The 72089-nt window shown below is 32.9% G+C and overlaps 1 protein-coding gene across 2 annotated transcripts; it reads right to left on the reverse strand.

Annotated features, from left to right (window-relative positions):
* Window positions 1-5415: 5415 nt before the first annotated feature.
* Window positions 5416-54802, reverse strand: LOC126821342 (homeobox protein six1). Of its 2 annotated transcripts, none has more exons than XM_050549751.2 (3): window positions 54491-54802; window positions 9458-10109; window positions 5416-7000 (listed from the first exon to the last, which is right to left on the reverse strand). In XM_050549751.2, exons 1-3 carry the CDS (start codon window positions 54513-54515, stop codon window positions 6715-6717), a joined length of 963 nt encoding a protein of 320 aa, XP_050405708.1. In that variant the 5' UTR covers window positions 54516-54802; the 3' UTR covers window positions 5416-6714. The 2 variants fall into 2 exon arrangements, with proteins under 2 accessions (XP_050405708.1, XP_050405709.1); XM_050549752.2 differs by lacking the exon at window positions 54491-54802 and adding an exon at window positions 18383-18554 and having other exon boundaries at window positions 5417-7000.
* Window positions 54803-72089: the final 17287 nt, after the last annotated feature.

Genomic DNA, 72089 nt, shown 5'->3' on the forward strand with positions numbered 1-72089 from the left:
ACCGTGAAACAAAAGATCTTTATGGGGAAAACATATCGAGGGTAATTAGGAGACGATATCGGGTTTCACCGCTCTGGAATCTTTATCTAAATTGTAACACTGCTCCGACCAGCTATGTTTAAAATCTGACAGTAAAATATGAGAATTCGTCATTTGATACCGTGTAAGGCCATCTGTCTTACAATGTTTTCACAATCCCCTGCCCTTTCTATTTTTCTAGCCAAAGCGTAAAAAGGATTGACTAATAAAAGTTCTATAGTGCAAAAACGTTTTTATATCTACCTTAAATCTAATGAACATTTTATGTTATTGGCGTATAGAAGTTTATTTAGTTTCTAAAATACAAACGTTGGTTTATATATTTAGGACCGGAGTTGGTGTTTTTTCTCTCTTTGTTTACGTTAGTAACCAAGGTAAATAAACCCAGAATTACAGCCTCCACATATATTATTGTGCTATATTTACATTGTTAAATCATAGGATTTTTAACCATCATTTGGCTTTTTATTCGTTTAATTTATTCACAAAATACCCCCCCCCCCGCCCCAACTCCATATACCCCTATTCTACACAGGCAAGATAACTAGACAATAGAAAACATGTCCGTTTCCTCTATCTAGATGAAGTGTCTAATACATACATTCAAAAATTAAAATGACGAGATCTTTTTTATCTTGATCATATTGTCGATTTTGTTATATTTTATGCGTTTATTTGTTTGTGGAATGACACCGAATTTGTGTTCCGCTGTCGACAGTTTAAGCTCAAAAAGAAACTAAAATTTTTAATTATTAAACATACCCACTTCCGATTAATATTTCGAAACGAAATGTTTTGATTTTGTCACGTCACTAATCAAGTCCAATTATATACACTACTGTGGATTAAATCCAAGAGGTTTAGCTCCTTTATTTAATTTTTAAAAAAATTTTTTTTCCATGCTTGACCTCTTCATAAACATAATACATTACACACACATGTTAATCGTCCCTTTATTGTTTTTAAGTTCAGGTCAAGTTTTTAATGTGGAAATCAGATAAGGATTATATTTATTGTTTATAGTAATGATAGATCGTATCTACAATAGCATACATTTATTGTTCCGGCAGATGTGTCATGGACCCAAGACCGAGACAAAGAACTGATTTAAGTTGGTGCCAAGCTTGTCACCCCAGTCCCACAAATTAACACGTTATGTTTTATGTGTGGTTTGGAAGGTGTTTGTCATTGTGTTAATTACCGGAAATGGGTTTGTTAGTATAATTTTTACACCTTGTGAGCCAGTAAATCGGATTAGTCACCGTACCATTGTTTCAAGTGATATCAGTGTTTTTGTTTGATCCGCGGTTACTGATATGAAAATAATAAAGATAGTTAATCCACTGATATTTCCTCCTGTAAAACAAAAGACATCTTCATCCGATCCTTGGACGACGCTGAATATAGAGGTTCGGAATGGTGAAGCCAGTTAATCTGCGTTGAGGGAAAATAGAAGTTTGATCATAATGCATACCTTAAAGTTAATGCATGTATTGATATGACATCCGTGTTCAGGAAAAGTAAGAAAGTAAATTAAAACAAGAGAACCTCCGCAAATTCGAACTCGAGCCATCTCTGAGGTTAAACACGCGTTGGATAAGGCTATTACCTATAAATGACGTATTATGAGACGTTTCCTTTCTTTCAAGGTGTTTTTCATAAAGAATTGGATCAAAGTTTGACACTGAGTGGTCTAAAGACATTTTACATAACCAGGAATGTGAAAACAGACTTTAACATTTTTTTACTGGGAGGTGGGAGTTGCTATAACAACATATGTACACAATTAGTCTATGGCCTGTTGACCAAGAGTAAACATATATATTTCTAGAATTATTTCACACAAGTTAAGCATAATATTTGATGGGTTATGTTAGATGTTTAATAGTCGGTTCTCCTTTATAAACATATGGCATGTCTAGCTCCTAAACTTGTGAATAGACCTTTCTGGCCTTAAGCCAGTTCACCATTCCTTCAGATTTCCTTTGCTTTACCACTGACTGGCGTTAGACAGCACAAATCTCCAAAGAACACAGGGATAAGACAGAAAAAAGTCATGGAAATCCGAGAAGTTTGATCTTTGACCACGTTTTCCAGTTTCTTACTTTAATAAATTAGGTCGTGATTTAAATAAAATAAATAGGAAGACGGTGGGTTTGATGTCTTGGCAGAATATTTTTTCTCTTTGACATGTTTTTACACATTTATTTTAAAAAAGAATGTATGTTAACTTTTAAATGAGGTTCTGAAGGACATTTGACTGTGAAATTTTTAACTTACAGAAAGGTTATTATTCGGCATATGTGTAAAATATTTGTTTTAATACATTTCTTTAGAGTTTCACAAGCAGTTCTCCCGAACTCTCCAAATAGCTGACACATTTTGCAACCTTATCGCCCTTTTCTTTCAAGTTGATAACCGAACTCCTTCAAAGCAAGAAAAAGAAATCGATTGTCCTATTTCATATGAAGGTGATAATCTGATAATTTGAGGACTGAATTGACAATTGTTTTAAATCTTTGCCCAAGATTCCAGCAGTCCTCAGACAATGTTTGTATTCCTTTTAGGCCATATTGTTAACACGATATATATTCTCGTAAAATTTGCATTGTACAGCATTAATGGTCAACTTTTATTATTGATTCCTTTCTGATGGGCACAACACAAAATAGATGTTTCTTCATGTATACAATTTTTAAAATAACTTGACAGGCTGTAAGTCAAACTGAGGTAATTTAACTAACGTTATTTTATAAACAAAAGACATGCAGAATCGAGCACTTAATAACAGCTTTTCTCACATACATTAATTAAATTTTGCTGAAATGATGTTTTCTTAGCCAAAAGCTGTATTTTAAGAATATAATATGGAACTTTGTATACTTCTTTTCATGAAACTTCCTAGACCCAATGTGAACCTTTCTATCTTTACATTAAGATCGATATACTTTTCAACAGAAAGGTCGGTTGTATGATAATTGATTGATTGATATCATGTTTTCCACCGAGGGTATGACTAAATCAAAAACCCTTACTTCTAGTTGCTCATATTGATTGATTCAGGGTGTCAGTACAAAAACTACAACTGAAAATAAAACAACATTTCCTGACACCAAGATTGTTTTGGTGATGTAACAAACTGGATATAATGTGACATTCTCTACCCCCTACCCGCATTATTATATGGACCGAAATCTATAGAATGTTATGGGTATCTGTTATGTAATTTGATAACATTTTAGATACACCGGGCCTTATTTATGAAAACTTAAAATAATCCAAAACATCGATTGTAACTTAAAATCTAGATAACGACTGCTGAAGCACAATAACAACTAAGTACTGATTTTTTTAGTTACAATCGATGTTAGTTTTCCTGAAAATGATCTTACGAAAGAATCGCGGATAATTACGTTATATTGTTCACGTTTTTGAATTTGCATTAAGTACACACTCGTGTAAATGTAAGCAATAATGGCTTACAACAATAATGCACGTGACTTTACAGTGATTTTGTTCAATTGGCCATAGCTTCGTATCTGACCAAGCTCTAGTTTTTCACACGCTATCACATCATTGTGTGTAACACATAATTGCAAACGCTAACCACAATAAAATCTTAATTCGGTAATTACCACACAGTACAATCGGAAAATAGGCCGTTTTAGCCGTAGAAATTCGTGTCAGATCACGAGCTCACTGTAAGATAGCATCGAATTGCTAGGGGCGCTAATTTGCCTCTTCACCGGTTCGACTAATTAATTTAAAACATTGCCTGTCGTCTGTAAAGAGAGCGCAGACGGAATAGAACGATACGAAACTGACAAATTAAAACACACAATTGATCTGATGACGTAATAATGTAAACAGAATTCAGCAGAAAATTGCCGACTATTTTATATTGTCTGTTTCTATAAGACTGCAGACAAAATATAGGGAAGGTCCCGACAGTTTATAGCTTATTTACTTTACATTTGTGGGAAACATTTCTTACGTCGTCTTACGTTTATATGCTTCGGAGCATTTTCTGCTAATTGAGATCTTTGATTTTTTTTTCTCACGATCAGAGTATCTACTAAACAACTTTTAGGCCCTAATATAATTTCCTGGATAATATTAGGGATTTCTATATTATTGGATTTAATAAGTAGTTCTGTATATATTTTAAGCCTTATGTTTTACTGTATTTTATCTATGAAGTCTACAGTAATTGTTTGTTATACTATATGTAACAATATATAATGTTAAATGTACGGAGTCTAATTTCTAGTTAAGGGTTTTCTTTTGTATGGATACTACCACCCCCAAGATGTCAGATTTCTAAAACACATTAACCACAGATAGCCTACTATGAAAATGATAAAAATAGTTGCTTTACAAAATATGTATTATACATGTACATGAGACTGTTAATATTAACTATTGGCTGCTTGATCGTTCACACATATATTTCAAAAGTAAAAAATAATATTCACTATTTGAATGTGAAGACTGCATTGTTATTGCGAGTATAAAAAATATTCTTGAAAAATGGGCTGACATGTGCGAAAGGAATAGTTTATTATTAGTACTATATTTGTCTGAGAGAGATGACCAGTTCGGAGCAGAACAGTAGGACGTTAAACCCCATTTCATTTCATTTCATTTCATTTCATTTCCAAGAGAGATCAAGATGGCGGTGTGAAATCAATAGAAACGAATGTAAACCTAGAATGGCCATAACTTAGGTTATGATGAATCAATCTAGGAGAGATCAAGATGGCGGTTATGATGAATCAATCTGAATAATTTTCGGACCAAAATGTTTTCATTTAATAAAAGTACCCTTAATTTTGTATTGTCTTAAGCTCAATATTCAACCTGTATTCTTATTGTGGCTTTAGTGTTCAAAATATATGGGATGGTAACAGTAACACATGTAAGAATTATTATTATATGTAGTGTACAAGCTGTCTTAATTTTATATTATGGTTTTTTAACTTTTCTCACCCACCAATTTATTGGTTTAGTTTATAAATATTTGTTTTTAATGTAATGTAATAAAAAAGAATGAAAAAATATTTTCTTTACATATAATCGTTATAAGCACGGAATGGTTTCAAATTACAATGTCATTTCATTGAACTTTACACATCATTCGATCTAAGCATTTATCTTGCTTCGTTTTATTAGAAGAAATTTTAGATTATTAAAAGGTCTTCACGCGGCACTTCAAAATCAATATGCCCAAGTTTACTATGCAGGATCGAATTTCTGGGGTTATTGATAAAATGAATAATTTAAAATGGTACTTATAGACACAGTAAGATAATCCTAAAACTATTGTTATTAGTGGATTAATCCTTTTATTCTTCGTGTTTTTTAGTCTCTGATAACATATTTCCTTTGGTCAATATACACATTATTGATAAAATAGATTTTCTAGCACAAGACCTCATCCAAAGGCTGAGAAAAGACAAACACATATTATTGTAGTTTCAGTCTATTTTATGACATTATTATGCTATCTTTGGGCGACAATGAGATGCATTAAAGTTTGGTTCTGACATGATATGGAATAACATTTGAGGCAATGCACAAAAAAATAAAGAAAAAAAAATAATATAAAGAATCATTAAAATATGCTTTCAGCATTAATATTAATAATTAATAATGATAATAATCTCATACGCAATGGCAGAATTTCATAACAAACAATAATATTATGCTATAATAATAATATAATAAAAAGTAATAATTATTATGATGTAGGGGACATAATAAATGAAGAAATGGTTTGTTGACATTGATTTATGGGACTACGGTCAAATTGTCTGAAAATCAACACACTTATTATAATGAATAAATCTGTTCAAATAAATTGTACTCTTATTAAAGGCTATGGGAATTGTCACAAGTCTTTTAAATTGATATTTACGCAATTTAAAACTATTAAAATATGTACAGAGACCAAGGCTTGAAATATATTATAAATTTTTGATTAAATTTTAAAGAAAAAAAGAAACAAAGAAAAATAAACAATACCACAACATCAACGGTGTGTAATTTGTTAATTTTAAAGTTCAATCTATTGTCCTTCAATACATAATATTGTTTCTTTTTCACCTGTTTAACAGATATAATGTTCATTATTCACTCTCTATACTTATCTATATAATATATTATTCAATACCATCTGGTATTGATTAAGCTCTATAAACGTTATTATGCTATACAATAGCACGTAATGTATATTATGCTAATATTCAATATGTCCGATGGTAAAAATGTATGGTGTACAAACTAATGTTATGAATAAAGAAGTTCCAAGTACGTTTAAGTCTACACAAAACCACACATAAAACATTTATCCATCCACGAATCTGAGTTAATATTTATATCCACTTCTGAGGCTCTTTTTGCTTATGTCTGTTCTGATATTTAACCGAGTTTCATTCTCAATTTATGACTATCCCAACCTTTCTTCCTTTTTTCTCTGTACAGCCAAATATGTCATGACCGCCGTGACGTAGGCCTCACGTTTCGTTACGTAGTAGGGCTAGGATCGACGACAAATTATTTTAGGGACCAAATGTCGAAGTCAAAAAGCACCATTACACATCTTTAAAGATTATATTAGTATTCCTTTGGTTTCGTTCATTATTTTTTCAATAAAGTTATGTCATTTTATACATATCATAACGGCTGATAGTCGGCTAACATTTGATTTACGTCATGTGAGCCTGCGTGTCCGTTTAGCCCCAGTCCCCCGCCACTCACTATTGGGTGACCCGTCTGTAACATGTTGTATCCTGACGACGGGAGGGCCGAGGCCTTCTCTAAATTGGTGTAAACAGCACTAGGAGAGGAGGCATCAAGTTTCGTCTGACCGTGAATAGAATCGGGACTTCTTTCTTCTTTGATAGTTCCGTCTGGGGGTGAATCGGGCAGTTTGTTCATATTATTAGGATCTCTTGAATCTCTGAAAAAATATAAATACATTGGAAAAATTAAAATAGAGGTTAATTCATTAAATGATAAGATTAATTAAATCATTAGGAAACAGCGTTAATTATGTCCCTACAACACGACTCGAAAGTGATAAATTGTGTTTTTCTCAGGAGAATAATTGAAGCAGACAGAACTCATTTGACAAACTTTCAATGTCATTGATCAAAAAATGGTTGTACATTGCTGAGTTCAAATAATAATTGTTTAAAATTTTAGAATAAACCTGTATTTAATTAATTTTAAAATTGCTTTTATTATTGTCTAAATTTTAAGATTTATACACCCGAAAAGGGGGATTAAACAATAATTTTGGAAAGTCTTATATTTTTTTAGCAATTTAAATAATCAGGGAAATATTAATACGTATCTATCCTAGAATATTCTTAGTTTAATTTATTAACATTATTAAAAATTATTAAAGTTCTTTAAGAAATAACAAAATCGTCAAAAATTTTCTAACTATTGTATTTTAAATTCAATAAATTGATTTATAAATAAGCCCATGTTCAATATTGATTAAGATATATTTAATACGTAAAGCAGTTGGAGAATCGAATATAAAGTAAATATAAGGCGTCGTATCTATAACATTAGTCAGTGTGTATTTGTGTGTGAATAATAATGTTGGTCAAGCCCTGTGTTTCTTGATGTATATTAAGAGTTCGTGATAGAGCAATATAATCACTGATTAATGTTTAAAGTTAAATGTTAAACCAGGATGACCCATTTCTGCTGTACAAATCCGACTTTTCTCTTTATACATCTTGATTATATTTCAAAATGATTGATCACACTACTTCTGATAAGGTACAACTTCATAAATCAAGGCATTTCTCGAGACCTTGGCTTTTTCTCGTTTTTTTTTTAAGAAAAAATCCTAAAATTCAAAAAAAGTTCCATCAAATTATTAAATTTAATTATTTTGTAAAGGATTTTTTTTTTTAACAATTTATAAACAAAATATTTGATTTATTTTTAGCCTGTTATTTTTTTAAATTAAAATTATGGTAATTTGTATTATATTACAAAACTGAAAATCCAAATATTGATATAAACAAAACGAACATAAAAAACATATAAAAAACACCCAAAACGATAACTATGTTTTCTAGTGCATCATTTTTTAATTAATAAATTTTAATGTTAATTAATAAAAGATTGTCATTAAATTGTTGATGTTCCACCGTGAAGGACACAAGATGTTTGGACTTATCATTAATTAAGTACTAATTAAGTAACAAAGTCTTAAGCCAGGGATTAATTACTTTCGTCCGCTAAGTTTCCGCACGTATGTTGCATTAAGTTAAGACCTGTTTTAAATTAACAACAGTTTGTAAAGAACAGCATGGAAATCTATTCAACCCCTGCTAGGTATTAGGAAATAACTGATTAGCATCATTTTTATTTAATTCACGACATCATCATCCCTGCAGGAATTACGTTATATAATAATCTACATGACATTAAGCTAAAGAGATTCCTTTGTTTATTTGCCAAATTATTATTCTTTTATATCAAAACAGATATAAGATATAAATTTGACAAATATTTCACATTTACATAGCAAAATTAATTATGTTTTCAAAGTTGACAAAAATAATGCATACACAATAAATACCAATAACGCCATTTGAACAATATTAATATAAAACTATTATATATACATTAATGACATTTTCATAATTTCTTTGAACATGCTTTTTGCTTTAAAAATTTCACCATATAAAAATGTATTTTTTGTAAAAAAAATTACAAAAAATGGTCACACAAAGACACAAAAGAAAAAAAAATGTCGCCATATTTATAGGTTATTAAGCATCTTCTATAGGGATAATCATATTTTCCACGTGGAAATACTCATTATATTGTCATAAAGATAGTATATGTCGACACTAGTTGTATGAGCAGGTTATTTTATGGGTGTCGGGAGCATCGTTAAAATCTTCAATGACTCTTCTTTAGCATGTATTATAAAAAAATGGTGTTCTTTAAACACACGTGGTTTCAGCCACCAAAACATTTTGTCGGGATATCCAATTTCAAAATATCTCTGACCCAGTTTCTTTCTATTCGTGATAAATATTTATTCACAAAATAAATTAAGGAACAAAGAAAAACACCGATAAAAATGTCCTGTGAGATAATAACTGCTTTCAGACAAATTTATTTAATTGACCCTTAAAATTATTTTCTAAAACAACAGACAGTCAATTTTCGTAATATTCTCATTTTTTAAAAACTAAGTTTGATCAGTAGTTTCTTGTAGATTGTGGATCTTCCATGATAGGTTTTTTTTGACATTTTTCTATGTCAATTGGCAGACAGTATGTCAACAATGATGATAAAGCTAAACCGGAAGTAGAATATAATAGTTTATTATGTTCGGCATGAGTAATATTATACAAAAGTAATATAAACGATATCTTACCTGTCTTTACCATCAGCCGCTCGATCTCGTTGTCGTCTGTTTTTAAACCAGTTACTAACTTGTGTGGTCGTTAGCCCCGTAACCTCCGATAATTCACGCTTTTCCCGGGGTGACGGGTACGGGTTGTGAGTATACCACTCCCTTAAATGTGTTCTGGATTTTTCTCTGAAGCAGTAACTCGTCTCCTCACCATCCCATATTGTCCTTGGTAAAGGAAACTTTCTTCTTATTCGGTACTTTCCCACGGCACCCAAGGGGCGACCACGAAGTTTTTCCGCCTCTATGTAGTGAGCTTTCAGCCAGAGCGCCTGTAGTTTGGGGTGATTATGAGTGGAGAACTGGTTATTTTCCATTATTTTGTAGAGTTCTTTGAAATTGCCCCTGTGAAATGCCACAACACACTTGGCCTTCAACACGCTTTCATTTTTGTGTAAATGTTCACAAGCCGGTAATGACCACAGAAAGCGGGCCAGTCGGTCTATATTTCCACCTTGTTGGAGAACTTCACACACACACGCTACTTGTTCCTGTGTAAATCCAAAGGAGGGTAGCATGGCTGAACTGGAACTGGGGGATCCCACACTCGTCTGGTCATGTAACATTGTGACGTGATTTGGAAAGGGTCTCACGGCTCCGCTATCAGGTCGGAATACTGCAATGACAAGAAGAAGATATATAGAATTACTAAACTCTTCGCTTATTATTATTTCACGCGATCACTTGGCACTGTGGCCTTGTGCTGAACGCTGATTGGCTCAAATTCACGACCCGATGGATATATCGTTATTCACACAATGCCTGTGAAAATCTATCGCTATAGCAACCACGTCAATCATTGTAACCTGATAGGGCGAGAGGCGGCATATATTTGTGCTGCTTCAATGGTGTCCACGTCTTGAAGATTGATCATCACATCCAAGATGATCAATTTTATTTTATAAAAAGACTTAATTCAAAGATTATCAGACAAGATTAAACGAATCCTACTGCGATACAATAAAATGTTTATGGTAAATAATATTTAATGTGCGTTGACATTATTCTTGCACGGCAGGGCAACGCGCCCCCTTGTCGCAAATATTTAACCGTAAATACTTTTTGTCGTAGACACGTCAAAATTTCTTTACAGGTACATTGAGGCGCTTAAAATATACACAATTGTAAAGAGGTATGAACTTGCGAAATAGTATGACACAATACGTATTATAATGACAATGAATAATACATATTTTTAATAGACCGTTCATTCTAGTTTTGTATATTTCTTTAGCTTCTCGTAAATAAAACGATTATGGACATTATCTGTACTGCATATAGGTAATTTATGGACCTAAGAGTTAAATTTCTTCAACAATTCATATCAAAATATCAGTTATTCTTCTTTGTCTATTTAGGTTTTTTTTAACTACTTCTCCATTTTCAGATAATAATCTGCCCCCCCCCCCTTTTTTAGAAAATGGAGTTATTTTGTTTGTTGTCGTTTTTAATGAAAATAATTCAATTGAGTTAACTTAGGCAATCCTTTTAATTTTACAAAGAGTTTTTTTTATTAAATAAATGTGCTCATTTTTATTCTTTAACTTTATTACAAAACTCCATTGAAAGGTGTTAACATAATAAGCATGTAGGTATTTTGTCAATAGCCATTGAGTGGGGAAACTAAGTCAATATTATTATTAAGAACACATGATACAAATTAGTAGTGTCATAAAGGACCATTACTGATACCTGAAGCAAGCGATCAAGTGGCCAGTGACAACAAAAACGTTTACTCGTATACGGAATGAATGCGGGACCAATAGGTCGCCCTGCTGTGTTTTATAACCCATTTTAGAATCTTAAACATGGTCATAAGCTAGATGCGCCGGGGGGCAAAAATGGGCTGGACGTCTAACATAGAAATTCGGGTTTTTCGGTTTGTTTCAGTTTGGTATCTCGATGCCATTGAGCAAATTAATTCTAGTCTGGTCGGCCGGATACCAAAACCGATATAGAAATCCAATGAATAAACCAGAACACACAAAGAAATGAAAAGAAGGCCGATATTAATCATTCAAAATAAGAGCTCATTCCGTTTAGTTTCCCTTTTTTTCTCTCTTTCTCTCTCTCTCTTATCCTTGATGTATCACCTTCTTTCATGTCAGTGTTACTCCTGCACCAAAACTGCTTCTCAAAGACGATTATAGGTTATACGATAGAGAAGAGCAGACGACTTTAACATGCTAGCGGCAATTTCAAGTACCATGAGAAATATTTGAAGGGACAAGGAAAAAATGACGTTAACTGATATTGACACTATCTTAATCGGCCTCCCGGAGAGAGTTTCGTACTCCAGTGATTCTAAGCAAAAATAACTGGTATTGAATAAAAACCTTTTAATACACTAATTTCATATTTGTATGATACCTGATATGATTACACTGGCATTCAGATCCACTGGGGCTTAAAGTCATCATAGCACAAAACGATTTCGCCAATTATTAATCATAAGTTGGGATAATCTGTCGTCAGCAGGCCCCTAGAGACTAGGCTCGAAGAGGATATACCTGTTTAATTATTTACCTCTTGTTCGCTTCAATAATGACGGATTTTTTTGTCTTTATTATTCATTAACTCATTTTCCGTATCGACGCAATCTGTTTATAATTTATGATGGCACTGTTTGCTTATCACCTGCGAGAATTACGACATTACTAATACAAACAAGCAAGCAAGCAATTTTAAACGCGTTTCTTTTTGACACCTAAACTCACAATGTGTAAATAGTGCTTGGTTCTAGGACGTTCTCCGCCCCCTGTGTGCTTGCTATATGTGTGGTTATGGGGACAAGTGAAGCAGTTTTCTACACCCTTTCTCCTTCCTCTCCCCCAAAAAGTCCAGAACGTGTATAGAGGAAGGCAAACCACTTGGTTTGCTTGTAGTCTTTTGTCTGGTCTCTTTACTTTACATGTAGCTTTGTAAATGTTAGTGCATTAGCCATGGACCGCACTTCGCCTCGCGCACCCTTTCGACAAATGGTTATTGTTAAAATGAGTCGAGTCAATATTTTGGAATTCCTCTTTAAGTGGTCGGTTGTAGGAGAGATATAATAGAAATCTGACATAGCGTAACATCACACGTAAATGTCGTAGTCTAATTAACTCGCTTCGTTTACTAAGGCGCTAAAATTTCTAGTTGGGCATGATTTCGCCATAATAATAATACTTCGATAATAAAGCATAGCTTTTACTTTTTACGTCATTATTTGAAAAAAAGAGCATCATTAAAAAATGTCTCAATCATTTATTAGTTGTACAGAATCTCTAATAAATATCAAAGAAATTCGCAATCATTGAAAAGCCACCAGACATATAAACAAGCCAGTGCATGTTCGGTAATGGAAAAGTCTAAGTTTATTTTGAATATGATTTTATTAACAATTAATTGCATTTATTTTCTTTGTGAGTGACAATGCCGCTTTAAATCTTAATAAATATATAAGACTGGGATATATGTTAGTTTGAATTGGAATTTAAAGGAACTGTGCATATCACTTATCAACACATAGTCATGAACACTTGCAAACGAATCAAAGTATTTGATGGAAATAAACCTTATTATATATGATATTAAGCTCCTGTATACAATGAGGTTATATAAGTAATTTATGTATGCCAGGTATCGAATAACTAAAGTCAATACACCCCTATACTCCAAATACACAATACTGCGTCTGATATGGTGTTCATTAATCATACTGTATTTGAAAACAAACACAAAACAGTTATTTAAATAATGAAATAATAAAGTGAAAGACATTAATAAAGTCTGATGTAGGGGGATTGATGCGTAGGGGTTGTCATGTAATTAATAACGTACCAATGATAAGGAAACAGTTACAACTTCGTAATCTCCTAAAACAGTATACACGAATAATATAAAACGAAATGAACTTAAATGGGGTTTAAAGTACTTTTCTGCACCGAACGTGCTAATGAAGACGGATATATGCCATGAAGGAAAGTCTGCTCGGACAGCGATGTTGCCCTAATATAATTTCCATCGAATTCAAACTATCATATGTTTTTTACTTGACGTCAAGGTGTACATGGGACTTCGGTTTTTCGTCACATCCGAACGACTAGACGTTATTCCTTGCCATCTCCTCCTTTCTGCATCACTGTCAAGAGGTAACTACGCTGGCAAACCCCGAGGAACTTTCTCGGCCAAAACCGGGGTCGAACCTGGGACTGCCTGGTTAGTGAGTCAGCGCCTTAATCACTAATCACATTACATATATTAATACGTTAAATGGAAATAACCAATCAACAAAAGGTGAACACCCTCGTAGATAACTTAAACATAACAATTCACACCATTGACAATCACCAATATGCATGGCATCCCTAGAATACACACGGATTCATCGTAATATACACCCAATAAACAACATCATTGACAAACAACAATACACTTTGACCGTCTACAATACACAAAATGTAAACTCGTCAACCAGACCTATTGTAAGATACACCCCAATCAACGAAGAGTTCAAATCTCTAGATACCTTAATCATATCATTTCACGCCATTGATAATCACCAATACACTTCACCCGCATACAAATATAATATACCCCACCGCCTCCATCGACAAACAGGTAACACTTCAGGATAGCTTAAACATAACAATTCACACCATTGACAATAACCCAACAGTCTTTCTACGATAGGGGTTCACGTGGCTAAGTGGGTAAGACGCTAGCTCGCTAGCCTGGAGGTCGGGTGTTCGATCCCTGCATTGGCCGAGAAAGTTCATCCAGATTTTCCGGCGTGGTTCTCCCTTGTCAGTGATGCAGGAAGGAGGGGCTGACAAGGAAAGCTGTCTAGTCGTTCGGATGGGGCGAAAAACCGAGGTCCCGTGTACACATTGGCGTGCACGTAAAAGATCCCTTGGCAGTTGGAATTCGATATAAGAGTAGGCCGTAGTGCCGCTGTCTGGGCAAAATTTCCCTCATAGCACACTGTATGGCGTATGCCCGTCTTCATTAGCCCAGGTTAGGAGCAGAACAGTAGGACGTTAAACCCCATTTCATTTCATTTCATTTCTTTCTACGATATACATAATGATACAGTCAACAACATCCCAATAACAATTAACACATCTAGAAATCACTAATACACATCACCTGCCTACTACGATATACAAAAATGTTTGTACACGTGAAATATTCTTGACTGAATAGGGAGCGCTTTATGTATATGTTGATAAACTTTATGGTGAACGAATGTGGAAAAAGTAAGAGGCTTAAATATACAACAGTTTCCGAGATAAAAAAAAGAAAAAAAACACGGGGAAAAAAACCCCATGGGCAGAGGATAATCCGAGAATTTACTTAGACTTCGATATTTATGATAAATGGTCAGCGATTAAAGACAACATCATCTTTTATATGGAATGAATTCTCTTCAAGCTTCGCAAAGCCAAATCACGTGACACAAACATGACTTATTTTAATAGATTTTTTTATAGATTGGGGTATTTCCTCGCGAATACAATGTTTTGAGAGGGATTTGAAGCAAATTTTTGATTGATTAATTAGTTTTAATGTTTTTTAGTCCAAAGGTATCTTTAAGTTTTAAATCAATGGTAAGAGCCAGAATCTGGAAGTTTCTATTTATAACGTCTTATTACAATTTTGTCAACAGGTGAGCATAACACGTCAGTCAGACAATGACGTATATAGTACCGTGATTATCATTTTTCTTCTTACCATTCACATAGTTACATGTTCATTTAAATTGTCACACACATTTCCACATGATAGAACCAACACAAGTATCTATATAAAAATAATGTCATTCAATTCAATAATAATAATGTATCTATTATAATGTCCATGATTATGCAGAAACAAACCAAATGTCCACCCCTTAGACGTAGATTAGGCGAACAAGAAATTCATAGAAACCGAGCATTCATTCCATTCAATTTATAATGTATGTTTTTATAATGTTCATACTCATGTTGAAATGGAATGAAATGGGGTTTAACGTCCTACTGCTCCGAACTGGGCTAATGAAGACGGTTCATGTTGTAACAAAGGACATTAAATCCAAACGAGCGTTCGTTCATCCATTTTCCTCTTAGACGGTGATATAAAAAATCTATATGACCTGAGAGAGGAAAATGGGGTTTAACGTCCACACGATACAAACTAGGTCATTTCGGAACTAACTATATGGTAAAAGATAGCGCATTCCATCCCATTTCGTAATAATTTAATTATCTTTTACACATCGTGATTATACTTAACAATACACGTTAAACCTGTGTCATTCTAAGATGTGATTCAAATGATAGATTAATCTACGTGTTAGCCAATATTTTCTACAACTGCACAGAAGTAAGATTATTTTTTTGTATGAAAAGTCGTTTTGCCATGACTAACAAATACAAAACAGGGGTGTATGGTCAATGAAAAGCGCCAACTTTAATGGTGGGAACTTGATGGTAGCCGATACAAAGTCATCTATAACGTATGTTGGTCGCAGGTTTTAATACTGTTATGTTACAGGCTAAATTGTTGATGGAAGGAAACTTACAGTAATTGGCAACAGACTTCTTCGTTTGACTAATGGCGTACAAGTCTTTTGGCAACATGCTTTCAAGCGAATACTTTTCCAGTTCTATTGTTTTGTCAGTTGTAAATATTGGCAAGTCTAAGAGCTACTTTCGTACTAGAAATACTTCTTAATGGATAAAACAATATGGCATTTCAACCAAGTCTGTTATTTATGTATTCGTCCTGGCCGAATTAAATTCTCAGTCCACTGTTCTGGTGGTTTTATTTTTCGATCTGAAAAGTGGGTTATAAATTAGACAGTTTTAAAGATTGTGTTTCATGGGCATTCCTCTAAAATTTTTCTGATTCTTGATTTTGTTGTAAAAGTTTATTTACAGAATGTTTTTGCCTATGTTTGTAACGACATTCAACACACAATTCAAAGAAATTTTCAAAGAAATAAACAACTGTTTCCAAAAAAATAAAGATATGGGATCTAACATACAAACTCCTCATTTAAATTATTTGCTTAATTTAATGACAGACATAACGTGTCACTTTGATTGCTTAAGAGAAAGTTTATTTACTTTAAGATAAGCTTTGAATTCGATTTTATTCGACTTATCGAGGATGATCTGTAGACACATCTACTATAGTCTAAACCTTTAAACTCTTAAATCGTACGAGATCTACCATTTAGGATTAACATCTCCCAATAAATGAAATTGATGAGAGGGAAAGATACGATCAATATTGGTCAACATTGAATGGAATAAATATATGTAATATTATAAAATAAAAATAGACATAAAGTGATAAATAACCCCATTATAATATGAGTAATATGACGAGGAGTCTAGGGTAAGAAACTTTATACCCCAACTGGGATACTTTATAACTACTCCTGTACACTCAACCACGTTTATAATAGTTATCTTTAAATGAATAGCATCCACACTGATTTTAATCAAAGCCAATGGCCCATGGTCTATAGCAGAACTGTTATTTCAACATTGGGTTATTTTGTGAAAAAAAACCCAACCTGTCGTTAGGTCAAGTGTCGTGTTTTCGATCCCAGGCGTGTAAAATGGTAGGCATACATAATATAAAACAGAGTAACTACAATACTCTAATTGACCTAATAATAATAATTAATAAAGAAAACTATTTAAATTAATACGTAATAAGACACCAACAGAAAAATTTATACTAATAGATGGTTAAAATAATATCGATTAAAATAATAATGTAGACCAAAAAACAAAGCCCCTCCTGGGGAAAACAAATCAGTCATCGTCTATTTTAAATCTAACCTGCATTAAAATTAAATCATTGATAAAGTTGATGCATCCGGCTCTTTGTATGTGATCAAATATTCATTGAGGATTCAAGTCATTGTAATTGTGTATTCTTTACAACAACAAAATCTAAAACTTTAAAATGTGAATTTTTTCACTCATGCCATTTTTAATTATGTGTTATAGCGCTACTGTTCCACACTACATATTTATATGTAAGGTAATCAATAATACGCCCAAAGCAATTGCCAACTTTATTACATTTGTTGTAAATAATAAATGAAAATTTCAACCGTTGTTTTCTTCTCATGTTATCAAGGATCAAATATCAAATTACCGCAAAAAATGTAAAAAAATGGAAGTAAATGAACAAATGAAAACATTTCTTTTGTGTTGCCACGCAGAATTAATTGTAATTGTGGTAAATATTGTCATCATGATATCATCCTGTTTGAAATTAATTTCAAATCAGTCCAAAACAAACACACACACACATTCACACATTCAATAATTTTTAGTTTGTACCTGGCTGTGTAGTAAGCTACAGGAGTTTAGCATAAGCAAATCGTTTAAGAAAGATGTGGAACATAAACTAGAAGGAAGTGTAGATGTGGTTCCATTTGTTATTTTCATTCTAACATTTGTCGCAAAGGCATTGGGCCACCTAATCTCGACGAAGGCCTATAAGTTAAATATATAAACATAGCGAGGGCGACATAAAAGTAAACTTGTCTAAGGAATTTGACTTGTTGGGACTATTTTATTTCAAATGTCCCTCCTAATAAGTCCAATATCAAGCACTCGTGTAACATCACATTAAAAGTGTGTACTTTACCAGGGAAACACGAATCTTATGCTAATAGCCTACACCCGTATAATGGCTGACCTATTTCCTATATATTGGAGTTAATCCCGGGTCTGTGTTGACTTTTTGTGGCCTCCTCCAACTTTTAAGACGTGTTTGTCAGATCTATCAAACTCTAAGTCTTCCTTACAAAATGGCTCAGCGTCACTTGTTCTGTGCTTACTCCATTAAAGCCGATCTCTGGCCCATATAAGAAAAGAACATAGTTAAACTACTTACTTTAAAATAGGTAAAGTTAATTAAGAGTAATTAAACACAATCACCAAAGTCGTTAAGACAAAAACAACCCGCTTTTCACAAGTAATATTCCTTTTGTAAAACTCTGAGAAACAAACAACAAGTTGATAAAGTGATGGGATTTAGAACAAAAAGATCCCGGATGTAGCCTGGAATCTCGTCTGCAAATCGCGTTCTCAGCTCGTGCAACCCTCCCGCGTGCGGCCCAGATGGTTCCCACACGTTACTTCTGCCAAAGTTTATAGCCCCGGTTTCTCGAGGGCAAACATAGAAAGAATTTCGTTCAGTCGTACGTAAAAGAAAGAAGGCCTGCCATTATCTGGCAATTTACATGTCTTGAAAGCTGTTACTGTTTCCCTTTCAACCAGAAGTAAAAGTCATTGAATGTTTTAATGAGGGAATGGCTATAAAACATGGAAAATGACAGGGTAAGAAATGAGAAAAACTTACTGGGTATAATTAACGAGAGGCGAAAAGTTGTAGGTTTATATCACCCAATAACAGTGGACCCAATGATGCGAAGACGATCAAAACATACATTAAAACCCCAGACCTGTGTACAAGGGATGGATAATGATATGTAGGGTAATTGCGGATGCCTAAAACCGCGACACATTTCCCGTTACTAATTGCTGTGTGAGACGTCAACAATGGACAAATGAGACGACAAGTCGAAACCAATCTCACCCCATACCAAATTATATCGACACTGTCAATATTTGCATCCCTATTGTTCCCGTCTCATAGAATTTGAATCTCGTATTATCAAGACGGATACAGCATGCAATTAGATATAACAGATATTCATAAAAAAAAGAACGATAACGGAAATGACTTTTGTTCGAGAGTTGGTGATCACGGTAAGATAATAACAGTAGTCATGTATAAATATATTTATTTTCTCATATATATATACTAATGTTGACTTTATACATAGGTGGCCTGACCCTAAGGCTGGCCATCATGTAGGCGACGAGAAGTTCTGAACCCAGTGATTTGCAGACTTGCCGACGAGGTACCATGTTGAGATTGGTTATTATCATTGGTACTTGAACTTTAGCAAAATATCACCGTGGCTTGTAGTCATGGTCGCTACATGGAGATCAGACCTACGATATGAATTAACATTATCAGTATTTTATCAGTTCTGAAAATATCTATGTGAATGTCGAATTTGTGTATTTACAAGAGATTTATCCTCAATATCCATCTATCTATGTAAACGATGTAATATATTTTACTACTATTTAATGAGTATGATAGAGATTAAATAATATAAATAAAAAAATAGTTTCCTAATCATTTGATAATCAAATGCATGTGGTATTATTTATCTTTATAAAAAGTCCTTAATTAATTTTGTTTACGAGAGAGAGGGAGAAAAGAGAGGGAGAGCGGATTATTCGAGTACTACCATTTAGTTTAGTACTACTATAGGAGTCTTTAGTAGTGGGCGGACACCGGGGGACCTTGTCACGTAGAAAGCTGAGTTCGAATCCACGACCCTTGACCTAATGTCAGGCTTTATGATCTAAAGCGCACGCGTTAGACCACGCGGCCACTCACCCCACCCACACTAAAATTTACATTGTGGTTATTAATATTTCATTCTGGCAGTGAGAGATCAATCACTTTTTGAAGCTCAAAACACATTTCTATCATAATATATGTAATTTCTTTCTACCATCACATAACTTACTTTTCAAATAAGATTTGATTAAATAAATAAATACAGTTATGTAATAGCAGAAGTAGGCTACAATTCTTAGACATTCAGTGGAAATCCGTGTCCATGGAAGAGAAACCACCTATCTTGGTCTGATAGGTGTCCGAGAATGAAGACAGAAGGACGGTAATTACAATCTATGCGTCGTTTTACAGTTTGCTTTTGATGTATTATCTATATCATTTACGTCAATATATCAAACTGTTTAAGGGTTTCGTTGATATATCAAAAGCAAGATACAGTATGAGTGTAAAGATAGGAACTGTTAGATGGGTGATGACAATTAGCACCATTGTAAGATAGACACAGTTAGTTGGGAATCCTTGGAGGAGAAGGGGTAAGATAAGCACAGTTAGTTGGAAGTCCTTGGAGGTGAAGGGGCGGAAAGCAGGACAGATGGCGCCACTTGCACATAATCCATGGAAATAACCCTAACTGTATTAGTCTCAAAATGGCCGAAGTATAGTGTTAACGATACTTTAAACCCCATTCCATTCGTGTGACTAGATAATTAGTGTCTTATTCAATCGAAACAGTTCAATTAATTTAAATATCGATTGTTCATTAGGCAGTTGATTCAACAATGCAATACAATACGAAACGAAAACGGGAATGGGAGTAGCGATCGAATGCCTAGCATATAATCCTAAATTTAAGATCTGAATCAAACAATTTAATATGAGTGTCCTAAAAGTCATATCGTTGTTTACAGAGCAGAATATCAAATGGTAGAAGCATATGCTCCAGTCTATAAAGTGTAACCCGATCTCCGTGAAACCAGATAGCTAGAGAGAACCAGGAAAATAGAGAAGGGCGACTTGCCATCACACATAGCTAAAACATTACAAATTTATATAATTCACATAGTCTTGTCATTACGTCTTATACAGTATGTTTGTTGTTATTGTTATATATCTTAATAAATATTCTTCTTTTATTTAATAACATTTATATCTACATTGATATACATATTAATGCTAATATAATGTTCGTGAATAAGAGCAGAACTATTATGTTCTTCTTTAAACAGGAAATTGATTATAAATAAGCACCAATTTATCACTCAAATTCCACATTACATGGGTGATTGTTGATACTAGAAAGTAATCTTAAAGTGAAATTTTAACGCTATTACTCATTGTTATTAGTCTGAGCACTAATGCACATCATCATTTCGATTTTCTTTTAAAAGTCTAAAATAAACAGCCATGTTGGGTTAGAGAACCATTTATAAGGACAACAGCTTCGTTCTTCGAAAGCCAAAAGAGGACCTCTAAAAAGAAAGCAGTATCTCGTTGAAGGCCTGGAAAATTCCTCTAACTAAATTTTCATGCATTTAAAACGACTTTCTCGTTAATATTTGATCTAAAATATCTATAACTGCATTCAGCGTATTAAAAGACATAGCTAATTAAGGTATTAAATAGGGTAGACAATTGCATCCCTCCCTCAAAACAGTTAAAAATTAAGGTTTTACCACACCACCATTATTGTTATTTGACTTTTACGATGATATCTGATAACTAAAGAGTTTTGTGTAAGTATCTTTAACTGAAGAACAGGAAAGCATTTGAACGGTAGACATATCACTACAAAACATAAGTATTCAGGTTTCACTTGCCCAATCTATCTAATCTTATAACCTTCTTTCATATATAATATCATCACTACCACCATGTTATGAATTCGTTAAGCACCAATAATTAACTCAAGATGAAGCTACTATAAATATATAAAACATATACTAAAGAATAACATATATATGTAGTACAGCCGTGACCCGATCAGCAAATCAAAACGCGGGTTACTTGGTGCCATAAGGTTACAGACTATCAGGAATCTTATATAGAGAGCATGTACGTTATTTCTTATATGGAACATTTAATTAAAACATGCCTAGTTTGTGTAATAAAGGGAAGTCGTGGTGGCTCTGTAAGGCGCTGGTTGACTCACCTAGAAATATCCCGGAATCGATCAAATGTGGTGTCCGAGAATGTTAATCGGAATTTATCGGCCAGACAAGGAACATCGTCTAGTCGTTAGATGGGACGTAAAATCGAGGTCTCATGTACACGTTAGAAAACTCTTCTTGACAGTAGGAATTCGAAAGAATAATAAGCGGGCAAAATTTCTCTTATGACACACTGCATTGTGTATGCCCTTCATTATTATTTCGCTTAGTGCAAACTGCATGACGTTACACCCTACTTCATTTCATTTTTTAGTAATAATGATTCATTAATTTTGCATTCTAATTTAAGAAAGGTGTGTTGTAAAGCTGGTATCCGGGTTCGACCCGGTTGCATGACCATGGAACTAGATTGAAAAAGAATTGGTTAACTGCATATGGAATCTAATTTTTAATCACCGATAATTTATTTATAATTATTTTTGAGCCTGTCAACTGGAACGTTTCCCACTAACACGACTGTAAATTATTCGTATAAATCCTTTTCTATCACTAATATTTTACTTGCAAAACTGTGAAGGCTAGGGTTGCGTTTTTTTTTTGTTTGTACCTAAAAATATATTACCAAGCCAAACTGAGTACTGGGTGAAACGGCTATACCAGACATTATTTTTACACATATTTTAATCTAATAAATAAATTATATCAAGTAAATATATTCTAGTTTGTACTAACCATGTCATTGATGTGCTTTATCAACTAATTAAAGAATGTATATAGTAAATGTACTGCAGTCGGTGAATCAACTAATGTTTCATTATATATAATTGAAATGTGTTAGGAAAGTGCATTTGATGAACAGATTATATAAACGTCAAGTTAAGACATGGAATATAGGTTAAATATTTCATCCCATTAAACGAAACATAAAAAATATAAGTTTAGCACCCCGTGCTGTAAAAAGAGTTAAAATGTGGTGTTGTAAACAATAAGTGCCAATCTGAACATGTAACTGAAGATCAAATTCAACAGGTTAATTTCAAATAATTTTGTGACTCCAATGCATTTTTGTAAAATAAATAACCCATAACGGTACATTGGTGTACATTATATGTAAAGGAAAAGAATGTAACAGAGATTCCTCTTGACTGAGTAGGTAAGAAACGTACCACCTGGTGTTCCAGATGTTATTTGTCCAGTTCTAGTGTTTTAACCCCTTTACAGTTGGTTTTAATCAGATGAACTATAATACAAGTTAATAATACCTACCTACAGGTTATTTAATAATAACACAAATAAACACTTCTCTAATGTTTGGAGATTTCCCATAGAGACCGCACAAATAATAAACGAAACAGACAAATGGTGTGAAGTGAAACAAAAAAAGTGTTCTACAGGCAAACGTTTTGATTGTGAAATATAACAAAGTTATTATGTAAACTCTATGCAGTATTCTAAAACTACAAAATAATCACAAGTTTTAAAATGTAAAACAATAAGGACAATACTGCAATCATTACTTCTTTTGGTGGAAATTACAGATTAAAAAAGCAGGAACAGTTAATTAAGTATACGATATATTTATTCAATTACAACCAATAAATACTGACAGGGCCCATAACCCGAATTAAACGAAACCGGAAGTAAACCAACAAAATGATAACTCTAGATATAAAACACAAACAATTTATCCTGAAGCAGAAAATTTACTATTTTTACAGATCTATGGACATTAAAGCACAACAAACCATGCCGTTCACATTTATTTCAAAATATTTACTACTTTCACGAAAACGAGTGCTGTTACTACGTAAATAAGTATACATAAGTATACATTTATGAAGATTGGACTGGCTAGTACGAAACAGCACCATTGTTATTACTATATTTATCTCTGAGAGAAGAATTAGTGGTATAAACTCGAAACAAGTTGATGTAAATTTTAAGTGGTCGATTTAATTTGATAGATTTTGATAGCAAACTGGCTTTTTTGTTTAATAAAAGTACTTATGGTAGAGTTTAATTTGTATTCTGACATGTTGGGGTTTTATGTATCGCATTCCAACTACTTTCTTTAACATTGCTCACTATATTGTTAAATTAATATCAAAAGTTCACGTAATATGTTACATACATAATAATGTATTAAGAAGTATTAACCTGAATTTTTATTTCAAAAAAAGAAAAGATTTAACCAAAAATCCTTTCTAATCCATTGCGCAAGACATCACGTTTATAAAACCCCTAATTAATTCAAAATTTCATTTTATACAGCGTACTTATAATTATGCTAAAAGATATTAACTGAGACACAAAAGCTATTTGATATGATGTTAGTAATGTTCTAACAAGCTGGCGGAGGAGTTGGTCATACTAAACTTAGGCTGTCTGTCTTCAGTTAGGTCTGCTTGAGAACAGACACTGAGCTTGTTGACCGACATTTTAAGTCCTAAATCGACGATTTTAGTCTAAAACACTAAGTATACTTCGAGAAGTTTGTTGAGTTTTTATTCTTCTCCCATTTAATAAAATTGAAAAAGTTTATTTAGTCTTTGTGTGTATGACAGATGTGAAACGGAGTAGAAAGCATTACAAAGGATTATATCATTACAAAGCAGTATACTAATTTTTGGATATGGCGGCAATTTAGGGCAGAGATCTGTTCTCGAGGAATAAAGTAGATGGATCTCTATGTGCAGAATGGGGGTTGGTGTGTGGTTGATGCATAAGTCGTGCTTTCGACCCCAGGCTTGTATGCGCCTAACTTCATTATTTTCTGCGGTTTACTTCCACTGCTAAGTACCCCTGCACGCTACGAATATGTATATAATGGCCTGGACTTAGTGGACGTTACCCCCCCCCCCCTCTCTCTCTCTCTCTCGTCATCTCTATCTCATCATCTCTATCTCTCTCTCGCTTCCACTAAACAGATCCATCTATACTTACTAATATTTTATTTCTTGATAAATGATTATATTCCACAAACGAACCATCACTAAGAAATCCTGGTCACCAATACACTACACTACTTCTCTGGTGGTCAGCGTTCTAGTCAATTGAATAAATCAACGAATAATTGTATTGGTAGAAGCTAATGACAAATATTTAAATAATGATCGGATGTCATGGAATCCCAACTTGTCAATAATATACAGTTCTAAACTATTATACTTATATGGTCGATATACATTAGGACAAAAAGCGGTTAAGAATTCCCTTGTCTTAATAATTCTACAGACTTGTTGATTAGTAAGTAAGTAATAGTTAACAGAACATATTAACTATCTAACTAATTCACGTCACAAATCTCTTTAACCCTGTCGTCTATGTTCATGCATATTATTTAACTTTGATTATACAGTAAGCACGACAACCACGTTATTCATGAATAATTAAATCTGATTGACAAAGTGAAATTAAGAAGAAAAACAAACACATTGATATTTAATTCATGTTCAATTTAATCGAATTCGACATTAAATTATGGAACATTCATTGTTATTTCTAGAAAAAAGAGTAAAGGCAAGTATGGCAGATATTTTGAATTAACATTTATATTTACAAGTAGGCTAGCTATTTCAAAAAGTTAATAGAACAGTGTACAGTTTTCAATATATTTAATGGCTTGCTATACGTTTAGTATTGTTATTATGAATAAACTTATGACCTTTATTGCACGTACAGTTAAAAGTGGGTGAAATTCACGTAATATATAGCTGTTAGCAAAATTTGGCGAGAATCTGAAACCGTTCCAAAATCATGTACAATTTTTATTATTTGTACTCCTGGTTATGCACGTGTAATGTATTTTCTAAAAATCTGTTGCATTTGTGCCATATGGTATAGAACAAATCATGTTCATTTAATGAACAGGACTACTTCATATTTTTATAGGCTATGCAAGTATGCATAATGTAACGCACGTGCATTGTATACACTGACGTTATGAATTTAAAACAATTATTCTTTACCGGATTGGGAGGTATCATGTTACCAATTATTACAATGCACACGATAATTAACGAGAAACAAGGACAATGATATATATTTTCAGGTGAACCAAAGCTCAAGGTTTGCCAATGATATTTTGAACGCAATATTATTTGCCATATTCATTGGTAGGCCTTCCGTCCTGCGCCACTGAGTAACCACGCCGTTAAAATCTCTCAGCACCCTCTGGAGCGAACAGACATATCCTGGTTAGCAAGCCATTGCTTTAATCACCGAGCCACCTCGTCTCCTCCTCGAGCAAGACTTGACAACTGTGTTGAATATAAGACGATTCCATCCGGGACCAGTACCAGTTGATAAAGGGCTGTTGAGTCCTGGATGAATCAACTGGTACTGGTACTGGTCCTGGATGACATCATCTTATATATTCAAAACAATCTTGTCATGTTTTTTGTCTGGGGATTATCTATATCTTCTGCGCTATTCCGGGGATTATTCTGACCACCCGCAGGACTTTCAGTAAGAGGTTATTTCATTATTTAGTGTTAACAAAGACCATTTCTATCACCAACCAAATAAAAGCTACTAATACATTTCCAAGAGTAACCCCTCAATAATAGTATGTGTAATAGTGAATTTATATTTACACTGTCCAGTTACTAAATGCCACGTAAACATCAATTTGATAAAAAAAAATATACCCTTTTATATAGAAGGTCTAACATGTACATTATACTCTAGCGAACATGTCCTATATTACATCACAGCTTTCTACCTCCCTCTGTACGGCGAGATACATACAAATACATAACAATCATTACTAAACTAGACATGCATTATGTTAATATTTGTTCAATCCACACAAAAATGATAAATTTTAAATCATTGTTTTTATATTCTCAACAGATAAAGTGATGAAAAATATGTTGCATGTATTTCACCCCAGGATACATTGCTCCACGTTTCAATAATTATGTTAATTAACTAACAGATTATTTTTAAAGATAATTAATTATATGGCAACATATGTTAAATAAAAAAAATTTTTTTTACACAAAACAATACAGTTATTTAAATTAAAAAGTAAGCTAACAATATTCAAAAAACATTTTCAATAATTACCACATGCAAAAAAAGGTGTGTTTGTGTGTGTGTGTGTGGGTGTGTGTGTGTGGGGGGGGGGGGCGAAAGTATCATCATTTTTATTGAATAACTTTGTTTAAAATAATGTATTTTAGCATAGCGTTACGTGTACCAACTTTGTGTACAATAATACTATTTCTTAGAGTTAATAAGTAATAACTTTTGTTTATAATAATATCCTTGTAAAATAGGTTAGAGATATAAACATACTTATACAAAAACTGTGTTTACCCTAATGTATGTAAGGTACTAATTTGTTTGGCGTTTTCATGTGAACTTTGTTTATAATAAAACATTGTATTTCAACTTACTTTATTTATAACCATACCCTTTCCAGCCTTATTTTTATATAAAGTTATTTCATTGAACACGTTAGCTACATAATATTCAACTTTGTTTACATTTATTAACTTTTATTTTATCGCTACATTATTTGATAAACTTTCGTTAATTTCACCAACTTTGTTTATATAAGATAAGCAACACTATGACAGTAATTAGACTTTTAGAATTTTAACGCTACTTTTATTAACTTTGATTTTAAGGTTATTTTGGTTTACAATGCGATAAGCAACATCAAAATAGTATATTTCACATATTTCGACGGCTTAATTACATAATGTTGCTTCGTAAACTTTTAAACAGATTTTTATTTGTGTATAATTCACCATTGTAGAATTTACCCCATATACATGTACCACCTTTTAATCGTGTGGTATTTACTTGGTACGTAAATGTTTAATTCCAGATTCACGCGTATATTGTATGATCATACTTCAATTTTTGTTATTTACTTACAATAAACTATACGATTATCTCCATCATTAGTTTCACCAAATACAATAATCTCATACAGATTAAATAAATGTTATATTTATATTGTCTGTCTATTAATATATATGTATGTACATGTATAAACGACTTCCACCCAATATATCAGTTTCTGTATAGGTTTAAAGTCATGGCACATAAAATAATAAAAAGATTCCCATTCATTTACAGAAAGGTCGTTCACATATATTTCAAAAGTCAAAGATATTTATAAAACCTTTATTAAAAACGGATAGGCTTGTACGAAAAGGTAGCAGAATTGTTATTACTTTATTTGACTAAGAAACAAGATGGGGTGGGCAATCAAAAGCAACCAAGGAAAATATTAAGAGGGCATAACTTAAGTTAGAATTGGTCAATTTGAATAATTTTTTGAGTATAATTATTTTATATAAATGCACCTTTAGTTGTGTATGGTCTTAAACTTTATATTGAATCGTGATTGTGGCATGCATGGGCTTCAATGACGTTTGGTATAAATTCTTACCGGGTATATACGTCTCTATTTGTGAATTTGTAAAATAAAACATATTTGGTTAACAAGTTTTCCATGCCTAGATAATTAATTAAAACATCAAAGTGTAGTATGTTAATTAATATCAGGTTCGGATTTAATTAATACCATCCTCATTCATGATACAGACAGTGACATTTCACCTGTACATCAAGAACTGTTATTAATTAATTTCAATTAGAGATTGTGACGTTACAAAAATAAAATTAATACTGGATCAAATTTCGATTTAAAAATAAAATAAGTCAAAACAACAATGACTTTGAATGTTGACATCCTAGTGTCATTCACATTTCAAGCTAATTGCTGGATATTCAAAATTTGGCAGTTTTCAAACACTGGTTTTAATTAATGACTATTTATTCTACAACTATTTATTGTTAATTTAATGACTTTTTTAAATATAAAATCCATTTCTTACACCAAGGTAATATAAAAAAGTAGGAATTGAACAGAGAACTAGTATACGATTTGCTTGTTGCTTAATCTATTAATTGAATGCTTTTATTTAAGTTAAATGTTTTAACTAGCGATTAAAACATCAGTTGTATTTTTAGTATTTCAACTGAGCTTTCAAACAGTAGCTTATCGTTAGACTGTCAATCCCACCATTTAAAGAAAGTAGAAATCTTAGATAGAAGATAAGTGAATATACGGATCAAACACAGACTACCGCCCAACAACTCGGCGGGTCTGTATTCCTGTATTTATCACTGGTTAAACGCAACTGTTTTCTGTCAATGGTTTCATCAGCTATGCCAATAATGATAAGATGTAGATAAGAGGGAAAAATGATAACAATGAAATTTCGTTTGTTTTGGCAAAATAGCAAAAAAGATAAAACTTCATTTATTTGGTAATTGAAAAATAGACATTTTTACTTTTAACGCGGCGTTGTATCTTTGTTTTCATTGGTGTCGGTTTCTGTGTTCAGTGACGGAAGTGGCCTATCAGAGATACCATATTTTAATTTTTATTTTGTGCACCTTTTCCCATTTTAAATAAAATTTAAAACTATACATTTTCTTCCAAGTTTCGTAAGTTCATTTAAAAGACAATACTACTTAACAGCTGTAGTAAATTGTGAACATGATCCCCCATAAATAACTTTAAGCTTCTTCCGAGAAAGAATTCCGTTTTCTTCGACGAGCTGTTAGTACTTACACGAGAGATCTACCAGAGTTGTCTCCCTGTAGTGGTTTCAGCAATAATTCTCTATTGATTGTAATTCTATTATATTGTGCATGGCCGCGTTACTCTGTCAATGACCAGTTGATACACAAGTAAACAATCTGCGTATACGAACATATTCAAATCTTACCATAAATTGTACACAGACCCATTTATCGTCAATTTCAAAATTAGACTACAGTTCTTTGCATTGAATCATAATGGTTTATTCAAATCAGATCTCTAAAGGTACAACTTACAAGCTAATTTACGCCATTTTAAAAAGATACAATTTTCATGTTTTGTGTAAGCATTTTGAAAAGTGACCCGATGATTAAAGGGAACATAAAGTCTTAAGTCACAATACAATGGAAACAGTACTCCGTAAACAAATATTGAAATCCATAATCTAAAATGTCAGTTATGCCATTTGAAGTTTACATTATTTTCTATTGATTTCATGCAACATCTTTATTTGTGGGAGATCATAGAAAAAATATTCTTTCTATAACACGCCATCTGTAAAGTTTTCAACTGAGCGTAGATTTGTTTAACTTGTTATAGCTGTGTCAAATTCTTTCGAAAAAAAATCCAAAAGACCATGTATCAACGAATACCCTGTAAAATCTTAAAATAGTACATTATTTAAATATATAACATAACATTTGCTATCTTTTTTGTTGTCTCCTTTAATATATTTTCGTAATTTTCCCTCCTCGTGGCTAGTTAAAGTCCAAAAATTTATTTTTATCTGAACAATATTATGCTTCTAATGACCAAAGATAAATAGCGTAGGTTCCAAAATACCTATTCCTCTCCAGCCATTGTTTGTATGAAAATATTTTCTTAATAGTTTAGATACATTACTCAATAAAATGAAATGAAATGGGGTTTAACGTCCTACTGTTCTGCTATATTACTGCCATTCTGTTTTTCTAATCAGCTATGTTTGATGAAATACGCGAAGAGTACAAATTGAATAGCAGTCTTTGGCGTCTGGTTATTCCAGTCTACACCGGTAGTAATCTCCTGTGGGATATGATTAGCCTCGTTCATCGAGTCGCTTCATTACAAATGGCACTCGAAAGCATTATGCCGCCGATTCGTGTGCCAATTTTAAAATTTTCATATTGTGTTAAATATTGAATATCAGAAGCCAATCTTTTCACGGAAAGATAACAACATCAAGGTTGATTTAAATCGACCAATAAGTAGCGTTCGCAATGTCGAAGACTGTGGATGATACTGAGTTAGAGACTTGCCTCCTTTAAGCGATAGATTTCAAATCAAAACTTGATATTTGTATCCGACATCCCTAACAGTTAGCTATACCAGTTCGATCATAAAATTACAGCTGGATTCACAGTTAAAACACGGGTCGACACAAAGTCAGGAATACGCATAAGCGAGACTCCACATAGTTTACATGCGGGGAGTCCGGGTAAAAATACACCGAAACGAAATAAGAGACCAGACGTTTAAGTCAACCTCGACTGGTTACAGCGGGGCGCTCATAAAACCTTAATTTATCTTGCCACAGCGAGTGTCACAGTTATATTTCGATGTAAATGTAAACTTGTCTTATTTGAATAAGTAATATAGAGGCAACATAACTATATCAATTGTTCTGAAGTTGAGATGATATATATCTGTTAGGGACAGCTTGCTAGGTGGCAGACAAGAGGTAATTATCTCTAAACATTTATAGTGTTTTCCCATTTATCTTACTAATAATGGCGGTGTTCTATATGGGTCACGTCGAATAGGAAGAAAAAACAAATCAAGAAAGACAAGCAACGAATTTTGTTTTATAAAGCGAACATGCGATAACCCTTCAACCGATTTTTAATCCCGATACACATGTCCCTTAAAAATCACTCGAGTGGAAAGCCTAACTCACAATTTATATCCCTCAGACTATTATTTCTTTTATCAAGATAATCTCAATGATGTGTCATCATGAAATACATTGATGATCATCCTTTTATAATGGTTCATATCAACGACAATCTAAGAAATTACAAGAATTAATAAGGTAATATTATTTCGTTTCGCTTTATAACAAATCCTAAAAAATGTGTCTATTCATTCTTGTTTGGGATTAACCAGAAATAAATATGATAAAATATGTATAATGCTAATGCATGACGGGATTTTTTGGTTAATCTTTAGTTATGTAAAAGTAAGCATGGGATGGAGATCGCGATTCTAATCGAGATAATTGGTTTTTTTTTGTGTGACCCGTGCATCATTTTTTTGTTTAAAAGTGCAGAAATATTATTTTCGTTCAACATGATAATCTTTCTCACTGGACCCCATCTTGGACATTAATAACTCAGTTAGTTATAAGCCGTGATTACACTTGCCTGATAACTAGCAATAATAAGGCAGTTTGTCTACGATGCCATCGCAATTTCTCATTATAATTATATGATTGGGGTCAAATCTGACGTCTAGGGGTCAGCTCGTCGCCATTATTCCCGTCGAACCCGCATCCAAATATTATCATGTGATCAACGCACGCGCACTACAAATCACGTGGTAATTATATGAACGGCTACGTGATATAACGAGAATAGAGAAGGGCCAGAACAACCAGACCGATCTAAATAAATATTTATATTTCTGGTAGAAAACAACTAACGTAAAGGAGCCTTTGAACTGTGTGTGAATTATTCGCTGCTTTAATTGTTTTCAAAGACAATAAAATCTAAAACGATCGAAAACAATGGGAAATTGAGCAATTAGTTTTGGCGCAGATAACTGCATGATATCGGCTTGTTTAATCGAATTGTCAGATCTGATAAACACGAGATGTGTACTATATGATTTAGTAGGCGACAGAACGAAACTTACAAGTAACAGGGGGAGTGTGCTGTTTTAACTAAGATGGTGATATACAATAGTAACCCATCTAGTACAATTGATGTATCTCATTACTTTGTTTTTATAATAAATGACTTTACCTGATTCTATGATATACAAAGTTTATTTTGTTTTGTTTTTTTCATCATGTTCACTGATTTATTACAGGTAAACGATGGCGTCATGATTGACAGGTTTAGAATAGCTGTAATATACGTCAACACTGGCATTCTATCAACAACACTGTCATAGACGCATAATTGACTTTCCATATTACTTGAGCTTCAGGTTTTACATACAGGTGGAAACTCAGATGTTTTTTTTATTATTATTTTATTTATTTATTTATTTTTATTTTATTTTTTTTTTGGGGGGGGGGGGTCGTTTGGACGTGTACGGTTGATAGAACATATTATTCATTTAACTTAATTAACTAACTAATTTTCTATTAAGTGAAGATGTGGACATAAAGCGCACACAATGCATATAATGTGTACCAATGAAATGTGGCGGTAAGTAAAACAAGAGTTGTCTACCCTGATTGGTGATGGTATTGTATTGTACGAGAAGGCAGGTATATTTCTATTAAAATATTTATTTTACAGAAGATATTGTTATTAACTGGAAACCACATTGGACCCACATCGAATAGTATTATTGATTAGCGTTTAGATGATGAAGGCGCATTACTGTTTAATCACATATGTGATAGAACTGGTCAAACACATTCCAAATATAATTTTAACACAGAGATCATTGCTACGGTAGATGCCGAACAAAGATTTGAATGAACGCAAAAAAAGGAAAACACGAGTTATCCTTATAACTGAGTGAGGTAGAGAGCGATAACAGATACACGGTCGATTTTCAGCTCACTGATAATTTCTTTGAAGACGAATAATTGTTATATTAGAATGTGAGAGAATATCAGATAGAATCCGACAATTGATAAAAAGAATTGACTGTCACTATAGATAAGAGAAAACGAGAAAAAGTCAGCGCATTACCTAGTTTTTATTAATTCTCTACTTACACATTTTAAGTGATAATTATATTTTATCCCGGTAGCCCTAAAAATAAACTAAAGTCATATTATTATTTTTTTGCAATTACTGTAAAACGGCAATTTATCAAAAACTGCATTCATATTAATTCTCATCCGACCTATTAAAAGTTCTTGCATTGAAAAATTATCTCTATGGATTTTTGTGTACTTCTGGTCAGATTTGAACAAAATGTGAAATTCGCTTGTATTCGGTAACTGTAAACCAGACAAATGTATTTATATACAAAAGTAAAAAAAAATACTGGCTAGGTATACGAACTCCTAACATGGAGAGTGGTATGAGGTGTTCTGGAAAGAGTAAGCATATCCTACCTCGTATACACAACGTCTACCACTAATCACTATCCATCCGGCATACTAAAATTTCTCTGAAATACCACATCCACGAAAAAGAAAATTACAAAGGGGCTTAAAATGTGGAAATCAGGCCTGAAATTCAATCAGGACAGGCTACAAGTTTGCAATTATTTTTGTTGTTGATGGCAAATGAATAAAGAACACATTCATATAGTCGCGCGCAGAATTGTTATTTGTAATTTAGGCACATAGCCTGTAGAATTATAATTCACATGACTTTGTGATAATATACCATTATGAATTTGCTTTTCTCGGGTTTTAAACAAATATATTGATATGTTTCTATAGTAGCACAATATTCATCAGTAAATAGGTCAAGCATTACTGAACAAGTAGGCCTAAAATGTTTTCTCTCTGGACAAGTTCACCGTGTTGCCATTTGTAATCCACGTGGCGGAGACAGTCGTAGCTTTTAAGACAAAAATAATAATAATATGTCTATATCTATAGGACTACCGGAATAAACTGTAATTATGGCTTAAAATGTGTAAGTACAGAATGAATAAAAACAAGGTAATGCACGGGCGTTTTCTTTTTTCTCGCTTTGTCTTATCTCATGACAGTCAATTCTTTTTATGAATTGTTAGTTTCGAACAGATATCCTTTCACAGTCTAATACAGTGGTTCTCAACCTTTTTTTGCCAACGGCACACCTTGGAACACATGAAAAATAGCGGCACACCTGGCTAAATATATATGAAAAATGTATGACATGTAAAAACATGGTAAGTCAGACGGCATACAACCGTAGACAGAGACTAGTCATAGACACATAGAATGACTCGAACTGAATAAAGAAAACACAGCTATGAATTTATCAGTAGACATCAGTGACTACTCAATTGGGATCACTGGTTTTTCGCATTTTCCTAGTGTGCCGTTCAAAATTTCGCGGCACACTTAGGTAGATCTCGCGGCACACTGATTGGGAATCAGTGGTCTAACATAGACACCTTTCGTCTTCAAAGAAATTATCAGTGAGCTGAAAATCGACCGTGTATCTGTTATTGCTCCCATGTTCAGTCAGTTATATATAAGGATAACTGGTGTTTTCCTTTATTGCGTCACTTCCCGTTTCTCCAAATCTTCGTTACGCATCTACCGTAGCAAAGATCTGTGTGTTAAAATTATATTTGGAACGTGTTTAACCGGTTCTATTACATATTTAATATTGGCTAACACCAACATCGTCATTTAAATAAACAATCAAAAATGTCATTATCAAACAAAAAAAAAATTAACACGGTAAAGGTTAGAAAACCATAGTGGTTTATCTTTAACGTTTAAAATAAATTATATTATTAACATGATGAATTGATGTCATCATGTAAAATATAATGACCAGGGGAATTAATGTATAAATGTATTTAAAGGATTGATATACGAAAATTTATTTATTTGTTAAGATCCAGGTCACTTAAATTGCTTTAACGTGTCTTTAGAAGGTAGCCTGTAATTAAATAAAGTTTGCACTGAAAATACGACCATTAAAAACAAAACATTCGTTTCGTTACTCTTTCCGCTTATTGAATTCCGAAATTTGTAATTTAATCTTGTGGTTATCTGAAGTGAAGAGTTTAATAAACTTTAGTCTGTTGATAGACAATGGCAGAGACTATTAAATGTCCGCTTTATTTTTAAAACTGTGCAACAATAACAGGAACAAACTCATGAAATCCCCCGAACTATTTTCTCCTCTAATCATGCATGTGATACGACCTAATGTGGCGTAATGGCACAGAATGTGAACAGTCTAGAAATTATCTTCATTGTAAGTTGCTATTTGTTTTTCCTGAAACTTCAAAAGAACTCAAATTTCTCATGAGAAAATTAATTGATTGATGAAAAGGTTCAACCTACAGATTTTTTTTAACCTAAGTCCAGTTTACATGATTTTAATATTGATAAAATTCCAACTCAAACATACTTCAATGAATACATCAGCTATCGTTATCATCTTTTTTTGACATGATCTATGACATCATTGTCGATTTAGTGTTTTCGTGTATACTTGATATTCGTAATGAATATATGAACTAATTTTTTTATATGCATGTTCAGTATTCATTCACATGAAGAAGGCCGCCGTTGACAAAAGGTTAGGAAACCAGAGCCTAAGTTTCTTGTATATCAATCCCTCAAAAACTTTCGTTGCCAGTGGAAATTGACAATGGATTCCCTGACACCATGACATCAGTCAAAACAATGATGTAATTGACACCCCACAGACGCTCGGTTAAATAACTCAAACGGTATCGCCCCGGATTGAATAAGGCAAATTGTGGATTTTGTAATTGATGAAATTAAAGCTCTGATTGAATTTAGAGACGGGCGTCTATTTTCATTCCAAACTGTAAACCATAGCCAGTGTTTGGTGTACGTTAGAGACCAGGCAATAACTAAACATACCGTGAAATATTGGCCCGGCTATGTTTTTATTGTAAGAGATACTAAGCAGCCCGTGTTGAAAAGTTAAAATTCATTTCCCAAAAGAGAGCACGGATTTCCCCTTCTTAATTGATCCAGAACGAACGCTGAGCTCAGATTGTAAGCTACTCTATTTCTTGTCTTAAATGAAATCAACTGTAACCAAGTTAAGGGTGGCACTGCTTAAATAAACTGGACCAATATCAGGATTGGGTTACAATTTAAAATGTTTCGTCGGTTCCTAAACGAATTAGTCTTTAATACATTAATCTGTTACAGTAAGTGATTAAAATTCGAGTTCTTTATGGGTCAAGTCTGTTATAATTAATGTAATTATTATATATATCATGTATTTTCAGCTTTCACATGTTGTGCATCTCGTTTCTAATTCAGGATACTGGCTTTTGGTCTTGGTTTTTAGTTGTACGATTTAGGATGCAGCAAAATATAACAGACCACAGTTATACGCCCTCTAGCACCATGTTCGTCTGCGCTACCGCTAAAACATTTTGAATTGTTCTTTTTTTTTAATTCCCTAATCCAATGAACAATCTGCCCGTGTATTAAATAAAATACAATGTAACTCATTAATTTGCGATCGAAAACACATTTCTCAATACCAAAAGTTCTAATAAACTGCATTTAGAAACCTTGTTTACACGATTTAAATCTCAAAGTAATTCTTGTTGACAAATACTAAATTTCTATAAGAGTATTTTAGTTATTTTGAGTACCTGTCGAGAACTACCATTATTATACTGCCAATATGAGAAATGTTCATTGTACTTATAGACGAGAAATGTTCATTGTACTTATAGACGAGAAATAAATATAGAACATTGGTATTGCTACAACAATCATGCCAAACATAGATAATTGTTATGGTTATATATTCAAATGGTATTTATTGATCACGTTTGAACTGGTTTTAGATAATAGGAATTATTTACTCATCTATTCTATTTTATCTCTTTGCATTTATGTTATAGCATTGTCGGTAATGAATAAAATCACGAATCTAATCTAGTTAATTTACATTAACAAATAGATGTCAAGTCCACGATATGTGTCTAATTACTAAACGAAGAGTTATCGTTATCAAATTGGCCTTAATGAGATCGTAATTAACTAACAAGACAGTTCATTACTAGTTCACCAACAAAACATCGCTTAAATTGACAAGTTCGTCACTTACACCGCCGGACATAAATTGATAGACAATGTCAGTAACGTTTTTAACACATTCTTGTGGCGTACTTAACATATCATAATGTAGCGTGATAAGACAATGAATAAAATGGTGACAGTAACTACTGAAAGTTGTTAAAGGTCTGGATATTCAGCAATAGTTCCGAAGGAAAACAAAACAAGGATGTGAAATAATCGAATACAGAACGTCTATTTGTAGCAATAAATACAAAAAATCGTTTAAATTGCTCTTAAGCAACTAAAATATTTACCATAGCAGGAAAGTGGAATATTTATAATAAATTTTTTATTCTAAACTTTTAAACTTAAATCTGCGTTAATTAATTAACTGCTAAGATCATATTATGTGAAAGTTACCGAATTTTTAATTGGCGTCAGTTATTTTACCGACTTGATGATATAGGTCAATACCCATAATATAGACAATTGTTTCTATAGAAATATTATAATAAAAGCAACACCAGGGTTTCTAGCTAATCTACAGACTCTTCTGAAACAGAACAAACATAAACACAATCTTAGCCGTCCTAAGCTCACCTCTATCATATTTATTGGTCTCAACAACTTTCGCTCAATATTTTCAAAATATTCCCGAAGCTACAATTAGCACAGTGACCCAAATGCAACTTTATGGCCCAAATAACTCGAACATATCTCCCCATAAATTAGGGGAATGATGTATAAAAGGGAATAAGTAGGGTTTCATGAAACAGATGTATACTAGAACTCCGAAGAAGTACTGACTTGTTTCGGTACGTCAGGTCACGCCTTGTCACGTCAACATTCAAGTTACACCATGAATTATTGAGAATAGTAACATCCAATACCTATTAAAGTGAAAAAAAAACTGTCATTTTAAACTCTTACTAAAACCGGAAGTCATAATTCAAGACCGAACTTTTTGATATTAACTGTTAGTTGACATCAGGGTCATCATATATGCAAAGGTCAAGAGTCGTTGAAAAGTAAGGTCGCCAGATAGTAGGTAAAAAATCGAAAAAAAATTCAAAGTGAAACCGGAAGTAAACAACGTCGAAATTAAAAAATCAGCCCCCTAAGAATTGTTGCCATTTGGAATAGGTTCAAAACAAAAAAATGTTTTCGAAAATCCGAATCAAAATGGCGGCTGAATATCGATTTGAAGGTTTTTTTTGTAAAATCCAATATGGCGGCCAAACGGTTGACAATGTTATGGAACAAGGTCATTTTGATCTATTTTTAAAATGGAGAGAACTATTCATGTTCGAGAAACTTGGTAAGACCTCGGTAAGCCGTCACAAAATCTTTTAAAATGCCATTTTGAAGGCATCAATGTGTTCATTAATCCTACAAAATTTCAACTTGATACTTTAGATACTGAAGGAGATACGCCCTCTTGAATGTCGAAAAAATGCTGAAGAAAACTTTCCCAAATCTTTGATGCTAAAACTAATCAAGCGAACTTCCGAATTTCGAAAAAACCGTCAATCAGAAACCCTATGGAATTCCTTCAAAGAATTCAAAAATGAAAACCCGACGAAGATCCGTTGATAAATAACCGAGATATGGGGAATCTGAGATTATTTTTTGTCCCATCGGTAAAACACAGAACTCTTAGAACAAACGGGTAAAGTAAAACGATACAACTAATACGCTTAGTACCACCATTTCTACACTACTATTAGGTAGTCGTTTCAAGACACGTGTCGAATATAAAACACGGTACATCTACAAATAGACTGGCCTAATTTTAGGTAAAACAGTATATTATCTAATTTATATTTAAACGGTGTGTCCTTATACTCTTTCATACGAATGAAAAGTGCGCGGGGAATATTACGATGACATTAATCAATGGAAACAAAATTCAAAAGCAGCATCAGAGTCATCTCCCCTTTCCTTCATTGGAAAGCTGTTATTCGACTTTACATTCAATATTGTGTGACAGCGAAGTTTAATTTCATAAGAAAGGAAATTTAATCCCATCATTAAACATAACCCTACACAGCATTCCAATTACTTCTCGCGCTCTCACAAAAAAGTAGCGCGTAGCGAGACAATGCTGTCGCCTGTGCACCTTTGAATCACGTCACCGTCAGTGTGGCTCGGTATCTTGACGTTTTAAGCCCCTGGCATTGTGGCTAATAACTATGTACGATGACTGTACATTGTTCTATTTATAATTGAAAAGCATTAAAAATACTGTGTGGTCGTCGTGTTACGGGATGCCGGTAAATTTAGCCTGTCAAAACTAACCTATAGTAACATTATATTCTTATTTACCGGTTGGGAAACACGGTAGACATTTTGATGATCTGTCACCGTAGTGATCATTAACGTTTGTATAAATATCAAACTTGAATTTGAAGTGTTTATTCGTGGGTAAAACAACACTTTTAAAAGTTGCATTTTTCTTTGAATTGAATGTCGCTCGCAAGCCCTTGTGTATCCATTTATAGTTGCACAATCCAAGGTTAGATGTTACTTTTACGGTAAATTTGCAGGCGGTAAGACTGGTAAATAATACGGGGCTTCAGCATCATGACCATTACTTTTCTGAAATTAGAGGGGAATTATGCACAACACCATCCATTTCAAAGGTAGACAGACGGCAACAGAAACTGAACAAATTCATGTTTTAATGGTGTTGATGTAAAAATTGTAACAGGCCATTGATATAATGTACTTTTATGTTCCCGATAAAGCCAAATTTGTCAAGTGACCAACATCAGCGCCCTACTATCTCCCCAGTAAGGTCAGGTATTTATGACAATGATTTATGTTGGGGATATATTAAATCCCAGCTAACACCCCTTTCTTCAGCCAACAGTAAAAGAGAGATCGGATTTTTTCTCATGATTTATGGTTTAATAATTAATGGCTTTCCATATATTTTATTGATTTTACAAAATTATCCCTACTCGTTTCGAATAAGATACAAAGCAAGAGGGCATTATATGGAAAACTGTGTTTTAAGACTCCAAATTAAATCGATGACGTGGTTTAACCCCTATACAACGGTTTAATGATAGAGAAGTCGGGATAGCGAATCGGTTTCTACATCGAATATTGCTTATCTCGAGTGTTAACAGTACGATCTATTTCTGTCGCTTTCTCTTTGCAGTAACATATGATATTTCTAATTTAAAGATCACTGTCTTACTTTTTAATGTCTATCATTAAATAAAACAGATAATATTACTAGATATGTCTTCACAGCTATATTCTAGATTAAACTCGTTAAAGGAAAAGAACCGCGAAATTGAAGGCATTTTCCTTCATTCCAAGATTTTTTGTTTATAAACTGTCATTTTTGGTTCGACTGTTTTAAAATGAATGGTTAAATGAATTTAATATCATTTGAAGATACGTCAGTCAATAATAAATCAGAAAATCGAATCATAAAACTGAGTACAAAACAGGTTTTATGTTTTAATGAACACTTTTTGAGGTTGTAAGATTTGTTTTTGCCGCCCATTTTGTATGAAATAAAGCAGAAGTGGGCCTTTAAATGGCATTTACTTCCATGAAATACGTAAGAAACAAAACAATCTAAATTTTCGATCTGTTTGTAGTTTTCGATAACAATATTATGCGTAATGGAGTCCCAAATTCATTATTGATATTGATACACAATAAAATAATTGATCATTACTCCACTTATCCATTTCAAAATCAAATTAGTTAAGACAGCATTATTTTTTTTTTTTTAAAAATTCGAAATAAAATTTGGTTATGGAGAAAGATCGCTAAAGATTAATTTATTATCAACGATTATTAATGTGTTTATGATTTGAAAAAATAATAATCATCATCTGATTTATGGCTGAACTTGTCAGTTCGCTTTTAAAATCCATTCCCACGACATTTGCGCCGAGGAAGCTGCACAAAACTGTCTTGAAGAAAACAACAAAAAGACCAAAGGCAGACAACTTATTCTGTATAATTTACTGGAGCATTTTCATAGCCTACACTAACTTTATCTAAGTGGCCATTTAATAAACTAACATTCCATTTCATTGCTTCATTACATTTAAAGAATTAAGGCTAGTGTCGGTTCACGCCCCTACCCCATAGCTATTTATTCGGAGCTATTGTCCATTATTTCGCTATAATAAAATAGCCACTCGTACATCATGGTATAATGATCGGAAATAGACATTCAATCAACTCAAGTCATTTTCATGAAGTGGTTCTAAGGTTGATGAGGCGTAATGTAGAGCTTAGTTCACATTATTTCTGATAACAATTTATCTTAACGATGAAATTCTGTATGTTCATCAGACTTGGGAAGAAATGTCAAACGATGGTCAACAACGGATATGAACGGATGTAACAGTGCATAGTGTATAGCACTTGAAAACGCTATGTAAAACATTATTTTATTTTGATCAGGAAAAGAATTAAAATTCATTTCTTTTTGTGCTTCCATATCTTTTTGCGTGGAATAATAAATTTGACATTTTTTGTATTGTATGCTTTTCCGATTCAGTGCATGGAGTGATCCTCCCGCAACTATACTAATACAAATACATTTATAGAGTTGACTAGTTTTGATTAATTATTGTTAGTTTTTATAGCAAAAGCAATTATATTATACAGCATGGGTCAAAATACAGCAATTACTAATAATCATAAAAATAATTTATCATTGTTAGCAATAATATTATAATAATTGTTTGATGTTATCTATTGTATTTTATTTACACGATTAGACCTGTAGATAGACATAACATAACAGAACACAAAATATTTCTACAGATAAAGTTATTCCGTGTCTCAACAATAAATTGGATTGAAATCGACACCTGTCATTGATATGTACGACTGTAAATTTATTTCCAGTTACGATTGGTTGCCATCACAATGTGGAGAATAATTCTTATTAATAAATCAACGTTATCGGATACATTTCTTGAAATAGATCCGCTCAATGGAACGCCATATTGCAATGAGTTATGGCCCACACTCACGTAAAAGTGGATCGTATTTGTAAACTATGCATAATGTATTTCGATCACCCCATAAGCTGCACATGTACCTAATCCTGTATCAAATTGTGTTACATAAAACTTTGAACATTATATGTAGCTAAATATACGCAGGTTTATGCTAATTATTTACTTAAATAGATTAGTAATGCTTGAATAAAATGGCACGTGAAGTTTATATGAAGTAAGTCAGTCTACAGTAATAAGAGACATCTCGGCCATACAGACTATCTTAATAAGACTCGTTAAATAATATTATTCTTCTTAAACAAGTTATGTTTTATTATATTTACATAGCAAAAAATATATTTCATTTGTACTTGTTTTCATGTGAAAATTATGGCCAGAGTCATGAATTTTCCCCAGTTAGCGGCGTTTATATCTACTATTCCAGTCCAAAACTGTTACGGAAACTTTTACATGCACTCGGACATTGGATTCGAACCTTGGACATGTTGGTCGTGAGTGATGTTTCCTAACGATACAACCACGGAAACGTGTTCGTATATACCCAACATGAACATGAAGACACAAACGATATAATAAACAAAAGATTATGGATTTTCCCAGGGACGATGCCATCTATGTGCAAATAATGATGCGTAATTTCCGGATTCATGACCAATGAATAGAATAATATCCATGTAGAATATGTGAAAATAGTGTCATGGTGATTTATGCAACACTTTTGTACAGGACAGATAAAAGAACCCATGTATTCGATTTTTAAAACAAAAGACAAATCAAGAGATCAGCGCCCATCAATTGCTCTCAACTCTAAACCTTCAGATGATGCGGTTACTGACCACGGTTTATATGCTACTCGTAATTATAAAAGGGAAAACGATTGTCATGGGGTATAAAAAACACAAATGGGAACTCCCCAACCTCGGTTCTTGTTGAACTCAACTGTATCAAAACAAGACTGTTGTTTATAGTTTATTGATTAAAGTAAGATTTATGGCACGATAAAACTCTTAACAAAAAAACAAACAAATGGCTCATTTAATTCTTCTTTTTTTTTTAAAATATGGCGAATTTTTATAACGCACGTGTACGTATCTTAAATTAGACGAACCTGTAACCCCTCAAAAACAGATAGTCAAATGCCGTGTTTCCAGTATTCGTGCAACTGACGAGTACCACTTGTCTGTGTGAAGATCATTATAAACTACATAAACTTGGCACCAATATAATGTAAGACTCAACTCCATGATTTAGAAGTGATCATCTGAACAGGGTGCTAGTGGAACGAGAAGAAACAGTTATCGAACTGGGAGAGTTAGAGAGATAATATACTTAATTCTATATTTATTTAAGGTTAATAAGGCACATGTGGCGAGATTTAAACACCGATTCTCGTGTTACCGGGAGCATTTCAATGAACGTTGCCTGTAAAGTTGAGTTTATCCACGTCTGTCTTCACTAATTCGCAGACGACAGTACCACACATACACGTGCTTTTCCCATTATGTATGTTACTTGTTTTTGCCAATAGAATTGTTTATGATGAATGTTTTGTTTCACTGAGTGATATGATGGATAATAGTTTCATGGCACGCCCTCTAATTTGTTGCCAAACTTGTAGAAAAATGAGTTTGCAGAAATACACACATATATTGAAACAGATGCCGAGTGGAGTAACACAGTACAAGGTGATTAGGGTACACTTCGTTTTAATTATGGTACATATCTCTACACACACATGTCATTTTACCTGTTTAATTCCCGTTTTAAGTATAACAACAATTGTGAAAAATATGTATTTGTTATTGCTCGATTTGGCGAAACAAACGAACGAGAAATGTTTAGATTTGGAAAATGGAGAGAATTTGACCAAAGAAGCAATGAGTCACGGTGCTTTCATAAGAAATTTCATATACCTCCAGAACGCGGATTCTAGCACTTTTTAACCTTCGGTTAGCACAAAAATATTTTTTCGATATAACGTGATTGGACCGTACATTTACATCGAGCATGGTCGGGTTAGATCGTGAGAATAATGTGAAACAAGTCTGTCAAGGCATCGCCGAGTTATAGATGTTTAAACTTTATTTTTAATGTTTTCGAAGACCTTTACGCGTGAAGCCCAGAGACTAAGTAAAACTGGTTTAAAACGCCGACGATAGTTGATGTATAGCTTACCGTTGTCATCTGAAAACAATGGTGAAGTAATTAAATCAATTAAAACACCCTGCTTTTTGATCAGCTAGTTTATCTTGGTCGTATGAACGGCTTGACATAGAATGACCGATCACCACTATAGTAGGACATGTTCATTTTGTTACTTTTTGTCTATTTTTTGTCGTGGCATTCAGAACAATTAAACTGGTGTTGCTCATAGTACCAGTAAGCGCTACACCCTTATAGCTTACAAACGCCGTCTGAACGGCATAATTATGTCAACCAGTACTTGGAAGTCTACGGTTATGTCAATCTGATTAAAATACAGATCTATATTTCGTTTCAGTAAAGTCAAGTAAAAAGAAATTTTGATCTATAAAAAACGAAACGAAATAGGATAAGTGTTTGAATCAGATTGCGGTTATGTTAAATTTAATCATGTTATTGGAAATCATTTTGTAAAGTGTTGATGGCTTTAATTTGTTCTGGAGAAGAAAGAAGCGTTGTATTCGAAGTTTGTTTGATATTTCAACACAAAATGAGATTTCTGCTAGAGGTGATACTTATATATTATGCTAAAAACGAAACTAATCTGTTTGTTAAAGATTCTTGTAATTAATTCTTAACCAAAAGTTATTACTGTTCCCACAATGGACGATACATTGAAGAACATCGGATTGATTGAAACTTCTTCGATTGATGTCATACTTTTACATGTATATTTCACGTGGTCAGTGTGATTGTTATGAAGAAAAAAACATTTAAACCGTTTTATTTTAAATTACACATTGAAAAAAGAATGCATAACAAAATAGAAATGAAACTTAATATAATGTAACGGAAGTAAGAATATTGCGGTGGAAAGTAATGAAATAAAGGAGAAGGGCAAAAAACATGGTTTCGTGGTAAACTCTACAGGCAAGGTTTATATAATGTCAGATACTCTTAAACATGAAGGGAAATTCAACAAAAGTGAGATTAAGTTGAAAGGTTAGGAGAAGAACTGTGTAATTATTTTGTAGCAACTAGAAAGAGAAGTAATAAAATCTTCTAGATATCAAAGGCAATTATCTAGAATTCATGATTTCTTTCTGTAATCGAAAAGGGGAAACGAAGCTCTAGAATGGCATAGCGCGTCATCAAAGTTGTAGGGAACTGGCTTAAAAAGTTATTATAGAGAAAATAATAATTTGTCAGCGATATGAAGATGCTATTATCGGATAATAGTTTAGAATAAGGCTAATGTTGATTTGATGAATGAAGTGAGTTCATAACCTAGTCACTAATAAAAGCTAATCTTATTATCTCTACAGACCAAGACAACTAACCGCCCAAACCAATTCTTCTTCTCCTTATACAGATCGAAGACAAACTGTTTAGAAATATCAAGCAGTTCTAATTGTCACAAATACTGGTATATCTTTCGTTCATCTTAAAACTTTTAAATACCTAGAAACCATTAACAGCAGGGAGTGTGAAAATTAATGTTATAAAACATTTATTTTCAGGAATAATATGTATTTAGCCTGTATGTCGCTTTTCTATAGACAATATCAATATTAACTTCTTTTCATTCCAATGAGGAATATTTTAATGTGATGTCGAATTTGATATTGATGCTTGCATCGTGCCAATATATTAATTGTTTTAAAGTGGCATGTTTTAATAACGTGTGATGTGAGGCCCAAATGAAAAGACCGTACAAAGACCTCAGTACTATAATGACTCACTAAACATGAGAAGAAAAGATAAACACAATTTTCAAGCGGGCTAATGGTCTGTGCTCGATTTCAAATACACTAAATAAATAATATGTTGTCTTTGTGTAAGATAATTTTATCGTTTTTAATTTATATTTAATGGAATTATCGACATTTTAAACAGTGTTCTGGTTCTATGACACATTTTTAAAGACGCGACAAGACGTTTTGGATTACAATCTTCTCAGGGGATTAACAAATAGGTTAAATATAAAAACACTTAACCTCTTAATCTGCTTAGTCGGCTTTAAGGAATAAAATACTCTAATTATGTTATCACATAGTCATTCTGCCTGTCAACATATTTGCTATAAATCATATCACGTACCTGAATTGTGAGGGGATTATAAAATTGGTGGACTTCAAGCAGATCTCTTGAATTTTATTTTCAATTTTTAAAAGTACCATCAGAAAAAATTTGTTCGGTCCATGTGGATGTTCTAACTCTCCACGGGTAATGGATTTACATGGAAAGGAAACTAATAATAGCTAGAATAACAAGCCAGGTCGTTCAAAATATGTTATTAGTAAAAAATATGTCCATTTGGATGTGAGGACCGATTGTATTATGCAATAAAGCACTTCAATGTATACATAAACAAATTCTCATGGAGAATGGACCCTCTTATATGGAAAAGACAGCAGGATTAATTATTACTTTAATTACCAAGACATACAAAGATAGCGACGTGAGATCATTACAAATGTAAGCTTGAAATGACCATAATTTAAACTAGAATATGACTGTTTTGTACTCACTTTGTGTATGTTCTTAAACTCTATATTTTACTATTATTCTGGCGTGTTGGTCTTTATTCATTGTTTTACTCAATTGCCGATTAGACATCTTTAAACAAAATCTACAATCATTGAAAATGCCATGATGATGCTATTAAAAGTGTTGGAAATACAATGTAGATCTGTTTGTTTATGGGAAATCTACGTTTCATTAGTACAATATAATTATTTGACTTAACAGAAAGCATGACACACTCTGTGGTTTAATCACATGATAATCATTTAATGACATTTTAATGACAAAACTTCAGATTAATTGAATAGATATTACATACAATAATGCAAATATGAGAACAGATGATGACAAAAATATTAATGTTGTATTATTATCTGTTCTATATAATCAATTTATGATGATGTAATATCACTGTTGAATTGATGTATCATTTTAGATACACGAGTCATTTTGTCTATTATATAATGTATTGAATCATTATCATGTTAAAATCATGGTGCATATGTACATCAAATTTACAAACGATTCCTATCTAAAATATGATTACCATTTTATATATATTTTTTATGTTATTTTCATATTTAGAAAGGGTTTTAATACTAGCTATTATCGTGGCCACGATTAATCGATACTCGATGACAATATAGATTTCAACCCAGAGTAATCAATAAGCCCTCACTTGCTTCGTTCGATTTTCTTTATGAAATGGCTGCTCGTATTTATACTGTTGTGTTTGTATTATCATGATGATATTCATTTCAGCAGCTGAGAACATCGACTTGGGACTCGCTGTCTCGACAAAATAAAATATTGTATTTAATTACAGCTAGTGTAATTTATCGCGATATGGAACCGACAAGATGATTTTCCCATCGATACCAAGTCCTATTCCTATAAATTTAAAAGAATCTTTAAGACAGAGATAAGTTTATAGATCGCCAATAAAATAAATTTTACGTATGTTTTATTCTGAAAATATCAGATTTTAATTCTTATCATGCTGATTTATTAGAAAGAAAACTTATAGTGTTTAATTACTGTAAAATATTTATTGCGAAACGTATGCTTCTGAGTAGATCAAGAAGATTTACTGTTAAGTTCTAAATTCTACTTTAAAGATCAGTTTTTTAAATTTTATTTATCATGGAATACACATAAATATATGTATATATAAATTATTCTTTATTTTGCGTTTGCTGACGGCACTTAGAGCAAGATCTTTCATATGCATGTATCTCAAATGTAAAAACAATAATATTGTAATGTAAAGTCTGGATTTAAGTAATTCAGCGCAAGCGAGAATAATAATAAAAAAAACTTGTTCGCTTTTGTGAAAAAGATAGAAATATTAATACATATTTTATTTTGCTGTAGCCTACTTTTGTTTTGTTTTTCCTACTTTGCAATAATATGATTATTACATAATGTGTTTACTAAATCCTCCTTTTTGGAGATAATTTCTGAATAAAATTTTGAACAAGTTTTACCTTTTTGTTTCTATTAAGAAGTAGTTGTAGAATCCAATATTTTTTCAGGACTATGTGAAAAAGTATTCTAAAATGCTATATGATATTTATTATAATATTATAGATTCTTTCTTTTGGGTCAATTTGTTTAGATAAACTATAAGGAACATTCGATACATAATTCGTGCCGGTGCATTTAACCGGCGAATTAGGGTTAATATGGCTTTAAGTGAAGCTCGCTCTCAATGTTATAGCAACAAGTACTAAGAGAGAATTCAACCAGCTTAAACAGATCAAATAACGAAAAACACGTCACAAAATCTCCATAATATTTTTATACATTTAATTTACAAGCGTTAATACAAACAGATCTGTGATTTAGGAAACATAACCGACATAATTCGCCTCCCCCAATTTTATATAAAATTTAGAAAAAAGTGTTTGTCATGAATGACATAAATTTTAAACATTTTCTGGATTCACTACCAGAACTATCTTCAGCTACTTAATATTCAAATTTTATAAATCAAAACAAGATAATAACTGGTTTGTGGTTTAGGAAACCTCCCCCAGTTGAAAAAACAAGTGGGTGCAACTGACTGGATATAAATATTATAACCAAAACAATTTTTAGCAACTGAACTCAAAAAAGATACACGAAATTTATGTGTAAAAAATAGCATAAATGATAAATATTTACGGAATAAAAAATAAATTGGCATAACTATCTTCAGCTATTCAACATTCAAATTTGATAAATCAAAACTAATAAGATCTACAAAGATGTTTTTTATATAAATTAAATATGTATTTGAGATCTTTATTAATTCCCCAGCGACTCTGACATGGGAAGTCTTACAGATTTTGGACCATGATGCCAGCAATATTGTAACAATTTCAAGATGGTTGCACATGGCGCTCTGTGATTTCCTGAATTCTCAAAGGCCTTGTATCTGTATCGAATTCATAAACGGAACCGAACCTCATATGTGTGTTTACAGCTATATGACTGGGAAAAACATGGTTTCTTCGATATTCCGGATTTTTAATCACACCTGGGAAATGAAACGAAATATTGAGCTGGTGTGATTTGAAGACGATGGAGTCTTTCCTATCAGATGTTTATGACCCTCTTGGGTTTCTAGCCTTCTATCAAGATAATTATGGTATGTTCACATGCTATTTCGTTTCAGGTTTTTTTCCTCCGGTATTACCAGCCTTTGCGCAGCTTTAAACATAGATGGGTGATGTAATTTAGTATGTTATTTGGTGAAATAATATTCTGAGGGTCTTTGATGATGGTATTTGTTTTAAGATTGGGAGAGATTTGGGGGATATAAAGTGGAATCTAAGAATAAATAACAAGCATGTCTATTTTTATGTAGCACAAGAGTAATAGTGTCTAGATCTTGTTTTTGAAATGGAGCTTCAATATATCGTATGTTTGTTCAACAACAGATGACATGTACAATATATTTCTTTGAAATTTCTTGCCATTTTGGAAATCGGAGACCTAGAATCATATATTGATATAAAATCCAATATCTCCCAACGTACTTTTAATCTGATATTCATTGAAAATAAATGTGGTATATTCGTGTCCGGACACATATTGGTTTAAATGGAAATGTTTCATTTGATAAAAACAATAACTCGATTTCCTGTAAATACATTTGATTCATATACGGAAAAAATCCGATCGACCGCAAACAAAAAATGTTATTATACCCTCGACACTCTGTCCAATATAGAAAGTTTTACTGCCACAAACTTTATTAATCCATTTACATCCATTCTGCAGCTTTTAAATCCACTTTCCGTAAATTCGTGGCCACTAAAACAAAATCTGCAGCCGTGGGTGTTTGTAATATTACTTTCTTTCATTTATGGAATATATCTTTGGTTTTAAAATTTAGTTTCGTATTTTAATTAAGCAAAGCTACTCACGATACGATTGGTTTTCTGTGATTTTTATATGAAAACTAAATGTTTTATGTAGAAGGAAGAAAGAGTCGACAACTCTCGTAATTAATATGGTTTATTTTAATTGAATAAAACATTGAACCTTGAAGGGTATCATTTGGTTTGTAATGATTGGTGGTGATTTTTTAAGAGGATTAAAATGCTCGCTTTTCATCTCATCCTTTGTTTAATGGAAAGTAAAACAGCAAACATTTGTTGTAATTGTAAACTTGTTGCAGGCAGCTGTGAAGCCATGATGGTCGTTTAGCAGCGTTTTCTGTTTCTATATTGTTTATTGTATGTGCGACTTGGTGGATCAAATATACCTTGGTTAGAAAACCACCCGAAGCTTAGCTAGGGTGTTAAGGGGATTTACCATACGGCAAAAAATAGTTTGGCAACAAAATACCAGATCATTTAACTGGGAAACTTTAGACAAAAGAATCAACTAAACTATTCGTTGAGAGACACTTTTCCGTATAGTTTCAATATGTTCAAAAGAACGATTTTCTTTTTCTTCACAATTTAAAGCTTACAAAAACATTTAATTATTTTGAATCTAGTGTGGAGCGTTCGTAGTTCTGGAAAATTTTGAGACCCATGCGTTATCAGTTCTCTTCTTACTAATAACGGTAATCTTGAAATATATTTTAGGCATAATGTCTCATTAAAACTGTACACAAAAATAATCAATCCTTACAAATATGTCTAGAATTTCAAAGCAATACTTTTAAAGCGATTTCTTTCTTACCAAGAAACTATATCGTTTTACATATTATCGACTTCTCTATAGATTTCTGTATTTACAAAGCGACTGGAATAAAAGATTTAGTTCAATGATAACAGAAGCTTTATAAGAATGGAAGTCCTACTGTATAAAGCACACTCAATAATTCTAACGATAGTTCAACTTTTTGCTTCTTTAGATCGAATACACTGAACTGACACGAACAAGCCAAATTGACGTTTTAAGACGCCCTAATGCCAACATCCATCGAATGTCAATCGGGACAAATATTTCAAAATATGATTGATTGCTTCATGAGTTGTTGTTACTACCGATACGGTTTCAAAGCAAGTGTATAAATTTCTATTTAATTAGCTGTAAATTTATATTCAGTTTCAAATAATGACTTTTACAGAAGAAAAACACAATATTCTGAATGAATAAACTATCTCACTAATTGAATTTTTGTTTATTGCCTTTAAACCCAAAACGTTTATTTTGGTCTTGACAATAGTTAAGCAAACACAACAAAAATGTTGAAAAACAATAGTCAATAGTTAAAATTTTCTCCATGGGTCTAACTGTTTTATTTTCTCAATCAATAATCGCTGAATTATAAATAAATAAATTTCATATTTTAATAAATAACAATGTCGTCTAAAATTATGCGCTACATTTTACGACCATATGAATAGATATCATCAGAAAATAAAGAACATGATATGGAATTTGTCTTAATTCTTGTACAAACTGTTCTCCTAAAATATCATTAGGAGAGAAGAAAAATCACTTATAAAGCATTGCATTACAGACAAAAGTATTAATTCCATTCACAATTAATGACTTGTCATCGATAAATTGACTCTCAAAATTGTCCTATCTATTTTTCATTATTCCTAATCAGGCATTTAGTCACCTGAAATATTAAACCGGGCTTACAGTCTGAAACCATTCTCATATTTAAAAACAATGTTAACTGTTTGTTCAATGATATAATTATGCAGATTAATCGAACAATATAATTCTTGAGTTTTAAATTAATAAATTTAATTCGAGCTTGTTCCATGATTTAATACAAAAAAGAAGACATCTGGCTATGTGTACTCCCCAAATGACAAATGGTATGGACACAGCAGCTTAAAGTAGCGGGTTCTTCATGAAATGAATTTGCAATAGGGAAATACATAAAGTGAAACAACACTAGAGATAAACAGATTTTAACCATGTTCAAATGTTTTAATCATTTTATTCCAGTTTTAAAGAAAACCCTAATCAAAAAATTAAAAGAATTGGGTAGATTAACTCAAATCAAAATATAGATATATAATGCGAATGAACATGAAGGAATCACTGTATGATTAAACCTCCTTTTGAATCGCGCGTGTGACCACTTTTTATTCGTTTAAATAAATAAATTGATTAATTTATAGTTAATATACTTAAATGTCTTTTAGAAGTAAAGGTATAATATTCATAATAAAACTACTTCATGGATTTACTACTTCTTAGTTTATTACATGCAACGTTTCAATGATCTTACAGGTATCTTTATCAACGTTGCATGTAATAAACTAAGAAGTAGTAAGTCCATAAAGTTGTGTTATTATGAATAATTTATATTTGATTTCAGAATTTCATTTTTATATGTAAAATAAGGAAAAGAATGTTTTTAATTATAAAAGCAGCAATAGAATTATTACAAAAATCTGTGCAGAAAATTTATAAAATATTATGTATGTGTTTTTAAGGGAAATATTAGATCGCCTATCAAAAATCCTCTTTCCGCAAGTAAAGTGAAAGCTTTCCAGGTTGTAGCTATAAATGTAATGTTTGATTTTCCTTACATATTTAGAAATAGAAACTCTAGACTTCAAGTGTTTATCTAAATGCGTATAAAAAGAGATAAGCAAATTAATTTAGATTATACTATTTACATTATAGACTTCATTACTGTGTCTATTATATGTGTAAAGTTATATGACGTTATTTTCCTGTAATCTGGATTTTTTTTCTATCTTAACACGAGGAAAGTTTTATATTGTGAAAAGGGATAAAAATGAAATCAGAACCTTATTTTGTTATCTATATATATTCAGAGAGAAGAACTTCAGATTTTGTTGGGATTTTTTTCATTTTTTAAAAGCTTATGGATTGAATGGTCTGGGACTGAAGAAAAAAGATAAACATTAAAGCACAAAAAAGTCACGAAACATCTTGCATGGTTTTAAATTCTTAACGTGAGGGTTTGAGCAATAATCTAAAGATATAATTAAAGACGACATAAGATTTGAACCAATAATGGAGTACTTTATCATTTTAGCTTAACAAGACGGCCATAAATCACCATAGCAGACACAGTTTCAATGTTTATCGTTCCACAACTAAATAACAGGGATTTTTTCAGCACATTGAAAAATTGCCCTGGTTTGACAAGCCTTGTAAAAAAGGAGTGACAGTTCTCTTTTCAAGGAGAGAAAAATTTCGCCTCTCGCCCAATTGTCTTGTATAGCCGTCATATGCCAGTGACAAACGATCACTTATCAAAGAATCTCTTGTCAATCTTGTGTCTTCATACCCCATTATTATATCGCTTCATATAGCTGGTTAGAGATCAACGTTCGACCGATCTAACTTTGTCATGGTACACTTTGGCTATACGATGCCAGATATGGCTGCATGCAAACGCCTGCAAGTCTAATTTTCATTTCTTGTCATACGAAAGAGATGCGATCGGATTACGTAACTGGAGGGGCTAGAAATAATGAGATGATTCTGATACAGTCAATTAGGCTTTTGATGACGAGTGTATAGGTTTAATTTAGTTTTCCACTATAATTAACATGAAATGAGTTTGGTTGATAAACGGGCAAAGATGATAATGTCCTTATTATCTTCTATCATATAGTCCCGCCATGATAAAAGTTCTATGGGAAATTGTCTTACAAAAATAAACCGCAGGCGGTAAAATTATCTAGTTGGGTGGTTTATAATATATGACTTGCTTAGAAAATAAAAATCTTCTAGAAACCAATCACCAACAATGTTACGTATTAACGTGTTGCCATTTATATTTGGAGTATGCACGAATTTTAAGTTGCAAACAAGGTTATATATCTCTAGCAAAAAGAACAATAAAAGAGTTAAGTACATTAAACTTACCCGAGTAAGTGTATGGGTCCATCATGCCTGCTAAATTAGCGGGCTGGTCCCACTTTGGAATATGATAGTGCTCCACGATGAATTATATACTGTCTGCTGTATGGAGATTTCACTGTCTGCTACATGAAATACGGACGCAAATGTAACTGAGTAATGATTTCAAACGGATCGGTTGCCTATCTGTTTCTCTGGCCACACCCCCTGGCTTAAACGCTTTGTTTCCCTTACGTCTCTCACTCGGCAATCTCCGGCTTTAATCGGCCGAACGACCCGTGCATATGAGATGGCCAATGATTGGCTAATCTTTGTTGACGAAGTTTCAACTTTCGATTCAATCCACAATGGTTCGATAATAACTAGCCGTTCTTCGGACACTGAAAAAGATTGAAACTGCCACTAGAAGAGTCTTGTAACCGTCTCACACAAATTGTTTCTACAACTTGATATCTTCGATGCAAGAACGCGTCTGTTTTGGCGCGCGCTGTTCACGAGAGAGGTATCGTCTGCTAGTGGAGGTGGAGCTTAAGGTTTGAGGTCACGTGATATAAAATTGGGCCTGTCAACTGAGGTGTCTGTGATGTATGATAATCGTATCAGTCAATACTACATTGGAAATAAGAGAATGGCGAAAAAATTATAGCATTTAAAATGTTCTATAACACCTAGATTGGTTTCGTTAATTTTCGAGTGTAAAATAAACGAGAAGCTCCATTATTTATTCTCGCGTATACGAACGGATAAGTGGGGCACAATTCCATTCTCATTGTGGTTTTCTTAAAGCAAATAATTTTAGCTGACTGAAAGAATAGGCGCACAAGTAAGTCGGTGTTTGTTACAATATTTTAAAATATCGCTCTATTTGAATCAGTTTCGTTTATCAAAAATAATGTTCTCTATAAAATATTTACTAAAAAAATTGGATCGATATTGTTATTTTTATAGGCGTTCTGTAAAGGATAATATGTCATATATATTTTTATAATATTGATAGAATATTGGTTTTCGTAATTCTAAAACTTTTTGTTTTTCTCAGTCATAATACTATTAATGAAATCACACCATGGTTTTACAAATAATGAACATCCAATCACTTATATGTCCGAGGTATATATCTCTTACTACGGTAGTATTTATATATAATCTAAAGTTGAAATTGGTATAGCATTACCGTTTTGGGATTTAAATCTTTATATAATCGCTAAACAAAAAAGCGAAAATTTAATATATACTTTTTTACTCTATAGAGTCTTTACAATGATTACAATGAATAAAACGAACATAGTTTTATTTTAATTTAAAAAGTCTAAAAGTTCTGATGTCGGTAAATAAACTACAAATAAATTATTTCAAATATTTCCGCGGAACTTTATTGGAAATATAACTATGCCTTTCGTCTTTCTTTAGACTCTAGGTTTCTATTTATGCCAGGGTGAAATGATTTAAGGAGAAATTGTTTTTCATAGGGGAAATAAAAATATAAACGTTTATTTAAACAAATAAAATAAAATACAAACAAATATATGACATCGTATGAACTGGAAATTAAATCCAAGTCAATTCGTTCTCATATATCACAAATGTCAAAAATATGTACAGATTTAATGAAAAGAATGTTGTTATTTATAAAACACCCTAGTATAAAAAAATATCATTATGAAGAATAAGTTAATGTGTACGAAAAATAAATAGCAGAATTATTATTACTTTATTAGCCTAAAACACATATAAAATGGTAGTGTGAAATCAATAAACATCAATTTATGTTTAATTGGTTGAACCATAATAAAATGAAATTGTTCTTGATTTACATTGTCTTAACTGTATATTTAGCCTCCATTCTGTCACGTTACAGCTTTAAATGTATTATACTTCGATTTCTATGATTCTCTAAATGTTATACTGGAAGACTTACACAAGTATCACCAATAACATAATTTCACATTTTCATAAAATACACATTTTACAAGAGAAAAACATGTACACACAAGAAAAGTGATTCAGCATTCTATATAACATAATGTGCTAAAATAATACATCGGATGATATAGAAATTATACTTTAATTTTAACTATCGAGAAATTTAACATAAGTTATATAATGTGCTTATTTAATTCCCATTAATGATACATTATGTAAGATTTAGATACAGAGCTGGCCGTTCTTGCTGCAATAGTTCAAAAATAGATAATGCAAAATGAATATATTGAAAATTTCATTCAAATTACTTTATCCTGTAGTTTTGACAAGATGTGTGTATTATCGTAACCACGGTACTGGTATATTCGAGGCTTAGCCTCGCTTCTCTGTTTTTAAATTAAATCATTAATGGCCGAACCGTTCTAATTTTGTTAAAATCTCGAGTATCCTATGGCATCGAGAGTTGATTATGATCTTGTCATGTTAATAAATGTCTAATTAATAATTTATATAACATTTAAGGCCTAAAGAAAGACCTGCAAGAGGCAAATATAGCTCTTAAATAATGTATCATTAATTGTCTTTTGAGTATGGATTCCTAATGTCTACAGTAAATTAGGAAAGACTTTATTTATTGATTACAGACTTATTTATCTAACTAAAATTAATTCACAATATTACACTGTAAAATTTATAAAATGCATTATTTATACAGCCGGTAAATTTCACTCCATAAGCATTTGAAACCTACTGGAAGTCAACACAAATCTTTCACGTTTTCATCAGCGATGAATTCTTACGTTGAACAAGAAGCAATTGCTATATAGCGCAAAGCCCCAACATGTCAGAATAAATGTTAAGTATGGAGTTTAAGACCCCAAACAATCAAAAGTATTTTCATTACAAAATATTTTGGCACAGAAACTGATCAAATCAATCAAATGAAATTTAAGTTATTGCCATTTAAATTTAATATTGGTTTCTACTGATTTCACGCCACCATTCACTCGAAGAAGGAGGGGTTGGATGGCCGAATGGTTAGCACGTGCGTGCTGTATCATACGGCCTGTCATTGAGTCAACTGGCGTGGTTTCGAATCCCCGGTTGTACGTGACAAGGAGTAGGGTCACCTGTCCAACCTCGTGGGTTTTCTCCGGGTCCTCCGGTTTCCTCCCACTGCTAAAGACCCCTACGCGCAAGCGAATCAATGAAATAAAATTAAACCGTATGTTAGTCCCGAAATGACCTAGTTTGTGTCGAGTGGACGTTAAGCCCCATTTCTCTCTCTCTCTTTCTCTCTCTCACACGCGAAAAAGCCAGTGTTTCGCGAAAGTTTTGTTCATAATCAGAAGTACATAATTACGTAATAACAACATTATTTATCTTAAAACAGTACATATATGTTTCTTTTTAGATATTATGAAAAATCTGCCTTGTTGTGCTTTTTACACTGTTTGTAAAATTTCCAAGTTACTTAAAGTCATCCAAAAAGTTCATAGTTAAAACAAGTTTCGAACTTCATGTTTCTCTTGGGAATGTGTATCCAATTTACTGTATGGCCATATTATTTGTCATTCCGTGCAGTGCCATCCAGTTATCCAGATTTCAGATGGAAATTTTGATTTGTTTTCTATTTACCCTCTGAATATAATTTGAGTTCCAAAGTACCTCCCCTCCCCAATCAGACGCTAATCTTATGTCACATGACATTGGCGAAAAAAACATTTTGGAACTCTGAAGGTGGCGAACTATCAAAATGATCTCAATTCAACAGATTGTATTAGGGTACGGGAATTTATTATGATAATATTGTACCCGAACACAGTGAGATAATAGATATATCTAGTATATTTTGGAGAAAATACAATAATTACCTGCAAGAACTTTTAATTGTATTGATGGATACCTTTTACGCAGTATTCAGGACACGAAAAGTTCTGCCTTTCCATATAAATTTAACTATTTTGCTTAGAAAAGTGATTTATCTTCAAACGGAACATTGATTTCAAAAATTATATTACTATGATAGTTATAATGTTGGGACTATTTTAAATTGTGTAAGTCTTTACCAAAATAGATAAATGAGCAAACACGAGTTAGGTATTTAATATAGCAGCTGGTTTCAAGTTCTATCTTATATAAAATATTCAACCCCTTTAATATTAATGTTTCCGACCAGTTAAAATTCCAAAGTAAAATCTGATAACATTAGGTATTTGGCGTCATTTTCTTAGTTTCAAGTTTTTGTGGGATAATTTGAATAAATATACATATTACATATTACCAGTACACACGAATATATATAATACATACCGGATATATTATAATATAAACACCACGTGAATATACATAATATCAATATTCATGAATACACATAATATCAACATACATGAATATACATAATATCAATACACTCGAATAATATACGTAATGCATAATATCAATGCACATAAATGTACATAATATCAATATACATGAATATACGTAAGGCATAATATCAATACACATGAATATATTATACGTAATGCACAATATAAATAAACACGATTACACATAATATAAATACAGCCAATCGTTTACGTATTTAGAACTGTTTACATAATTTATCGTCAATTGAATACATATTCACAACACTGGCTTAATGAAATAAATTTACACAGGTTTATCAATTGCCTTAAATCTTAATTAATTCGTTCATTTTATAAGCTCATCTGAATACTTTGTAATATGCATCCCAAACCAATTTAACATTACATATGGGAAAATATTCAGCTCGACATTTGGTTTTGTGGACACGACTGTGATACCCAAGAAAATTACGTATAGGCATGCCTGTACGTATGTGCACGAAGGTCCTCAAAATGTAGATTCATAATTTTGTAAAATTATTGAGAGGCACAAATCCTGTTGCAGCATTGGTACCAAAGGATAACACATTTAAATATATTCCTGAACTTTATCACGAAATTTTTATGTAACATGTAAAATGCAAATTTAAAGTAAGAAAAAAAGTAAATACCAAGAGCATATAGTTAATTTCTTAAGAGATACTTCTTGTTATCTGTATTGTACTTAAGTGAAATCCTATTCGACATCCAATATCTTAAGCGAATATTAAAACTCTAGGAGAAGCCAATATACAGCTATCGAAAAGGGATGAAATGATTAATTGTTCATACCGATACACTTTTTCAAGAAACACAAAGCCTGGAAGAATAAATTAATACCACTATTCAGATCATCTAAATTTATCAAATGACTGAATATAAATGATTAATGTAGCTATGTCTGGACAGTTTTGAATATTATATAATAGGAAGGAGTTTTAAATAGCGTAAACCATTGTAACCGTGTACTCCATAAAAAGCCCCAAAAAAGCTAGATTTAAAGTTCGATTCCCCACTGGCATCAACAGAATAAAATATCAATAGAAAGTGAAACCGCTATATCTAACAAAATTTGGATCGTTCGGGCACGGTGGCCATTTTGATTGGCATGCAGGATGACATCGTTGTTTCAATTATTCGATTCCCGCGAGAAAATGGATTGACTACCGGGTAACTTAGTGATGATCGAATGAAATATTCGTCACAAAAACTAAATATGATGGAGTGAGGTACGTGGGAATTCTGCACACAGAAATCCATCTACTTGATACATCGAGAATAGATCTCTGCCCTAAATGACCGCCATATCCAACAATTTATATACTATTTTGTAATGTGGTCCTCCTACGGTTCACACCTGTTATACACAAACAGACTAATTATACCTAATCAATTCTATTAAATGAAAGTAGAATATAATATGTTTTTCATAATTCTCGAAATATACTTAGTGTTGTCGACTAAACCCGTTGATTTAAGACTTAAAATGTTGGTCAAATAGCTTAGTGTCAATTCTCAAGCGGAGCTAACTGTAGACAGGCAGCCTAAGTTTAGTATGGTACGTGGGTAGACCAAAGTTTCAATTATTGACGTTTCGTTCGGCCATAGAAGTTAGGCTCAGGGTTTGGGCTTGGCTTAGGGTTTAAAAATTGGCTGCGATAAAATAGGTTCATGTGAAAACGGTGAAACCCACAAATACGTAACTGATAAAAATTGTGCCTCTACGATATCAGGATTAAATTAATATTTCTCCAAAAATGGTAGTCGTAGTGTTGTTTGTGTATGAGAGTGAGGGGATTTGTGTGTGTGTGTGAGGGGGGGGAAGGGGGGTGCGGAAAAGGGAATTTGTGTGTGTGTGTGTGGGAGGGGGGGTGCGGAAAAGGGATGGGATGTGCCTAACTGCGAATTATTGGAATAAAGATATAATGTAAATCACGAAATGACCATGTTTGTGTTCACGAAAATTGAACTTTTAGGTTGGTGTGGGCCTTGTTTTCAGGATGGCGACCAAAATCTGTTTACCATAATGGTCCGGTTTTAGCTTACATAATATAATTATGTCGTTTATAGGGTTTTCGGGGTCGCCGATTTCTATTTGTTTCATGAATACAAGATGTTGGAAATCCAAGACGGTGGCCAAAATCTGCAAAAATAACGTATGTTTGCCATATAAGTTCGATGTAAGCCTTATAATATGTCCTTTATAGGGTTTTCAGGTTTTCAATTCCAGCAATACAAATTTGATTCACGAATCCGAGACGGCGTAAATCCAAGATAGCGGTCAAGATGGTAACGGTTCTTCGATGAGAAGCTCACTGAACTAAAGAGTTTAAAAACTGACTTCGGAAATACGAGTACCGGGAAGAAAAATTGATCTGTACCATGATCAGTGAATCGATAGATGTCCTTGACCGACAACTAGGAGCTATGGAATATTCTAAATCAGGCAATATTATGGACCCTAAATTGCAGTTTACTCCTTTGACAAACCTGGGATGTAAAGGCGAGTTGGCTAAGTTGAACAATGTGATTTGCGCATCAGGTGACATGACTACTGTTTAAACGCATTCAATGAAGAATTTTGTGGCTACTAATGCACTCCTAGTAAGCGAAGAGTTTATTAAAAAAGACGAGAGCGAGAAGCGAAGTTTCTGGAAATGGTCGAGAGTGTCAATAGAAGTAAAAAAAGTTAAGGCGCTCGAGAAAGCATTTCTGGCAACTGTTAAGTTTGCCAAAGCACTATCCTTAAGGACGAAACAATGACTGAAAAAAGAGAACCAGCAAAATGTATGAACTACTGGATATTTGTAAGAGACACAGAGGTCCGTTAATGGAGGCATCACTCAGTCAGATCTATTAAACTAGAAACAGTTTCTCTGTGACATTGCCTACCTACGATTAACTGTAGTTCCAGACATTCGGAGGAAACAGAAAGTTACTATCAACGGAAAATTTCGTTTTCAAAATTTCACGATGTCAGAATTGAAGCGGTCTATAAAATTTGTGATCAAACCTGAAGCTGATGTTGCGAAGGACATTGATGCACTATTAAAATGGCACTGACAGGAAGGTTATGTCAGTTGAGATCTTATGGAGACTGTATATTGGAAGGATATTATAATATATATAACCTATACACGATTGAATAACATAAACAATGGACTACCATGGAGTCTAGATAGAGAATGAAATATGTAAATTATTAAAATTATATATATTATCCTGTATCCTGATTGGATAATATGAATAATTTAGGATATAAATTAATACCACCTGTGATCCTCGTTTTTCTCAAAATACTTGCTATCTTGGTTTTCCGCCACACTGGATTATCGAAATACATTTATATCGCCGGAATTGAAACAGTCGATCCTGAAACCATGATAAAGGACATATTATAAGGCACACCCAACTGTTTTAGCACCAATAAATTATTTCTGAATATTTTGGCCGCCATCATGGATTAACCAAACAAATATTTGTCACCGGAACGCAAACCGGCGACCCCGAAAACCCAATAATGGACATAGTATATGATATATCTTTAAGCAAAAACCGAACCGTTACGGGCAAAAAAAAGTTATGTTTGCCGATATTGGTCGCCATCTTGGATTTCCGCCATCTTGAATTCCTTAAACAAAATTTTATTGCGGGAATTGAAACCGCCAACCCCCAAAACCCAATAAAGGACATATTATAAGGCATATAAAAGCTAACACCGAGCCGTTATGACAACAATACTCTATTTTGGCCGCTATCTTAAATTCCCCGCCATCTTGGATTTTCGAAACATATGTCTACAGCCGGAATTGAAACCGGCGACTCCGAAAACCACATAACGACCATATTATAAGTCATATAAACGCTAACACTGAACCGTTATGGCAAAACATATTTCGCCGATTTGGTCCGCCATTTTGAAAAAAGTGGCCCTCACCAACCTAAAAATCCACTTTTCGGCAAAAATTCTTCCAAATTCGTGATTTTCAGCCGAATGGCGTATAAAACCACCGGGCGCTTGTTGGTTTTCTGAAAAAAGCATTTATTCCCCCAACCCTATTAATCACATATTTGCAAATTAAAATGGAAATGTTTAAGAGTTTGTTTACTAATTACGACGTGTGAGCTAGACACAGAGACCCCCTTTACATTACAAATTTTAAGCGTGCCAGGCACGGCACGGTTATTTTTTGTAGCGTACACTATAGTATCAGTGCCGGATTTACTTGTAGGTTTGGCAGGCTGAAGCCTAGAACCTTAATATCTTAGGGACCAGGCCAAGTCGGTGTGTGATAGTTAGTGGCCTCATAAGAGGAATAGCCTAAGGCCTCTCTTCATCTAAATCTGGCACTGTATAATGTTTAATCTTTCTTAAAAAAACAGATGGGCCAAATACAAGATTTTTATTTTTGACTGGCTTTGTTTATTATTATTTGGACCCATCGTGCGATAATTTTGTCATTTTGCACTAAATAAAACACAAAGTAAAAATTTGGTCACATCAGGTCCATCTTATAACATTGCACTCAAGGACCCAACAGGTGATGACTCCCGTATCTCATTACATATTTTGCATAAGCTATAAACTCCACTTGAAAAGATGATGTCCATCAAATGATGTTATTGAGAGTAATGTTTTAAAGGCAGGATACACCAGTTTCAGTTATATCAATCAAATTGCTAGTCACTTCAAAAGTTTTAAGTCCTCCGATATTTATCATTGCAATGTCATATTTCAAAGTATGGGGAAACTATAAACACCATAGTATGTCTGGCTTAGAATATTTAAAGTCCTCCGATATTTATCATTGCAATGTCATATTTCGAATTATGGGAACTATGACCAAAATTGTATGTCTGGCTTTCAATATTTATCTTCTAAAACAAATTGCAAATGTTAGGGAACGACTGTCACATGACGTAATATTACTTGAAGGTGGAAAGACGAATTTGAGTAATGATATTTCATATACTACTGCATAGAAGAGAAGTGAAATTAAATAGGGTTTAACGTCCTACTCTTTTTCTTTGCTCTATCCGGCCCGGGCCAATGAAGACGGCTACTGCTATAAACCATGCCAAATTACACGATTCCTTTTAGTCAGAAAATAAAATATCTATATAGCTGTTTAACTAAAAACAAAGCGTCGAACTCAATGGATTTAATTGGACGACAGGGAGAATTATCATTACCAAGGTGTTGACACTTTCACTGGTTTTGTTGGTACCAGGTTCCTCTTGGTGAAAATTAACTACAGCATTTTCGCAATGCAAGTGAAGCAAGGTGGTTAATCAATTCCAAATTCCGTTGAAGATAACAAGAAGAATGGATATATAAATGATGCGTTTTCATTCGATTCCCCTGCACAAATCACCATGGTTAACCAGGCACCTAGTCATACCGCGACCCCTGTTGTTTTAGTTACAAACAAGATATATTTGCACATAATATGGTGGGCATATAGTTCTCAAACTATGTATCAAGAAAAAAAAAATATGTAAATAATAAGAAGTAGAACACCTAATAAAAGGTTTATAATAAAAAGACGTTGGGTTGTTGAAATTGAAAAGCTGTTTAGTAGAGTTTTTCGTAAAAAAAAAACAACAACAACAACAACACCCCCCCCCCCCCAAAAAAACCCAACAACAATAACAAAATTGACGTAATATGATAATCTTTTTCTTGGCTGTAATAAAACAGGTTCATGTGAAAACAAGGAACTATACAGAAACAAATGTACTTTCGTCGGGGTTCTCTCATTCGGCATTCCTAGAAAAATTCAGATGATTTCAGTTTTTATAGTACGACATTCATGTCGAGTTACTTATGGAGATATAGATTAAAGGAGCTAAATCGCTAATATTTGGGACCTAGAAATTGACAAAAATGGGTCGCAACGCATATAATAATGCAATATGATTGTATATAAACTGATTTACATTCAATTGTTTCTGTTATTACTGTAATTTCTAATCAGTTATGTTCGGCGAAATACACCAGAAGTCTCATGTGAATGGCAATCTTTAGCGTCTGGTTTTTCCAGTCTACACCGATGGTATTTATTGGTATTTATTGTTCCAAATGGCGCTGAAGACACGCATTATGGTACACGATTGGTGTACCATGGTAAAATGTTTATTTTGTCTTGAATATTGGATATCAGAAGCCTATATTTTCCCTGTAAGATCACAAGACCAATGTTGATTTGAATTGACAAATAATTCATGTTTTCAATGTCGAAGATTTTTGATGATATTGAGTTAAAGACTTAGCTACTTTAAGCTTTATGGTTATTCGATTAAGTTGTAAAACGCTTCTAACCCGGGTACTAAGTCAAACCGCGAATACGGTCCTTCCCTGAACACGATATTCTACCTAGTAATATTCACAATAGAGGACCACATTTTACTCAAGCAAGCACAAAGTTATAATAAAGCAGTTTACGTAAAGACCTACGCTACCCAGCGAGGAATAATCTAAAGCTACCTACTTCCGAAGTGTGAAAGAAAAAAAATAATACGAGATAACAATTGTCAACCTAGTCGCATTCAAATTTCAGTTTGTTCTGCTAATGCCACCAATTTCAAAGCCTTGTAGCACGAAATAATATAACACAACAGAGAAACACATTAAAAAAGTAGAGAAATTTATTTCAAGACAATTATGTTCTACGTAAATGTGTTTCTATGATTATGACATTTCATTACTTGTAAAATGAGAAATGAATCACGCCGATTACATGACATTATATCATTAATTTTTCCACATTATTAACCAAATATAGAAATTGATATATTTAATCATGCGATATTCCCATGAAAAACCGACATAATACATGTATATTATACGATCTATAGACACCAACAAATATTCATTATGATTGAAAAAAAAATATAACTGCTGTCTTTTCAGACAGTGGAATTCATCCTGGATAAGGTAAGTTTTGTCTACTATCCTTGAAGAACATTAATTACAGGTTTTATACAATAACAAGTTTACAAAACAGGTTGCCAGGACACGAAACATACGTCCATAAGCAGCTTGGTCTCTGGAGGCCTTTCAAAATTAATCATAATTTAATGCTTTCCTGCAGTGGTAAAACAGACAAAACGACGTTTGATATGTTGATTTTATTGCACGACATGGTGTCCTTTGGCAAAACCCTAATTCATCGAGTTTACTTCACGTGGTGAAAATTTCTAATAAATGTTAAATCACTTAATAGTTTCAAAATCTGGAACATTAACTCCGTTGCACAATCCTTGATTGCGATAGGCGTGTCCGTATTGTGATCATTGTAATAGATTTTCTGAGTAAAAGTATGATCCATAGAAAAGGAGAGTCATTTCCAACAAAAGTAAAGCAAATATGGTATGTACGGTAATTATAAAGAGAGAGGCAAAATCTTACCAGAAACATACTGGATTCAATGAAAAACACCGCATCACGTGACAAACAAAGCTGGTTAAAATAAACGTTTACGGTCTTGGATAGTTTCTTGCAATTAAAATGTTTTGAGAGGGATTTGAAACAAACGTTTGATAGATAAATTAGTTGAATATGCTAAATATATCACCACATCACACAGTTGTCTGGCAATGCTAAATTTCAGTAGGATTATTCTATATGAAATGGGGGGTTAGGCGGTCGAATGGTTAACGCGTGCGCGTTGCATCATAAGGTCCATCTTTAAGTCAAGTGGCGTGTTTCCGATTCCCCGCTTGTACGTGACAAGGAGTGTGGTCGCATGTGCAATCTCGTGTGTTTTCTCCGGGTGCGCCGGTTTCCCACCACTGTTAAATAACCCGACGCGTAAGCGAATTATTGAAATAAAAATAACCATATGTTAGTCCCGAAATGACCTAGTTTGTGTCAAGTGGACATTGAGCCCCATTTCTATCTCTATATGAAATGTTCAAATATCTCAGACAAGCATCGGTGTGTATTGATTATACAAGAATGTTAAATACCTATATAGTCAGCATACAAAAGTACGTGGTTTCAATTGCCCGTTTGTATGTGACACGGAGTAGGGTCGCCTGTCCAATCTCGTGGGTTTTCTCCGTGCCCCCCGGTTTCCTCCCACTGCTAATTACCCCTACGCGCAAACGATTTATTGAAATAAAATTGAACCATTATGTTAGTCCCGAAATAACCTAGTTTGTGTCGAGTGGACGTTAAGCCCCCCACCCCTCCCTCTCTCTCTCTCTCCCTCTCTGTGTGAAATGTTCAATATCCCAGACAAGCATTGGTGTGTATTGATTATATAAGAAAGTTAAATACTTATATAGCCGGCATACAAAAGTACAACAAAGGCTGTGTGAACTCTTCCAACGTGAGAGAAGTGATAACATGTGTTCTAGGAATAGCGACATTATTACTTGCATCACAGCTATTATTAGAAGTTAACAAATCAAATGACGTCAATATACGCAAACAGCAGCTAAATCGTCCGGGCGTTCGACAAGGGTTGTCGCATATTTATTCCTTTGTAGGTAACTGGAGGCCTTTAAAAGACAGTTCCGTACAGATCAGATTATAATTTTTGCCGTTTGAGGGTTCACAAGGTTCTACAAACTGAAACAAAGGTCTCAACTCTGGAAGTAATCTACAGAAATTGTTGAAATTTGACAGGCTTTTTCGTTTTACTAATTTAAATAATGCATATCAATTTCATACGGATCAGATGATCACTTTTGTCATTCAATCGTTCACAAGGTTCACAACCGCCATAACTCTAGAAATTATTGACGGAAATTGCTGAAATTCAATAGACCTCTGTTTCACAAATTTAAATGATGCATATAAATTTCATATATATCGGATGATAACTTTCATCAACCGAGCATTAACAAAGTTGAACAAAGTGAAACAAGGGCCATAACTCTAGAAGTAATAAACGGAAATTGCTGAAATTCAATAGGATTCTTTTCTTTACTAATTTAAATGACGCATGTAAATTTCATACAGATCGGCAGATAACTTTTGATGTTAGAGCGTTCACAAGGTTCAATAAAGTGAAACAAGGGCGCATAACTCTAGACGTAATAAACGGAGGCTTCTTTGTGTAACTTATTTAAATAATGCATATAAATTTCAGAAAGATAGGATGATAACTTTTGGCGTTAGAGCGTTCACAAGGTTAAACAAAGTGAAACAAGGGCCATAACTCTAGAAGTAATAAAAGGAAATTGCTGAAATTCAATAGGCTTTTTCGTTTCCCTAATTTAAATATTGCATATAAATTTCATAAAGATCAGATGTTAACTTTTGGCATTAGAGCGTTCACAAGGTTCAACAAAGTGAAACAAGGGCCATAACTCTAGACGTAATAAACGAAAATTATTGAAATTAAATAGGCTCCTTCATCTCACTAATGGAAACAACATATATCAATTTTTAAACAACTGGATGATAACTTTTGGCGTTAGAGCGTTGACAAGAAATTGTGGACGACGGACGAACGGACGGACGGACGGGGGCGACGGCAATATACGTCCACATTCCATGTGGGCGTATAAAAACGGCAATATAGAAGACAGTTCTTAGAAGATACATAATGCTATTTTCCATTTTCTAAATACAAGGGTGTGAAGTCTCTGGTAAAGAGATTCCTTGTCCGAAACATTTGATTGGTTGTCAAGGTAGGTTATTCTTGTGTTGACGTCATAGGTCTGTAATGCGATTTCCTTACACTTAATTTGAATGGAGTGATCATCAAAATAAACGGACGTAAAATTATGTCTAGTTTTAATTAGACTACGAGGCAGCTTTCCGATCGTTTTTGCCTATGAACCAAGGGGCTCAAGCCAGAGGCTTTATGCCTAGATAACGTTAGCAGAAGGGATTTAGTACGCCCTAGTCATAAAACGCGTTCTCTAGAATTGATTGATTTTGCGTATTGGCATTTAGTTTCGGCCAATTAGGTTAGCAAAGTTTATCGACGTCCATCAAAAAGGTAGTCCTACGTGATCTGATCTTGATTGACAGAGACTCGGCGTTGGGTGACAGTTCTAACTTTTCTATTTGAATGTCCAATCTCACGTCTAGTCCTTATTCAGTTTACAATGCTCATTGTAGACACTGTGCTAAACTTTTCCGCTTACGATTAAAATTAACTAAGAAATCTGTGAAAACTTGATACTGATTTGTTAAACAACAGACCCGAATAAGATTAAAATCATCAGATCTTTTTCCAAGTTCACAAAGCATTCTTGACTTAAGTTGAGAATTTACTAAACTTTCAATCACTGCTTATGAGAAATATCTTGGTTCCAGAAACACAAAACTTTGCACATACATGTAGTTTCTTATTGATGTATTGAAACAACACAAGTTTTATAAAGGGTTATATATTAGTTAATAAAACAAAACCAAGTGCGAACAATCCAAACCATTAAACAAAATTCGAAGTCCTAAAAAAACGGTATAGGCAAAATATAATGCGAACAATTTTGAGTAAATTCTTAACTTAAGTCTGAGAATGTTTTGTGAACTCGGGGCCTGATATCTGGGTCCTTTTTTATGAAATTTTTACATGCATTTTCCCAGGAAGCGATATAGTACAGTTTTATTTTGTTGCTGACATTAATTTCAAGAAAATACACTCAGTTTGTATGGGCCATTACTCATTAGAAGATTCATTTTATACAATTACTATTTACAGGTACGGTGCATTCGCAGATTCATTTCATATAAATGGTACATAATATGTTTCATTCCAAGGTCATGTCATACAATCATTATATATAAAAAAATATGGTTCATTCGTTATCCCAATTGGTAAATTAGTAACAAAATCGTTTCATTCAAACTCTGCAATTGAAAGATTTCGATTTCCGTACGGCAATACAAGTTTCCACAGTGTGCATTAAGGATACATTATGTAAGATTTAGAAAAAGAGTTGACCATTCTTGCTATAATAGCTCAAAAATAGATAATATAAAATGAAAATTTCATTCAAATTATTTCATTCTGAGTCAAGTTATCATTGTTTGTAGTTTTGACAAGATGTGTGCATAGTGGTAACCAGGGCACTGGTATATTCGAGTCTTAGCCTCGCTTTCTCATTTTGAAATTAAATTTTTAAATGGCGAACCGTTCTAATCTAGTTAAAATCTCGAGTATCCGATGTCATCGAGAGTTGATTATAGTCTTGTTTTGTTACTAAATGTTTAATTAATAGTTTATAGAATGTATGTTTAATCAACTACTTTATTCAATATAAACAGCAATGCAATTCTGTTCAACGCTTCTTATTAAAATAAACGGAAACTATTCATTTGTGTAACTAGACGTGAGATTGGATGTATCAATGTGGATTAGGGCGCGAAAAAAACCAATTCAATCAAACTACAATGTATTATTTCATAAAATAAAACGTATCAAATTTGAATCTAGTGTTTTTTCAACAGACATATGTTTGTATATTGCATTTCTCCACTTTTATCAACATTTATGCGGTATAATGAGGAGAATCTTAATATTCCATTCGGCCTTCCTTTTTTTTAAAACATTGACACGTTTTTCATGTAACTAAAAGCGTTGTTGCACACATCGATAAGCATGGAGGTGCGTGGGTACATTTCAAATAAACTATTATCTCATAGAACATAAAACAAAACCTATACATATCAAAATCGAATCTAGTGTTTGTCAATATAGAAATGGCCACATGTCGTGGTGGTATATAGAATTTCATGTTGAAAACAGCTGGAATTAGACCCTTTATCTTTCTCATACACGTGAAATCTAATCCCTATTATTCTCTATTGTTTAAGGATGTCAATAACTTTACATAGTGTCACTAAAACTATTAATATCTTTTTATTTTGAAACATATAAAACATTAATGGAGCACATACCGGTACAAAACATAAAAATCTACTAAAAACTCGTTTAAAATATTTGATATAATTCAATCCGACAACAAAAATCTGCCTTTTCGCAGTATTTGGATATTTGTATGTAATAATGAACTGCATAAGAATCTAACATTCAGGCCTAAATTTAAATGCAGCGCATCGTTGTCCTTTTCTCAACTCGTTTCAAGACTCATCTTTATTGGCCAAATACCTTCGTCGTCTTTATTAGTCCAGTAGGAGCACAACAGTAGGACGTTAAACCCCATTTCATTTCATTTTATTCATTTCATACCTTCGGTTTGTGAATACGTGACAGATTACAGTATTCTATTTTTGTTATAACCTTTTAAATTTAATGTTCTTCAAACATATGCAGCAAATCTATATCCCACCAATGGTATTAATAGTAGGCAAGGTTCACTCTCAATACCCTTAGTATTTACAAATGCTGAAAATAAACAAGAAATAAAATAAAACTTCTTCTTGATTTGCAAACAATTAAACACCGCAAATTAAAATACTCCCGGCTTACATTGGTGTGTTAAATTCAATTTTATTCTTTTACATGTCGTAGCAAGAATATAATTGAATAATGTATATTGTTGGGTTAATGAGGCGGGTTAGATATATAGATATATTGTTTCCCATTATATTTCCCACTGAGCTATAGAATATAAAAATTGCCGTATTGAAACTAATAATGAATATATTCCACAAATTACAATAAATCGTAATGATTTATAGACAACTTTATGCTACATTATATTTTGTATTATTTAGGACAGTTGAATGACTCAATATTATGGAGAGCGATGAGGCAAACGGCATTCAAACACGATATGACACAGACCTTTTACAAATTGTTGGTTCTTGAAATGCTAGTAATTATGCTCTTGATAGTTCAAAATGGTTCCTAATCTACGATCTTAAACCGGCCATAATTTTAGGAAAAATGAGCGTTGGTGTCAAAATGGCCGATTAAGCGATATTGAATTATCTCAAGGGTGAAAACACACTAGTGTTTTATTTCTCCAGTTAAATTGAAACTAAGCCATAAAAACGACACAAATTTAGTTTCTGTAATTGGATTTCAAAAATTAATGATACTTCGTGCACCAAATGTCGTTTATGGTGATTTAGGGCACAAAAAGTTAGATATCTCCCAAACTAAATATCGTAAAGGAATTTGATTTCGACGCTTATCCACCCGTATTAATGGTCATGCTCGTATTTCACTATTGGTCGAGGCATTTGTACTGGTCTTTTGTCGCCGACGAAAACAGATGACGTAGATTACATAATCTTATTATTATTATTTTCCGGTGTATCGTCATCTATAGAATTACAATAAAATCATTTCAGTGGAAAATTATTATTACAAAATCAATAAAAGAGAATAGAACTCGACAAGCAATGATAGAACTAAATG

This window comes from Patella vulgata, chromosome 5 (assembly GCF_932274485.2).
Source record: "Patella vulgata chromosome 5, xgPatVulg1.2, whole genome shotgun sequence".
Lineage (NCBI taxonomy): Eukaryota > Metazoa > Mollusca > Gastropoda > Patellidae > Patella > Patella vulgata.

Excerpts from the sequence above, each read along its gene's own strand:
- LOC126821342 (XM_050549751.2), bottom strand. The coding sequence starts at position 54,515 with ATGATGGACCCATACACTTACTCGG. Across the intron at positions 10,110-54,490 it reads GGACCCATACACTTACTCGG|TATTCCGACCTGATAGCGGA; the intron begins GTAAGTTTAATG and ends TTGTCATTGCAG. Across the intron at positions 7,001-9,457 it reads GCGGCTGATGGTAAAGACAG|AGATTCAAGAGATCCTAATA; the intron begins GTAAGATATCGT and ends ATATTTTTTCAG.